Below are 72,089 nucleotides of genomic sequence, written 5' to 3'. Positions count from 1 at the left end.
CAGAGCGAGAGTTACTCACCACAACCAGAGACGACCATCCGAATGTCGACGCCGACGAACGGTCGGAGACGAGTGGGAGAGACCAAGTTCCCTTCCATGGACCCCTTGCGGCGACCTATGGTGTCCCAACACGTGGCGCCGCAGAACAACAGCTCTCCTCCCTTCACCGCCTCCGCCTCCTTCACAACCTTCTTCTCCTCCGCCATCTCCGGCCAACTCCGACGAACTAAATTCAAAACAACCAAATGTAACGGCTAGTTGAGCGGAATCGGCGGAGAGAGATTTAGCCCTAGATCGGAGATTGAGAACAAAACGAAACCCTAAAATGGGTGCTATAAAAAGGGTGAGAAGAGGGGATTTGTTTGGGTTTTCCGAGATTGTGACTTTATTAATATAAGGATATAAATTGCGGATTGGATACATTTGATTGTACATTGGTTTATCTATTTTTATTTTCATTTTTTTTCTTTTCAAATCGTTTTATTTTTGTAGTCGCTATCACTAGATTTTCCTTCTTTTGGATAGGATGAGCTTTTATTCAAAAATGTTTGGGCAAAGCACCAATAAATTGTAATTATTTGATTTTGTCTTTTATTTTATAGACAAACTAGTCTACTACTCGTGTTATGCACGGGATAATTATACATATTTATATTTATTTTACTTTTTTTAATATATAAATTATATTTTTTAAGAGTTTTTATAAAAATAATTTAACAATCTTATTACTAACCATAATATACAGGAAAAATTAAAAAGGCTACTGCAATAACTATGCATGAGTTGTATCTATAATTATTTGTATGAGGGGATTTTAAATGTTAATCAGGTATTTTGACCAAATCAATAAATGCAGGCATATGGGTTTTAAAAGTTAATAAATGCTGATTAGGGAATTTTAACCAAATCGATAAATGAGTTTTTTTTTTAAATCAAAAATTTAGAAAATTAAGATTGAAATATTTGAGCTCCCACAACGCTTGGGGTTCAAAAATCCCATTTTTGTTAATATATTTACAATCTATACTATATATTAAGTAAAAGGGAGTTTTTAACCCCAAGCCTTGTGGGAGCTCCAATCTCCCAATCTAAATTTTTTGATTTTTTGATTTAAAAAAAAAAAAAACCTTAGCATTTATTAACTTCTCTCAACCTCCAAGTCTTACCCTCATAATAACACTTTAATGCATTAAGAACAAATATAAAAAAAATTCTTTGAAATCCAACACATATGAATTCCTTGAAAAGTCCCAACACATATGATCATTATCCCTCATAATAACACTTTAATGCATTAAGAACAAGTATAAAAAAAATTTGAAAAGTCCAACACATATGATTATTGTCAAAATATTAAATTTTAATATAATATAATAAAAAAAGGACATTTAATTCCTTAAAAAGTCTAACACATATGATTATTATCAAAATATTAAACTTTAATATAATATAAAAAAGGAAAAAAAGAAGGCATTTAAAAAAAAACATTTAAAAATCGCAATTCACATATATAGATAATTGTAAACACAATCTGTGCATAACACGTGTGATATGCTAATCTATACTATATATTAAGCAAATGGGAGTTTCTGTAACGCCCTCAAAATAATAACATTAAGCCCAACAAATAAGACATGCATTGACATATGAACTAGCCACATTCTTTTATTCATTAGAGTCTCATTACATAAGTATTACATGTTAACATCAAAACAAAATGCCCTACGGGCTTACAGCTTTCCAAGTTAACACTTGGTTACAACAAAAGAGTACTAACTCGTTTACACATTAAGCCCTTGGCTTGAAGTTACATGTAATACATCAAAAGTAAAACGACAAAACATGTCCGCCTCTAGCCTCCCAAGCTATGTCCTTGGAGGTGGCATGCTACCTGTACCTGAAAATGATATTCCCATATAGGGTGAGCCACAGCCCAGTAGAAATACACTAAACCAACCATGGACAATGACTAAAACATTAGCAATTGATAGATGGCTAACACTGATACATTCACATAAATCATATATTTATGTCAAACGACTTACAAGTCCCAATTACTTTTTATTTCCCCTTTTTCAACAGATAGGCATATAAGCACTACCCACATGCTCAACAGATATGTATAACAACAATATCCACATTCTCAGATAAGCAAATAAGCTATATCCACATTCTACAACAGATATGTATAACAACGATATCCACAGATAAGCATAAAAGCTATATCCACACATCACAACGATAAGCATATAAGCTCTTTCTTCACTTCTTTAGACAAGCATATGAGCTGTATCTACGGAGTTCATCCCCTATCTTCTCCCAACACTATCCGGTTTAGAGGTACATCCCCTATCTTCCCCTAAACCGCAGAGTACATCCCCTATCTCCTCCTCTACACATAACGTATATAAACACATTGGTTCTATATACAATCACCCAATACATACAGTTAATGTATTCTATCAATCGTCAAGTTCCATGACACATTTCATTGATTAGTTTCAGTTTGCCTAATCATCATGCATTGTCTACAACAATCACGACTATCCTCCACCGATAGCCCAAAGCAGTTATTTCTAAACAGAAAATAAATGCACAAATGGATATTCAATCAACATTTCATTTCCTCATTTCTCACCATTAATTATCCCAATTAATCAAACAATGTAATTAGGCCATTTTCCATAATTACCATTTCAAACCTTAGGTCCCATTTTCATCAATGATTCAACATTTATTCCATTTCTCTACGCCAAACATGCATCTAGGTTTATTATGAATAAAACCCCAACTTTTGTAAAATTGCACAAAAGCCCCAAACTTTCACAAAATTACCAAACCAAGCCCAACATCTCAAAATACCAAAATTTAAAGACAAAATCCATAGAGAGGAGTAGGATATCCCTACCTTGAAGTTTTAGCCAAAAAGGAGATGAAGACTCGAAGATCAACGTGCTCAAAATCCAAACTTTTTCAGATTAAATCGAAGCTCTCAACACCCTCTATCTTTTTAACAAAGGCCCTAGGCTAGATTCACACTCTAGGGAGATCAAATCTTAGAGAGAGTGCAAGTGTAGAGAGAGAGAGTCTCGGATTTAGGTTTTGGATCAAAAAGAAAGTGAAAAAGTGATGTTTAAAATCGCTACTGTCCGCTGATATAAAACACGCTCGCTCGAGCGAAGACTTGGTCGCTCGAGCGACCAGACACAGAAAACTCTCGCTCGAGCCAAGAAGTTCTCGATCGAGCGAAGAAAAACCCAGACCGCTCGAGCGAAGGAAGCTCGCTCGAGCCAAGAAAGACAGCTCTCAGGTTCAGAACCAGGTGCAACCGCTCGCTCGAGCGAGCCACTCTGGCTCGACCTACCAAACACGAACCCCACTCTCGCTCGAGCGACCAACTCCTCGCTCGAGCGAAGGTCCAAAATTCTGGGCAGCAACACTAGGCTCCCGAACACAACCAACCTGTAATAAACCTGCCTAACACATCCTATAACTCAAATATGAAGAAAAAGGAATGTAAGCACGATAATAACCAACTACCAACATCCACAGACACATGTCCGGATCACTGTACAACAAGGGTAAACCCGGGATCGCTATAGTTTCTAACCCCCAAGGCCTGTGGGAGCTCCAATATGCCAATTCTAATTTTCTAATTTTTTATTATTTTTTTTAAATTAACCTCAACATTTATTAATTTTTCTCAACTCACAAGACTTTTTGACTTCTCTCATAATTACTACAGTACCTTTTCCAAAACAAATAATTTGTATATTAAAAAAAATTTAAAACAAATATAAATATCTATATCTATATGTATCTATTTATTTATATTTATCTCTAACTCACAAGTTTTGTGGGAGTTTCAATATTTGAACCTTAATTTCTTAATTTTTTTGATTTTTTTTTGAAAAAAAAAACTTAGCACTTATTAAATTCTTTAAAGTCTTTTTAACTTCTCCAATACATACACTCTTTTTAACTTTTCACATACCTATTGCAAATAGTGAGTCGCCTTTTTATTTTCTCATTCTTAACTTCTCACTTCTACACTTTCAACTTCAATAACCACGTATGCAAACAGTAAGTCTTCTTTTTGTTTTCTCCATCTTGACTTTTCCTTTTGTTTACTGTTTTAATATTGTAGTTAGATAGCGCATAAAAATATTTGTGATTTGTCTTGCGAATAAAAAATTATAATTTGATTTTTTAACATGATAATAAACCCTCACAAAGAGAAAAATGTGATTATAATTAGTTGAATGTTTTTTTTTTTTAATGTGATTGTAATTAGTTTAATAGTTCTTTTTTTTCATTTATTTATTTTATTATGAGAAAAATGTGATGTGATTGTAGTTTGTTCAATGACATTTTTTTTTAATATGATTGTTGTAGTTAGTTCAATGGTTTTTTTTTAATGTTATTTAATCTTTTTATTTACTATTTTATTTTTATTTTTAATATGATTAAAGTTAAATAAACATAAACACTCACAAAGAAAAAAATGTGATTGTAATGCGATGTGATTGTAGTTTGTTCAATGGCTTTTTTTTTAATATGATTGTTGTAGTTAGTTTAATGTTTTTTTTTTTAATGTGATTTAATATTTTTGTTTACTATTTTAGTTTTATTTTTAATATAATTGAAGTTAGATAAACATAAACACTCACAAAGAAAAAAATGTGATTATAGTTAGTTCAATGGTTCTTTTTTTTAAATGTGATTGTAGTTAGTCAATGTTTTTTTTTTCATTTATTTCTTTATTTTATTATGGGAAAAATGTGATTTGATTGTAGTTTGTTCAATGGTTCTTTTTTTTAATGTGATTTAATCTTTTATTTACTGTTTTAATTATTTTTCTTTACAATTATTTATAAAAAAAATATGATTGTAGTTAGATATCATAAAAATATTTGTGATTCGATTTGGTTTTTTTCTGATTTGATTTTTAAAGTACCAATTATTGATAATGATTAGATTATATTTTGAAAAAAAAAATGTAATTGATTTTTTTAACTCACTGTGTTTTTTGAAAAAAAATTATTGTGTTTTTTTAACTATCAATTCACTTAATTTGTGATTTGATTTTTAACTCACTGTATTTTTTAAAAAACAAAATGGGTTGTACTCATTAGGGTCACATAATGTACCAATTATTAATGATGATTAGATTATATTTCAACCCAAAAAAATTGTAATTGATCTTTTTAACTCACTATGTTTTTTGAAAAATAAATTATTGTGTTTTTTAATTATCAATTGACTTAATTTGTAATTAATTTTTTTAATTATTGATGATGATTAGATAGCATTAAAAAAAATTATGATTTGTATAATTGAAGTTATCTCCTTTTGTTGAAGTTATCTTCTTTTATTTATTGATTTGGTCAAAATTTCCTAATCAGCATTTATTAACTTTTTTCAATCCACATACCTGCATTTATTGATTTGGTCAAATAATTATAGATACAATCCCCTCATACAAATAATTATAGATACAATCTGTGTATAGTTACTGCAGTATCCTTTTCAACTTCTCTCATACACTATGATTAGTGATAAGATTGTTAAATTATTTTTATAAAAAAATTTAAAAAACATAATTTATATATTAAAAAAAATATAAAATAAATATACATATTTATAATTATCACGTGCATAGCACGGGTGATAGGCTAGTACTATATATTAAGCAAAAGGGGATTTTTAACCCCAAGGCTTATGGGAGCTTCAATATCACAATCTGAATTTTCTAAATTTCTTATTAAAAAAAAAAACTCTGCAATTATTAATTTAGTCAAAATCTCCTGATTAGCATTTATTAATTTTTTTTAATCCACATGTCTTTCCACATGTCTGCATTTATTGATTTGGTCAAAATCTCTTGATCAACATTTAAAATCCCCTCATACAAATAATTATAGATATAATCCGTGTATAGTTACTGCAGCACCCTTTCAACTTCTCCCATACACTATGGTTAGTGATAAGATTGTGTTGTTATGAGGGATAATAATCATATGTGTTGAGACTTTTCAAGGAATTCATATGTGTTGGATTTCAAAGAATTTTTTTTATGTTTGTTCTTAATGCATTAAAGTATTATTATGAGGGTAAGACTTGGGGGTTGGGAGAAGTTAATAAATGCTAATGTTTTTTTTTTAAATCAAAAAATCAAGAAAATTTAGATGGGGAGATTGAAGCTCCCACAAAACTTGAGGTTAAAAACCTCCTTTTACTTAATATATAGTATAGATTATATATGCACGGGATAATTATAAATATTTATATTTGTTTTAAATTTTGATTTAATATATAAATATGTTTTTTTAAGATTTTTTATAAAAATAATTTAACAATCTTATCACTAATCATAGTGTATGAGAGAAGTTGAAAACGGTGCTGTAATAACTATACACAGATTGTATCTATAATTATTTGTATGAGGGGATTTTAAATGCTAATCAAGGGATTTTGACCAAATCAATAAATGCAGGCATGTGGAAAGACATGTGGATTGAAAAAAGTTAATAAATATTGATCAGGAGATTTTGACCAAATCAATAAATGCTGAGTTTTTTTTTAATAAAAAATTTAGAAATTCAAATTGAGATTATTTAGAGCCACTGAACAAACTAAAATCACTTACAATTTTTTTTCAAAAAACACAGTGAGTTAAAAAAATCAATTACAATTTTTTTTTTCAAAATACAATCTAATTATTATCAATAATTGGTACTTTAAAAACCAAATTAGAAAAAAATCAAAGCAAATCAAATCACAAATATTTTTATGCTATCTAACTACAATCATATTTTTTTCATAAATAATTGTAAAGAAAAACCATTAAAACAGTAAATAAAATATTAAATCACATTAAAAAAAAGAACCACTGAACAAACTACAATCGCATCACATTTTTCTCATAATAAAATAAATAAATAAATAAAAGAACCATTGACTAACTGCAATCACATTAAAAAAAAACCATTGAATTAATTACAATTACATTTTTTTTCTTTGTGAGTGTTTATGTTTATCTAACTTTAATCATATTAAAAATAAATTAAAATAGTAAATAAAAAGATTAAATAACATTAAAAAAAACCATTGAACTAACTACAATAATCATATTAAAAAAAAGAGCCATTGAAACAAAGTACAATCACATCACATTACAATCACATTTTTTTTTTCTTTATGAGTGTTTATGTTTATTTAACTTCAATCATATTAAAAATAAAATTAAAATAGTAAATAAAAAGATTAAATAACATTAAAAAAAAACCCAATGGACTAACTACAACAATCATATTAAAAAAAAGAGCCATTGAACAAACTACAATCACATCACATTTTTCCCATAATAAAATAAATAAATGAAAAAAAAGAACTATTAAACTAACTACAATCACATTAAAAAAAAAAAGAATCATTCAACTAATTATAATCACATTTTTCTCTTTGTGAAGATTTATATTTATCTAACTTCAATCATATTAAAAAATTAAATTATAATTTTTTATTCACTAGACAAATCACAAATATTTTTATGCGCTATCTAACTACAATATTAAAATAGTAAATAAAAGGAAAAGTCAAGAAAGAAAAAACAAAAGAAAACTTATTGTTTGCATATGTGATTACTGAAGTTGAAAGTGTAGAAGTGAGAAGTCAAGAAGGAGAAAATAAAAAGGAGACTCACTATTTGCAATAGGTATGTGAAAAGTTAAAAAGAGTGTGTGTATTGAAAAAATTAAAAAGACTTGGAAGAATTTAACAAATGCTAAGTTTTTTTTTTTTTTTTCAAAAAAAATCAAAAAAATTAAGAAATTAAGGTTTAGATATTGAAACTCCCACAAAATTTGTGGGTTAGAGATAGATATAAATAAATAGATAGATATAGATAGAGATATTTATATTTGTTTAAAATTTTTTTAATATACAAATTATTTGTTTTGGAAAAGGTACTGCAATAATTATGAGAGATGTCAAAAAATCTTGTGGGTTGAGAGAAATTAATAAATGATGAGGTTATTTTTCTTTTTAAAAAAATAAAAAATTAGAAAATTAGGATTGGCATATTGGAGCTCCCACAAGCTTTGGGGGTTAAAAACTCCATTTTTCTTAATATATAGTATAGATATAGATAGATAGATAGATATATCTTTTTATTTTTGTGTGGTTTCTATTCGGGTATTTTTTTTCAATTTATTTAAGATGAAGTTGTGGGTATTTTTTTTTAATTTAATTTATCTGTGGTTTCCATTTGTTTTTAATTATTATTATTTAGGTAAGTTATGATGTGAGTTAGATATGTGATAGGCATGCGAGTTTTATTGATTTAAAGTTTATTCACATAAGATTTAAAGTTTATTTAGATAAACTTTAAAGATTTTTTTTTTTAGTTTTTTTTGTTATGTTATAATATAATATATAAAATATAGGTAAATATCTACAACTTTAATAAAAAATATTATCTGATTTTTTGGGGAAGTGAAAAGGAATGCAAGTTTTAATATTTTTTTTTGAAAATTTGTGAGAGAGATTAGGAGGGAGAGATTATGAAATATTTTGGTTATTAAATAAATAAATCAGTTAATAATTTTTTTAATTTATTTTATAAATTAAAAATAAATCAGTCAATAGTTTTTTTTAATCTATTTTGTAAATTAAAAATCAATAATTTTGAAAAATTGATTAATTTGTCCCATTAAGTGATTTAAAATTTTGATAGATATACATAATAAAATACATAATTATATTATTAAATCATAATTTAATTTTAGATGTTATATCTTTTTGAGATCTATAGCTAAATTCTTATTTTTTTAAAAAAAATGTGTATGTAACTATAGTGTATGGGAGAAATTGAAAAGGGTGTTGTAATAATTATGAGAGAAGTCAAAAGGGATTGTGGGTTGGGAGAAGTCAATAAATGCTGAGTTTTTTTTTTTAAATCAAAAAATTAAAAAATTAGGATTAGGAGATTGGAGCTCCCACAGGCCTTGGGTTTAAAAACCCCCTTTTGCTTAATATATAGTATAGATAGATAAATCCTATTTGAATGTTAAAAGCTCACTATAGGCATTTTTTAGATTTCCCTCCTTTCCAAACATTAGCAACACTACCTACATCAGCAACATCAACTACATCAACAACATCATCAAAACATTAACTACATTAGCAACATTAACCACACCAACATCATCAACATCACCAAACATCATAAAACATCATTAACTACATCATCAAACATCATCACACATCATCAACATCACCAACATCATAAAATATCATCAAACATCGTCAACATCACCAACATTGAACATCATCGACATCAACTACAATTTCAACCTCATCAAACATCAGATCTCATACACGCCAATTCTCAGATCTGATAGTTGATGTTGCTCCATTTTTTGAGAATCATTCTGTGATTCGTTCTATACCTCCTTTCCGAGCCGAGAATTGGTGACCAATGTTGTAGTTCATCATCTGAAAATTGGGATTTATTTGAGATTGGTGACCTCTCCGCCTTCGTGGTTCGTTCTAACATTGAACATCATCGAATCTGGGTTTTGGATCCCACCGGCGATCACAAAGAGAGAACCAAAGCAACATCTTGATGATGTTGACAATGTACCCTAGAGCTGGTGACGAACGAGAGGCCCCATTCGAAGAACACGAGAGGCGAAGGACGGCTGAATCTGGCGTTGTTAACCTGGTAGTTCCGTCGCCAGAATCCGATCACAGAGAGAGAACCAGAGCAACATCTTGATGATGTTCACGATGTACCCTAGAGCCGGTGACGAACGGTTTTCTCCTTCCCCAAATCATAGCGGCCATCTCGCAATTCAAATCGCACCAAAGCTCGATATTCCTTAACCAACCCATGACGAACACGCTGCTTCGGCGTCACATAGAGTGGGACAGGCCCACCCAGTAGTAACCAAGAATCGATTGGTCGGCAGCGTGTCGATATTGTTGAACGGGGGCATGGAGTTCGACGAGTTTCTGGGGGCCGACGTAGTGTGGCGTGTTGGTTGTATCCTGAGGAGGGGGGTCTGCAATCCAGATTGTGGTTCAAATGGGTGTACGTCGTTATCAAATTTTTTTCCCCCAGTCACGGTTTGGGGATAAGTGGGAGGGTGCTGCTCTTGTTTTGGATGGATTTTCAGTGGGGATGGTTGGGTCACCATAGGACTGGAACGGGGAGGAGGGAGAGGTTCTTCTTGGCCGATTGGGAATGCGATGGTCGTTTTAGGGGCTGGGAAAGAGGATGTGGTGGTGAGACAGGGGTCTGTTTGATGTTTCATGAATAATGTTTAATGTTGGTGATGTTGGATATTGTTTTGATGTTTGATGTTGGTGATGTTGAATAATTTGATCTATTTTCCTTGGAACATCACTGTGTTATACGTTAACTGTGTTATACGATTAGGCCCTAATGTTGAAGAATAATGTTTATATAATTTGATCTATTGTTTGATGTTGAATAGAATAATGTTTGATGTTGGTGATGTTGGATAATGTTTGATGTTTGATGTTGGTGATGTTGAATAATGTTTGATGTTTGATGAATAATGTTTGATAGCGTTGTTGATGTTGATGATGTAGTTGATGTTTGTTGATGTTCAAAAAGAAGGGAAATCATAAAAAAGACTAAATGGTTTAAGAAAAAACACTCAGGACTAACTAGAGCAACATTTATCAAAATGGGATTTATGAGTAATTTTTCCAAAATGTTTCATAGCTTTAAATTAAGGTGTGGTTTGACATGTCCCAAAAAATTTAAAAAGTCATTAAAAGAATTAAAAAGTTATTATTATTTATCAAAAAAATATATAAAAATTAATTTTACATGAAATTATTGCAAACAACTTTGACGTCTTCACAGACATAGAGCTGACTTTTTTAGAAAAATTGCACAGGCAAGGTGCACAAAAAACACGGTGGGGTCCATCACAGGTCTCGTTTTGATAATTTGAACCGTTCAATGTGTAAAATTCGTCAAGTACTATATAACTATAAAAAATCGCATTGATCGGATATCGTTAACTGCATGATCAAGCCAATTTTGTATAAAAAAAAATAGATGGTGTTATAGTTAACGGTTGAAAAAAAAACTAATCCGATCAGATAACTATTGATATCCGATCAACGTAATTTTTTACAAATATATAGTGCTCAACGAGTTCTACACATTGAATGGTTCTGATTACCAAAACGGGACCCGTGGTGGGCCCCCATGGGCCGAACGGTACCATCCAATTCAATGCCCAAAAAGGAGGAAACCATCTCCTTGCCTATACTTTGCACACGCTACCCCTTGGGACATCCCACCGTACTGCCTATTCTATCCCAATCTCCTCCTATATACTAATTTATACAAATTTTTAATACAATTTTTCTGTAAAAAGTTAAAAAGTTATCTCAAACAACCATATTTTTTTTCTTAACTTTTTAGTCCAAAAAGTTAAAAACTGTACTTATTTAAGACATTCTAAATAACCCCTAAGAGTTCTAATAGAGCTCTAAGGATAGTGGAGTCCAGTTGATACGACATTTTGATTTATTATTATTATTATTATTATCAAGTGTATAGATCTCTCTCTAGAACTCTATTTTTAGGTAGATGAATCACTGCCCGACTTTTATTGGGGTTCCCGCAACTCTTATCTCCTAGAGAGCAAAATACTCTTTTCATTTTTTTTATTTTATTTTTTTGAATTAAGGTCTATTTTAATAATTTAAAAAAAAGGTCAATTTATTAGTTTTAAATTTTTAGATTTAAAAAATATCAAATTAACCTAACTCAAAGTAATTCGGATTGATTCTATTATACTAAAAATAAGTGAATCAATTAATAATATAATCAAAATAAATAAGTACTAAACATTAAAATATAAAACAAATAAAAAAATAAAACATTATTTAATAGAAGTTGACAATTGTGAATCGTGAAGTCTAACTCAAGTTTAAATAAACCAATAATATAAAGCAAATCCAATAACATAACAAAATAAAATCAACACTATGAATTTCAACTCAAGCGTCTAGCATTTCTTTCGTTCATTTCCCTTTTGTCAAGTGAAAATCAAAATAAATAGTAAAAAATTATTAGATATAATCAAATTTATTGTAATAGACCAATTAGGTAAACATATGTGTAGACGCGCCCTCGAACGTCCCGGGAGGGAAATCTCCCCCCATTTTGTTCATTGGGCTCACTACAGTTCAGAACTCAATGTCACGGTCCTGTGTCTAATCTCGCGGAGTACAATGCAAGACCGATGAATCATCAAAGAGTCCAAATCCGGCAAATCGTTTTTGAAAACAGATTTTTTAAAAGAAGTGCCAAACATGGACTGCTTTGCCAGATACAGAGTCGCCACCTAAATATTTTATTTTGGGAAATTTAGGAAACCCTGACTCATTGCCTAAGGCCACGTGTCCATCATCACCAAAGTTGCCTCGGCTCGGGAACTTGGGTACGATTGGGGAAGGTCACTTCGCGAGCACCCTTGCTCACCCGATCAAAGATCGGCCTCTACTAACCATGATATCTAGTTTTGAAAACATTATGCGTTCTTATTCCGGTTATTAGCCTAGATTTACTATGTGATGCGCACAACATACAAGTATAGACCAGATCACCTGAATTGGAACAACACATCTCAAGTTTGTTTTGAAAATGGTTTGCTACTCGCAAATAGGCTTAAAATGCAGGTTTTGCCACCCTCGGGTGGGCTTAGAAAACAAGATGATTTGCCACTCTCAAGTGGGCTTAAAACTCACAGCTGATGAATTATTCCAATCCAAATAACCCGACCTTCACCCCCAAGCATTCAGGCAGGTATATCACATAAGCAAATAGCCTCATGGTAAGCATGCTATCATGGCAGTCACTCACACGCATACAAGGATGCTAAAACATAAAACTTACCGAGTATTCCAAGCTAAAACAGAAGCTGGTTAGAAATCATGCATGATCCTAAATATACAGAAATGCCTAATGCAACACATGCAAAATGCAACTAAGATAGGCTCGGCTATTCTAAAGATGGCATGTGAAATACTACAACTAACAAGTATTCAACTCAGAATTGAAATACAAATGCAGTTAGTATGATGCGCCGAGCCCGGTGTATGCAAGACAGATGAATGAATGCAAACATGCTATCATACTGTATGCTAATTGAAACATGCCCTAATCTAATCATCATAAACTGGTAAATAAAAGGGAGAAAGACGTGGGGTTGGAAGATATACATCACACGCACGCACACTTATTACAGCATTGTTCTCGCTCGGAGGGTCCGAATAAATAATATACAGTCCGAATAAATAGTACAGTCCAAATAAATAGAAAATCCTAATTAATTAACAAATTAATCTAGGAAAGCAGGTAAATTAGCACGCAAATCCATGGACCGCCTATAGCGATCCCGGTTATCCCTTTATTGTTCTGTTGTATTCCGGACTAGATTCCGTGATGTTGGTAGTGGTACACCTTGTTGTCATCCTTTAATTCCACTTGATTGAGTTTTAGGATGTATTGGGTAGAGTTGTTACAGGTTGGTTAGGCTTTGGTTTCAATTCTTTGTTGCCTAGATTTTTTGAGGTCCGCTCGAGCGGGTCTTCGTGCGCTCGAGCGGAGATTGCGCACTCCAGTTTTTCGTGTCCCTGCAAAACTTCTGCAGGTGTGTTTTTTCACGCTCGAGTGGGTTTCTTTGTGCTCGAGCGGTGGCACTCGAGCGGGTACTTGGGCGCTCGAGTGGGTAGTACCTTTGGGTGTAAGTTCTGGGAGGGGGAAATCTACGCTCGAGCGGACTGGTTTTCGCGCTCGAGCGGATGTGCTTTATTCTTGTGTCTTGGCGCTCGAGCGGGTCTTATTGTGCTCGAGCGGACCTAGTTTTTGTTCTTGACGCTCGAGCGTTGTGTTTTCCGCTCGAGCGGGAATGTCGTATATCAGTTGGCTGTGAGACAGTTTTAAATCACTTTTTCTCATCCTTTCTCTCTCTTACTTTTTTGAAAAAGCCGTTTAAGAGCCTCTCTCTCTAAAACCTTGCCTTCTCTCTAGATATTGATCTAGCTAGGGTGTTTTCCTCACCTTTGGTCTTCACAAAAGTTGGGTTGATCGTCAAGGGCTATCTTTTGATCAGAGAAACTCGCGGTTTGGAGCAATTTTGTTTTCACTATCTTCTTCGTTGGGTGTCATCTTTTGAAGTAGGGGTTCCTACTCACTCTTATGGTCTTTGACCTAGATGTTTAGTGGTTTTGATAAAATGTTGAGTTGGTTGATTTTGGAACTTAGAGTTTCGAAATGTGTTAAAGAGGGTTTTGTGATTTGGGGCTCATAATATGTATTTTGGGTTTCAAATGGTGTTATTGATGTTGGTTGTTGACATTTAGACCATTGGGTCAATATTGAGAAATGGGATAGAAAACCCTAATTTGGTTGAATAAATTAATTGGTATAATTAATTTGGGGAAAATTGTGGACTTATGGAATTGAGTTGGAAATAATGAAATTGGCTCATTTTGTTGTGAAATGATGGAGTTGGATTTGTAAATCGCTCGCTTTTGAAAACATTGATATTTTATCTGTTGGAGCTTTTATTATCTGTTTAGAAATAATTGCTTGGGCTACCAGTGGAGGGTAGTTTTGATTGTTGTAGACAATGCATGATGATTAGGCAAACTAAAACTAATCAATTGAATATGTCATAGAGTATGATGGTTGACAGAATACATTAACGTTATGTATTGATTGATTGTGTATATGACCTTTGTGTATATATGCATTGTGTGTGTGGGAGGAGATAGGGGATGTACTCCACGGTTTAGGGGAAGATAGGGGATGGACCTCTAAACCGGATGTTGTTTGGGAGGAGATAGGGGATAGACTCCACTGATATAGCTCATATGCTTGTCAGATAATGTGTTGATACAGCTCGTATGCTTATCTCTGGAAGTGTTGATACAGCTCATATGCTTGTCATTGGAAGTGTTGATATAGCTAATATGCATATCTGTTGAAATGTGGATACAGCTTGTATGCTTATCTGTTGAGATGTTGATACAACTAGTATGTTTATCTATTGTAAAAATGGGAAATGTTTAATATGAGTCATTGTCTCATATAAATGATTGGCCAGGTTCTGAGCCGTTGATGTGAATTGTGAAATTGATAAGAAATGAAAACTGAAATGAAATGAAACTGAGTTATGAATTGGTTTATGGAAACTGAACATTTATCAATTGCTAATGTCTTAGTTATTGCTCATACTGTGTTTAGCATATCTCTACTGGGCGTTGGCTCACCCTTTATGGGACATTATTTTCAGGTACAGGTAGTATGCCACCTCCAAGGACATAGCTTGGATGACGATGAAAGTTGAAGACTCTTTTTTTTTTGTTTATTTTGATGTATTACATGTAAATTCAAGCCAAAGGCTTAATATGTATTGAGTTAGTACTCTTCTTTTTGTAACCAAGTGTTAACTTGGAAAGCTGTAAGCCCTTAGGGCATTTGCTTTTGTTGTTAACATATAATACAGTTGTAAGAATTACTCTGATAAATAGAAATGGTTAGTTTATTTTATATCAATGCATGTCTAATGAGATGGGTTTTATCTATTGTTTTAAGGGCGTTACACCGCCTCGGCTCTGTTCCAAATGATGAATGATGCATGCTTGAGTTGCCTTGCGCGGAAATTCATTATGATGCTCCAGTTGGCCTCTGTTTGCAATTGTTCTCGGAATATTGCGCAACGCTCTAGAAGGCCGCTGATTTCTGATTTACTGCAATAGAGAGCCACAAAGGGGCATGGCAAAGCATTTTCACATATGTATGCATGACTACTCTTTAGGGAGTGTAGTCCTCGATCCTCATGCCACCAATCACGCATATCGATGCATGGTGGCCGAGGAGTCGAATTGCACGACTCAATATGAAATGAATGCACATGAAAACACAACAAGACCTAAACTCCATCATGGGTAATCCGGAGTGTCGGCGACAGGGAATTGAGACACGTTCCGTCACTCGAAGTATGAAACGTACCTCGTTTCCCGTGCTTGGGCTAACTCCTATCCCAAACGCGATGCAAATGAGATGGCATACACAATGCAACTAACATACAACCTAGCATACGCAATGCTATGAAATGGCATGCACAATGCTCTGACATGCGACCTAGCATACGCAATGCTATGGACCGAAATGGCATACACAATGCACGATGGACTTATACCAACATGAGTGGACCTCAGCCACACTCACATCAGTGGCCATGTGATGGAAATGAGAGAACCGAAATGCGTGAACACGTGCACGTATATCGAGGACCGAACCTAAGGCATAAAATGCCACTCTACCAAAGCATGGCAAGGGATGAAAGATGGCATACAAACATGTAATTTCCAGCACTGAAACATGATGCTAAATGGCCCCGAAACATGAAAATATGGCACCCGATGCATGAAATAAGCCCTGAAACTCAAAGCTAGGCACATGTATTGAATTATAACTATGCAAAGCAAGCATTATTTGGCCATGAAGTACAAAGACAGAGCCAAGTCAGTCCCAAAACATGCACATTTCTAGTTTAAAGCATGGCCAAAAAGTGCTAACATGATGGACTAAAATAGCATGCAAATTTGGCTAGCAAGCATGGTTTATATGGCATGTATATGAAGCGTATGAGAACTTATCAGACTAGCCAAAAACAGTGAATAAAACATGACAAAATATGCCCAAATAACCACTGAAATGCATCCAATGCATGCAAAAATGATGAGCTTCTTTGGAGGGCCATACAAGGGGTTATTAAGCACATACAAGATAGACATGTAACATGGCAAAACCACCTCTGGAAATGAGCTATGACAACCATAAAACCCACCAAATAGGCCCTAAAATCAGTCTCGGAAACATGCAAAGAGAGGCCCCTTTGAAAGGTCTTGAATGGGATTGCTCTATACATGCATCATAGACATAAAATATGGAAAAATGGGCTCTTGACAGAGTTTAGGCAGACCTTAAAACCCTCAGAATGAGGCTTGAAACATGACTTCAATGCATGAAAAATAGGGTCCCTTTGGAAGGCCAACAATGCTAGTAAAGAGAATGAGGGGTGAGAGGGTCACCCCTTTATGATTTTGAAGCTCAAAGGCACATCTAAGCCACTAAAAATCTGTTGGATTTTAGTAGCTAAAAGGCCAAATCAAGGCCAATGCAAGTGCTCACATGCATGGCTCAAAACATGAGGAAATAAGGCATGAAAGGGGGTAGATGACCCCAAACAGAAAAAGTATCTTAAACAAACATGTTTATAAGCTCAAAAGGAAACTTTTTCTAGTTTATAAAAAATCTCTAAAATGCTCACAAGTAGGACTAAGATATGATGCAAAATAGGCCTACAAAGAGGGATAAAGCATACAAGGATGTAGGAAACCTCAAACAGAAAAGTGTCCTTAATCAATATTCAAGAGGAGCTCAAAATATGGCACTTTTTAGTTTATGAGAAAGTCCAGAAATATTTTCAAGTAAGGCTAATCAATGGAGCAAAAAAATGCAAGTTTAAGGGAAATAGGTGCTTACCCTTGAAGAGCAGCAAAGTTGGAGCTTTTGGACCAAGTTGGTGAACCTTAAACCCTTGCAAATCAGTCCCAAAGTGCTGGAATGGATGGAGGAGGTGTTGTGCTAAGGGTTGGTGTGCAAATGGTGCAAGAATATTAGGGTTTGGAAGCTCAAGTGTAGAGATATAGAGAGAGAGAGAGTTGTAAGCCTCCAAAGGGGTTCAACCCTTGCCAAAGAAGATCAGCCTCCCCTTTATAGAGGAGAGGCTCCAAAATATCCCAAAAGGGCTTCACATGGTCCAATTGCTTCACAGCTGGCATAGGTGTGATGTATTCAGAGAGGGCAAAAAGCAAGAAGCAGGCCGACTAGTTCAAGTGGCCGGCCGGCCACTCCCCCTGGTCGGCCGACCAGGGGTCAAAAAGGTCAAGAAAAATTTCTGGCCGCCCACCCCAAAAAGGTGGCCACCTAGATGAGTGCAACACAGCTGTATAGTGAAAAACCAGAAAAAGTAACCCAAGAGAGAGAAAAAGCTAGCTTTTTAGCAAGGTTCAAAAGAGTCAAGATGAATTTTTGGCCGGGCTACCCATATTGGTGGCCTCCCAGATGAGCACAATACAATGGTGGTATGAAAAGCCAGAAAATGTGGCTTAAAAATGAGAAAAACCAGCTTTTTATCAGAAAAATCCGCTTTTGGAGAGAGAAAAAGAGAAAACTGGTTTTTTCAGGGGAAAAGGTGGCCTCCCACCATCCTACCATCTTCCTAACAATGAAAATAGGGTCTCTACCAAAAATGGACCAAAACGGATGCAAAACGAAGGTTCGGGGGCCAAAACGTGCGGTTCGGGGCCCCGAAAACAAGCTGTTAGGCACCGAAAGTGGCGTATGACCACAAAGGTGGTCTCCTGGGCCACAGTGTCCCTCTAAAGGAAGGAAATAAGAGGTGTGCCTAAAACTAAAGCAAGCGGAGGTAGTTAAGCGGTCCCAAACCGAGACACACGACCGACGGCTCCGAAAACCAGAAACTGGGCTCCAAACGGGAAAAATGGCCTACAACCACAAAACGTAGCCTACGGCCACTAAGAGATGGTCTACGAGACCTCTCCCTCCCTTCGGAAAGAGAAAACAGGACCTGGTTCACAAACCGAGGCAAAGCACAAAAGAGCCCCGAAGTTTGGAGGCATGGCTCGCGGTCGAGACTCTGAAACCTCAGAACGAGCACAATACGCATCATCACCGAGCGCTCAATTGGTGACGTCTGAGTCTTAACGTCGGTCAAAAATGGGGTGTCTACAATATGATAATGTAAATAATTTTTTTATATATAATATACATAAGTTCGATTCTCATATTGATTTAGTTTAGGCAAGCAACAATCATGTCGGGTTGATAATTAGAAGCCGCAAAACTAAACCAATGTATTCAAAAATTTAAACCAACCGAACCTACATAGGTCAAGTTGGTTTGGTTATTCAATTCCTATAAGCCCCGTTTGTTTTCAAAAGTATAATAGATGGGATTGATAGTGAGGGGACTGTTAGTGAGGGGACTATTAGTGAGGGGATTACGAAAAATGTGTTTATTTGATAACCAGTGGACTAGTAATAGTTCATGTTTGTTTTGAGAGATAGGAATATGATTAACCATGTAAAATTACACAAATACCCTTGTTGTATTAGTATTAAATTTAAGCTTATACCAATTAATAAATGCATTACCCAATTAAACTATTCAAAAATTAAAATTAAAATCATATAATTAAAAATAAAAAAAAATCAACTATTAATCTATTTATTATTATTATTATTGTTATTAAAAAAGAAACCCACTTTTGTCCAAAACTAGCCCATGGTTTTGACAAAAGTATTCACAGAGCATTATCTGCTCATATAATGTTGCATTTCCACTCTGTGAGTTCACCGACATATATATATATATAGAGAGAGAGAGAGGAAGAGAGAGTCAATGGCGAAGAAGAAGAAACGTGAATGGAGAGAGCCGGTGAAGAAGAAAAGTATCTCCGTAATCAATCCCTCAACTGAGGAGATCATAGGTATATATATTATCTGCTCATATCTATATATATATATATATATGTATGTATGTATGTATGTATGTATATGTATATCATATATGTCTTTTGATTTGTTTCTCTTTTGTTTAATTTAATCGAAGATCAGAGCATCACTCTTCAATGTTACTATTCTAATTTACAATTTGTCTACATTTGTGTTTGGTTGGTGAGAAATCAAATGAAATACACACACACACACACACACATATATATATATATATATATATGATAAGAGAACAGAGACAGTCAGAGAGAGAAGGAGAAGAGAAGAGGGTAAACAAGTAAATTACTCTCCTAATACCAACGGACTAATATTCAATACCAAGTGTTGGGGCAAACTAACAATCCCAACATTCAAGGCCCATCTGAAGCCCTCCGGCTTATGAATCCATTCCCCAAATTTGCAATCAAACAAGAGGTATGGTCACTGTTCATCATTGACAGTCCACTCCGGACTGTGAAAGAGGAAAACAAACGGGGCCTTATTTTGTTTTATTAGTAGTGTTATTAAATTTAATTCATATTGATTATGTTTAAACTTGAGTTGGATTTCACTAATATGATTCACAATTGTTGGCTTATATTAAATAATATTTTATTATTTTTGTGTTATGTTTCAATGATAAAAATTTGTTTATTTTAATTATTTATTATTGATTGATTTACTTATTTTTAACACAATGAAACCAACCTGAACTACATTGAATTAGGTTGATTTGGTTTGGTCTAAAAAATTGTAAATCGATCACGTTAGGTTCTTAGTCTTGGCAATTCTATTTGACAAAACTCATTTTCAGTTGTAATTGTATTTGATCTTTTATTTCAGTGGGGTTATGAGTTTTAGATGCGAATCCAATCCGAATTGTGCCTATATTGAGGAGTTTGTGATCTTAATCCTATCTTGTTTGCCATTTCGCTAACTATGTTGGGGATTAAGCGGACCTTTCAGAAGTTTCACTCGTCTACAAAAGTACTCAGAGTAGTTTTTTTTCCGCTCGAGCGCCCATGCTTGCACTCGAGCGGAGATCGCGGCCCTATTTTCTATAAATATATGTTTCAGTCTGTTTTTAGGTTTACGACTTTCCAGATCTTCTTCTTGGGTATTAGAGTTTTTGTCTGGAGCTTCTTTGTTTGTTTTCTTTGATATTTGTGAGAGTTTATATCATGAATTGAGTGGATTATATCAAAGGGTTTGTTTGTTTTGTTTTATTCACAAAAGAGAAAGTTATTCTTCGATGGATTCCGAAGAATTTGGGTCTGAAACTTTGATGGATTATGGAGTGGCTCATCGTCATGATTCAACATCGGCGTTGTGGATTCAACATTGTACAAGACAATTCCGAGATGAAGATGAGGCTGGAAGAGATACATAGAGGTCGGTTCGATTTGGGCGTGGATTCGCTAGGTAAGTGAGAGTACACTTGTGTAATTCTTTTATATCTTCTTAGTGGATTGTTTTGTGGCTTTTGCCTGTGGTTTTTTATCACAATTACTCAAATTGTGGTTTTTCCATATAAAATCATTGTGTCGATTTGTCTTGATTGTTTGATTGGGATTGTTATTTACTGCTTAAAATTAATATAAAATCACAAATCAATATCTAGGGGTTTTGTAGATTTTTCATATCATAACCATATTTTTTTTATGAAACTCTAGACATGTTATTGAGTGCTATAAGAATCTTGGAGGCAAAAAGAGATAGAAAGAGAGGGAGAGATCACTAAGAAGTTATTTGGTGATTTAGGAGTATTGTTTCACACCATTCATATTTCGACACTTTATTCATATTCGATTCAATTGTCTCCTTAAATGAGAGAATATTCAATGTTTCAACCAATAATATTCAAGTTGGGGGCAATGAATAATTTCTCAATATCAAGCGCAATTTTATTGCGATCGTATGAGATACTGTCATGTCCGGTCGCTGACGTGGTACACTAGAAGAGTGACGCGCGTTTCCATTATCCCTTCGAGATCACTTGGTTTTTGACACAAGTGAGGACGAAACCATAATTTTATTACTGTAGGGGCCAAAAAACAAATAATATTTTTTACGATATAAACAAATACACATGTATATACAATACGATATATGAATTATATATATACACATAAAAATATTCAAATTTCATATAAACCATTTTTGGTAGAAAATAAAAAGAAAATGTAAGATGGGAGAAGAATGAGATATATATATATTTTATACTAAGAGGCCATTTTATTTATGAAATAAAATATATATATATATATATATATATATATATATATATATATATATATATATTTAGAAGTGCTATGTCAAACATAATGTAGTGTTTAGTAGAGTTTTAAAATTATGATTTGATAATAGAGTTGTATTTTGAGTTTGTGAGTTTTAGAATTATAATTTGAAAAGAGAAAATTTATTTAGTTATGAGTTTTAAATTGAGTTTTGAAGTTTTTGATGTGACATATGAAATGAAAAAATTTGTTTGGTTATGAGTTTTGAAAATAATTCAAAAACTTATAACTATACACACAACTCAAAACTCTGTTCAAAATTCTATTCAAAATTCATAACCAAACTCTTTTTAAAATTCAATTCAAAAAAATAATTTATCATTTTAGTCTTAAAAAAATAATGTCTATATTTAAAAAATATCAAAAACAAATATATATATATATATTTTCCAAATAACAGGTGGCAATTTGTAGTTGCAAAAAAAAAAAAAAAAATTTACACCGTCCCGGTTAACCAGCTTGTCAACCGACCAGATGATCGGGTACACCCAAAATTAAAAAATGAAAACTCTTACCAAACATGTTTTCAAAATATGTTTTGAAATTAATTTGAAATCATTATTTGAAAACTCTTACTAAACATGTTATTAGAATGTAAATGTGAAATTAATTTTTGAAAGTCTTACCATACACCGTCTAAATTTTCACAGAAATAAAGGAGTCATGACCCGCCATAATCTTCCCATAATTCCATCCCTAGACTCAAGCCATATATAAATATATGTGTGTGATTTGTTAAATACCATTATCAGTTTAAGTAGGATCGATCAAATAACAATTTAAATGACAATTTTGTTTTATTATTTTTTATTTATTCTTGATTAATTTTTTTAATTTTTTTTTAAAAATTCACTTAATTTATATAGATTACAAAATTTGTGCAAAAATATTTCAAAAAATCATTTCAAATCATTTTATTTTATAGTCATCGCTATCATGAAACTTCGTTTGGCTTTGGCTAATATAGCCGATTTTTTTGTATTGAGACTTTTTTAGCCAGACTTTTTTAGCCTCGTTTGGTTTGGATTTTTTAGCTTTTTGACTTTTGTGAGAGAAAAAGTATAATGATTATGGATTGGATGTGATATTTTATCTTATTAACTTGTTTAGTTTATTTTATTATTTTGTACTTTTTTTAACCCCAAAATGATAGCCAAACCAAGCCTAAATTTTCTTTCTTTTTGATAGTAAGCTGGGTTCCCGCGGCTTTTATCCTCCGAGAGGCAAAGTAGAAGGCTTGTATAGGGTTGAACATCGATGTACGCCGAAAAGTACCATATTAAGGCCACTTAAGTTACATTTTTAGTCTTTCAATTTTGTTTATTTGGTAGAGATGGTGTGTTTCGTGTACTTGTACAGATTTGGCAGGAAATACGCAAATTCAATCAAAAATGGCGCAAAAGCAGATCCTCCGTGCGAGAAGTGAAAAATTCGAGCCAGCCAGACCATCGCACGTGCGGCCAAGCTTCACCGTACATGCGGCCCACCACCGCCAGAGCGGCCCACCTAGGGATGCCTGAGCAGAATTTTGGGTTTGTTCTGCTGAGAATAAAAGGAAGAAAAATAGGCTAACCTAAGGTTCAAAAATTATTCTAAGGAAAGGGAGGCTAGGGTTTTGAAAATGTAATTTCTCCTCATGCTTGAAGGATAACTTCCATAGGGGCTTCTTCCTCATCCTCTTCCTCTTCCCACTCCTCCATGAGTGGCTAGTCTTCTTTTCTAGGGTTTTGATGAAACCCTAGCTATGTAATAAGAGTTTTCATAAGCTTTGATTGCGAATCAGTTTAAATAAATGTATGGATGATTTAGAAGTTTTTAATAATTGTTCCTTTCATCTCTTCAAGTATTTTACTCTCTGTGATTGTTTAATGCTTTCCATACATTAGTTTTCTTTATGTTTATGTTCAAAGTACGAGACGAGTCATGCTACGAAAGACGAGTCGTGTTGCTATTATAGTTTAGAACAAACGTCTCATGCTACTCTGGATGATTCGTGCCTGTACGTTGAATGCGACAACCCTCTTAATCAATATTTCAAACTTGTAGTTGTGAAATATTGGGTATTTCAAACCGGATTGCAATTGATAGCCGATGTTAAATCTCATTTATGTGGCTAGTGGTGAATTCTTTGCCCTATGATTTTTTCCAAAAATTAATATCTCAAACCCTAATTTTAATTGTCAATTTAATTTCTCAATTTCATTTAATTCCTATTTAGTCATAAAATCTCTCAATCTTTTTAATCAAAATTAATTTAGGAATTTAACGATTAAACTAGTCTAATTTCACAATTGTCTCTGTGGATCGATACTTGGACTTGCCATTATTCTAAAAGAATTTGGTATAGTTTAGTATTTGTATTTAGTGTGTGAAACGACCCATCAAACATGTGATCTTGTCTATCATTTTTTTTTCTTGGCAGGACTATCGAAAATGGGAAATGAGTAAGAAATTATTCAAAAAATAATAAATAAATAAAATCCTGAATTACACTAGGGAATATAAATTGAAAACTTACAAAAAAAATTTTAGTATTTTTTTGACATTTAATTTTTTTTATCAGATGAAAAAAATTATTCATCTTGTTTGATTTCAGAAAATTGAGCCAACTTTCAGAAAATTAAGTTTTTTTTTTTGTATTTTGTGTTTTTAATAAAAAATTTAGTATTTTTTTTATTTTTAAATGTACCCAAGCTAGATATATTTAAAAAGTAAAATATTTATGAAAAAAAATCTATAAAAAATTCATCAAATACAAAAAAAATATAAAAATTTAATACATTTTCGTATTCTTATGTATTTATTAAAATTTTAAAATATTTTTTCACAAATAATTTACTTTTTAAGTGCATCTAAAATATATGCATCTAGAAAGTAAAAAATTTACTTAAACTATTAAAAAAAATACTAAAAAAAAAACACAAAAAACACAAAAAAAAACTTAATTTTCATAAAATCAGTCAAAACCAAAACAAGGTAAGTGTGTTTTTGGATAGTTATTTTACGTAAATAGATGGTTGTGATGAAAAAAATAATTGATTCATATATGAGAGGGAGATTTTATGAGCTGGAAATGGGCCATGGTAAGGGCTGGGCAAGTTGAAGGCCGAGCGCATTTGGGCCAGGATAGCTTTAAACTTGCACGGAGATGGGGCTGCTCGGCTAAAGCCCAAGACCGAGCTACTTGAACTTGCACAGGTGGGAACCGTGCTACTTGCATTGCTCGGCAGGAAGGCTCGCGCCTTTAGCTCGGCAGGAAGGCCTTTGTTTTACCCGCGTGACCTATTTCGAGCTCGGCTCTGCCGGAATGCAACTGAGCTCGGTCGGTATGGAGCTCGGCTAGTGAGCATTCGGGCATGTGGCGCAGCACGACCGTGTGAGGCTGAGGTGATTCGGCCAGTTTGCCGGGCTCCGCCAAGATATTCTGATAGTTTGGTTAGGTGATGATTGCTGGATTTGTGCTGACAGATGGGATAGCAGCACCACGTGTTGAGAGACTAATGGAAGTAGATTTGGGGCGCAGAAGGTATATAAGCGTGTCTGCGCCCCCATGCTTGGAGGCATAATCATTTGGTGAGATACACTTAGACATGCAACTCTCTCCTCTCCCTCTCTATCCCTGAGTGTGTGCTAATTTGATCGTTGGAGGGGTTTTCCGGCCACACACTGCCGGGTAACTCACCGCTGTTGTGTTCGCAGGTCGATCAGACAGACAGAGAGCTTGAAAGAAAGGAGTACGAGCTCGCCGGAATATTTGCTCCCCGTACAATATATAAGATGTGAAATTATGACTTTTTAATGACTTTTTGACTTAGTCAAAAAAACTTTTAAAGAGAGCCTAAGTCATATATATATATATTTTTTTTTCAGTTGGTTGATACTTTTATTTTCCTTCATTTTTTCCCCTCACCACCTACTAACCATCATCACCATCATACATTCGCAATCATGCTACCTTAGCCACTTTCCAACCATCATCAACGTCATTGTCAGTTGTTTTCACTACCAATCAGCGTGTTTGGTTTGAGTTTTTTGAATTAAGTTTTTCGAAAACTCAGTTTTTTAATTTTCATGTTTTTTTGTTTTTAGTGAATACTTTTAAAATTTTAAACATTTTTTTTACTTTTTTAGATGCACCTTACTTAGATGTATCTAAAAAGTAAAAAATTTGTGAAAAAATATTTTAAAAATTTAATAAATACATAAAAATATAAAAAATATACTGAATTCTCGTATTTTTGATATTTAGTGAATTTTTAAAAGATTTTTTTCACAATTTTTTTACTTTTTAGGTATATTTATGTTAGGTATGTCTAAAAAGTAAAAAAAAAAAATTGCTTAAAATATTAAAAAAATCAGTAAAAACAAAAAAACACGAAAAACAAGAAAATAAAATTTTCTAAAAAGTGTTTTAAAAAAAGGAAAATATTTGAGGGCCACAGTTTTTGTAGCCACAATGACTCAAAACTGCCAAAACGACGTCGTTTTGGCAGTTTTGAGCCATTGTGGCCACAAAAATTGCGACCTTCTAACATTGTTGTTTAAAAAAAAACAACAAGCAAGCTGAATAGTTTCTCTTTTGCTACCTCCAGACTTTCTTAAACCAAATCACCACCGTGACTTCTATCACCAAAATATCTTTTCGTACACCTCCATCAACATTATTCATCATGATTATCAATATATGAATTAGACCATCTACTAATTATATTTTATTTTTTTATTATATAATCAGGTGTTCAGGTCAATTTATACACACATTGACTAGTTCCCAAGTCTTAAAGTAAACGACCAAACAAACCTCCAATAATTCCAAGATTTGAAATATTTGACTTTTATAAGATTTGAGCTTATGCCCTCTTAAGTGGTAAGTCCATTAATTACTTTATCATTCGACTAAGTCAAACCGCCTGAGATTACACCCTCTAACGAATGAGTTATGCTAAAGAGAAATTAAATTTCAAAATATATTCAAGTGTATAATCACATTTATGTAGTGAAATATGTTAAGAAGTTAATCCTTTCTCTTTTTTCTTGTATTTGTATACATATATATTTTATAATTTTTTTTTTTAATTAAAATTTTGAACCATACGGACCTCACCTCCACGGGCACCAAACTTGGTTTGACAAATAAGCTTTCACCAGGTACAAATCAATCATTTATAGGTTTTCCAATAAATAAATAACCCATCTATTCCAAAAAATAAATTTGGAAAGTTTGTTGTTTGTTTTGAGGAATTGGACGGTCTCCATTATTCTCCTATTGGATTGGACCTTTTAGTCTAGTCTATTAGGCCCACATTTGGGTATCAATTTCGTAATTTAAATTATTCATATTTTACGATTCGTCGAGTACATCTACTACAATATATAAGAGTTTTAGAAATTAAATTTTTTTGTGTCTAAAACTGAAAATTTTGTTGCAAAATACATTTAGGGACCAATTTCTATCGTCGTGAAGGTAGTCGCTAAAAGGCTGTCTCGAAAAATAAAAAACAAGGCTTTTAGCGACAAATTTTTAAAAATGTCACTAATAAATAGAATTTTAGGAACAATAATTTAGTCTCAAAGTGATTTATTTTTTGAGACAAAAAAATTGGTCCCAAAACAATAATAATTCATCACTAATGTCAAATTTTTGATGTTAAAATATAAGATGAAACTTTTCGCAACAAAAATATTTGATCTCTAAAAAATAATTTTATCCCTAAATTTTGGTCTCTAAAACCTTAATTTTTTGTAGTGATCATTCATGTAAAAATTAAGTTAATTGGATAACGAAAATCACATGTTCGGATCAATTTTATATGAACCGTTAATTTTTTTTGCCGTTTATTTTTTATATACAAAACAAATCTAAACACATGATTTCTGTTATCCACTGGACTTAATTTTTTATATGGATGATGTATTCGACGAATCCTAAAATGTGAATGGTTTAAATCATCACAACATAACCCAAAAGTGGCTCAATGGACCTAACAATCCCTCTCGAGTCTGATTTGAGACGGGAGAGAAGCCAAGCCTTGTTTTAATTTAAAACGAAATATTGATTTTTTTATTTTTATTTTTTTTTTGTGTTTGGTAACTTTTTTTTCTTCATATTTTAATTATTATTTCTTTTTACTTTTAAAATACACTTAAAACGATACTAATATTTGTTGAAAAAAAAACCAATAACAACAAACAAACAAACGAAAAACTAAAAAACAAATTTCAAAAACTAAACCAAACACAATATGATTAATTTTTTGGGTGTAGAACTAGACCTTTTTTCATGGTTTAGAAAAATAATAATATACTCCAATAATTTTAAAGATATATGCTGACTCCCAAAGCAAAGTATCTACTGATGGGTTGATAGAAACGCTATAACAAAAAGTAGATTTCGTGACTAAAATTGGAGTTTTCGTCGCTGAAAGTAGTAGAATTGGCGACTAAAATGAAATTAGTCGCCAAAATTGATCACTTTTGCCGACTAAAAGAGTTTAGTCGCCGAATATAAGGGTTTTAGCGACTAAAAGTCAGTTTAGTCGCCAAATATAGGGGTTTCAGCGTCTAAAGATTTTTTAGTAGCCAAAAGTGACAGTTTTTGGCGACTAAAATAATTTAGTAGCTAAAAGTATAGGTTTTGGCGACTAAAAAACAGTTTGGTCGCCGATTCTACGTGTTTTGCGACTAAAAACAGTTTGGTCGCTGAAAGTGAAGCTTTTTGGCTACTAAAAAAAAATTAGTAGCTAAAAACAGTCAATTGGCGACTAAAATTCAGTTTAGTAGCCAAAAGGGGACGTTTTTGGCAACTAAAAACAAGTTTAGTCGCCAAAATTGGTTATTTTTAGGCGGGAATGAATTTTTTTAGCGACTAAAAACTAATTAGTAGCCAAAACTATACAATTGGCGACTAAAAAATAGATTTAGTCGCCAAAAGTGATGTAATTTTTTTTTAGTAAATAATTTATTTTTTACATAAATTATATTGAATAAAAATAATTATTTTATATATATATATAGTTTTGTATTAATACCGATCAAAGTAATACATAAGTAATATATGTTGCATTTATATTCATGTAATGTTGTAATGGCATAGTAGGGAGAGTGTGTTGGTAAAGGTTTGGAATGTGGGATGGGTCGGTGGTTCAAATCTTGGAAACAGCAGAGGGTAAATTTTTTTTTCTGAAATATGCTTTCGGCGACTAAAAACAGTGGTCGCCAAAAGATTGACTATTGGCGACGAAAAGCTTAGTCGGCAAATGTATAAATAAAAAAATAATAATTCACTATTGGCGACAAAAAGATTAGTCGCTAAATGTATAATTTTCAAAAATGTAATTGACTATTGGCGACAAATGCTTTGGTCGCTGAAGACTAAAACTTTGCCGACTAAAACTTTTTTAGTCGCCAATACCTCCGCCGACCATCTATTCGTGACAAAACTGGCGACTAAAATATTTAGTCGGGAAAAGTGAAAAGTCGACTTTTGGCAACTAAAAATTTAGTCGCCAAAGGTATTTTTTCTTGTAGTGAAATTTTAAAATTACATAATTTTTGTGTTCAAATTTGAAACAAATTACATTGAAAAAAATTAAATATTGAATAAACTATTCCCTCCATCTCAAAATAATAGTTACTTTTAGAGAATCCAACTTTTTTTGATAGTACAATTATTATACTTTAAAAATATTGATTTTTTAAAATTACTTTTTGATAGTATATTTTTTAGAAAATATCAATTATTATAATTGTACTTTTTATACTGTTAATAAATTTAAAAGAATGACAAAATAGGAAATTTATATTATTTTAGTTTTTTATTTTTGAAAAAAGACTAATATTTTTAAATAATAAAAAATAGAATAAGAAACTAATATTGTGAGAGGAATGAAATATTATGAAGCTACATAACCATCTATTTATATTTCCTCAAATCTGATGAGAAGTCAACGTAAGATATGTTTGGAGGGTGGGAATGAAAGATAACAAGAAAAAAGTCCATGTCACCAATAATAATAGTTCGTATCAATGTCATTCGGATGTTTGAGTTCACGTGAAATGTTGTATATATAAAAAAGAGAAAGAAAAAGACAATATTTTAAGTTGTCAAGCTCACTTTAAGAAGAAAAAACAAAAAAGATAATAGAAAACTAACACATAAATGTCTCAAAATGTATGGTTTCCATGGAAGGGTGTGTGTGTGTGTGTGTGTGTGTGTGAGGTTTTGTTATTGCAACTGTGGTTGGTTACTCAAAGGCAGCAGAGACTGCAATTGTAGTTGTCGTGGTTGCTACAACTGATAAAGTCCGAGTTAGGTCGGTTGCTAATTTTGCATTGTGAACATCCAGTGATTCATGGAATTTGGTCGAGCCATGCTATTAGAAGGTCTAACTTCTCTTAAGTTTTGCAGCTGCAAGCTTCAAACGTTGAACTTCTCCAGTTAACGCTTCATTGAGAGCTGTTACACCAAACATAAAGTCAGTAAATATGACATTTTCATGGTGCTATTACAATTTAGGGTGTCAAATCATCAAAATGTTGAGCAGGTTGTCACAACCTGCTGTATTTTCTATAGCAGGACCCTCAATTAAATAAAGATTGGAGGCATGGAGCTAACAGAAGATTCTGGAACCTCCTAGAGAACTTAAGAAAGCAATGGACCTTTGTTAGGAATGGCAACGGGCCGGGGAGGGGCTGAGGATCACACTCCCCGCCCCCGATCCCCGATGGTAGAAATTTTATAGTCCCCGGCCCCGATCTCCGACGGGGAGCCTATTACCACCCCCGCCCCCGCCCCCGCCCCCTAACGGGGATCAGGTTTCCCCGGCCCCGAAGATTCCTCGGTCAAAAAAAAAAAAAAAACAAAAAAAACATAGATATTCAACAACAACAGATCTGAGCAACAACAACAACACACCCATACATCAAATATAACATATATATTCAACAAATCGAACAGACTGGAGCTCAGATGTAAAAAATAAAAAATCTGAAACATTTACAGAGAGAGAGAGAGGTCAAGAACAAGCACAAGAGTAAACAATGGCAGCCGAATCATTATCTTCCTCATCAGTCCCAGTTCTAAAAAATTAATACCCAACAGATATACCCAAAAGCATGAGAAAATATCCGATCGCCGAATTGAGCCCGAATAGAGCTGCTGTGGCCAGCCTCTTAGAGCTGTGGTTGCGACAGAGTTTGGAGAGGAGGGGGGTCTCGATCGACGGTTGAATTGAGGAAGAGGATGAGGGAGATCGGCGAGAGATCGGTGGGTAGAAGAGGGAGATCGGCGGGGAGAGATGAGGGAGATCGGCGAGAGATCGGCAGGGAGAGGAGGGAGATCGGCAGGGGGAGAGAGAGAGAGAGAGGCGGTGTGACTCACATTGTGTGAGAGGTTGTGTGTGTTTTAGGGTTTGGTTTATATATATATATATAGGGGTAAATAGTAATTTTACATTAGGGAAAGGAAGCCGGAGACGGTGCCGGGGACGAGGACAGGTACGTGGCTGAGACACTTATCCCCGTCCCCAGCCCGAAACTGATCGGGGATGAGTTTTGAATACCATCCCCGCCCCGTCGGGGATATTTTTCAGGGAAAAACCGCTCAAATCGGGGTCGGGGGGTCGGGTGCCCGTCGGACCGGGTTTAAATTGCCATCCCTAATGAGAGGGTAATTTGTAAACAAATTGGGCCGAGCTAGGAAGAGTCTTCTTTGGGAGCTGGGCCGCGTAATGGACCGAGATAAGGACTGGAGTATGGACGACGGGTAGCTCGGTCCCTTTTTATCTAAGTACCAAACTGGGCAAGGGCGTTGACCGAGCTACCTAAATACTAGGCCTAAGGGTTGGCCGAGGTGTTTGGTAAGACAGATGGCTGAGCTAGGTATAGCTCGGTCAATGCTTCTATTCCATTACTTAGTTGAGCACAGAGTCGAGGTAAAGATGACAGACGAAGTAAAGAAAGTTTTGTAGCAAACCGAGGTAACATCAATGGCGAGGGCCAAGCTGTGTATAGCTCGGCAGGGTGGCATTCGATAGATCGGCTTTCGATCACACAGTCCAAATGGAAGGGGACCGAGATAAGGCAGTTCGGTCAGGAATGTATAACCGAGGTAAAAGGGTTCAGCCACCTCACTTGGCTTGCAGTGATGAGACTCCTAGTAGGACTCTGCTAGGAGAGTTAGAGTCCTACTGGGATTGTGCAAACCATCTCACTTGGTTGGTAGTGAGTAGGAGTATGACTCCTAGGAGGACTCTGCTAAGAAGAGTACAGTCCTACTAGAATTGCGTAAACCATCTCACTTGGTTGATAGTGAGTAGGGTGTGTGATTCCTAGAAGGACTCTTACAAGGAGAGTTGGAAATTCTACTAGGATTGTGCCAAGTAAAGTTTATAAAAGCTCATGACCAGACCTATGTACAGGTATCCCAATTCTTACTCTAGAATACACAGAGCTTATTGTCTATTGTCTAGTTACTGACTTAGGCATCGGAGGGGTTTCCGGCACACACCCGCCGGTTAGCTCACGTTTGTGTTTTCAGGTGGTAAAACAACGTTGTTTGGAGGAGTGCAAACTTGATCAACAGGATCATACAAGAAAAATTATTTCATGCTCGTACAATTGGCGCCGTCTGTGGGAATTTCATAAAGTGCAAAACCTCTTGATCAAGTTTTCCTCTTTAGTTTAAAGCAATGGCGCACAATGAAGACTTGCTGCAATCTGCTATTGATGGGCAAACACCGGAAGGGGGTGAGAGATGTGAAGGTTTACTTTCTATCCCATCTATGGCAGAATTAGATCCCCAGTGAAGGAATCCACGAAGAGAAGCAAGAGAAAGACAGGGCTCAAGTCCACATCGCTCTCAAAGCCCTGATAGACAAAGGCAGAAGATGGATCCTCAGGTTCTCGAAGATCGTGTAAGGGAGCAAGACGAAGTAATAAGAAGAATGTCGGCTGACATAGAGACGATGGAGCACCAGATAAAAGGCAACACACACTCTTGCCACTCAGAAGATCGTGACAGACAAGTCACACTATCACAAACTGAATGTAGAAGCCTCAGGTCTAGCGATACACAATCAAAGACTTCCAGGACACGCTACTCCAGGCCTGAGAGAATGAAGACTGAAAGGGCTCGAAGGATAAAAGACACTCAGGCTCGCGACCCTCGCAAAGTCTCCGCACTACAACGATTGGTTCCTAGAACACATGGAAGTGTTGAGGTTGGAATTCCAGAGCCATGCCTTGCCTACGAACTAGCAGACAAAGCATTAGCAAGGTTGCAGAGCTCATCGTTCTTTCCGACAATAGAGAACGCACCATTACCCTCAGCCTTGGTGACCTGGGTTTAACGTGGTTTGAGAGGTTGCCAGAAGGTAGCATAGCTTCATGGGCGCAACTAGCGGAGACATTTGTGACCAAATTCAGAACGAACACCAAGGCGGAGTTCGGCACAAACAGCGATGTCGAACAGAACACCTTCGACAAAAGTTAGCACGGTTGACAAGAAGGACTAACCAAGTAAAAAATCTTTGCCCAACTGGGGGCAAAGTGGGTTGGCAGGATTGACTAACTCTTTCTACATAAAATCAGAGTTGGCCGGAATAACCAACTTTGAGCTCTCTTCAGCTAGGATTAGGATCTAGACTGAAGAGGTTGGCTGGAAAAATCAACACTTCTCCTAAGCCGAGGATAAGGATCCAGGTTGCAGGACGTTTGGCTGGAAAAACCAAACACTTCGCTCAGAGTTGGCCGGAATAACCAACTTTGAGTTCTCTTCAGCTAGGATTAGGATCTGGGCTGAAGAGGCTGGCTGGAAAAACCAACACTTCTCCTAAGCCGAGGATAAGGATCCAGGCTGCAAGACGTTTGGCTGAAAAATCCAAACACTTTGCTCAGAGTTGGCCGGAATAACCAACTTTGAACTCTCTTCAGCTAGGATTAGGATCTTAGCTAATGAGGTTCGCTGGAAAAACCAACACTTCGCCTAAGCCGAGATAAGGATCTAGGTTGCAGGAAGTTGGCAGGTTTGACCAACAAGTCTTTGCCCTACTAGGGGGCAATCAAGAGGTTTGGCAGGAATGACCAAGCATTTAGCTCTTCTTCAAGCCGAGATAAGGATCCGCGGTGAAGAAGGTTGGCAGGAATAACCAACATTTAGCTCTCCTAAGCCGAGATGAGGATTTAGGCTACAGGAAGTTGGCAGGTTTGACCAATAAATTTTTGAACTCTTTGGCTGGGATGATGGTTACCTCGGCCAAAGCAGGTTGGCAGGTATGACCAATAAAATTTTTGGAACTCTTTGGCCGAGATGATGGTTACCTCGGCCAAAGTAGGTTGGCAGGTTTGACCAACAAATTTTTTGAACTCTTTGGCCGGGATGATGGTCACCTTGGCCAAAGCAGGTTGGCAAGTATGACCAACAAAATTTTTTGAACTCTTTGGCCAGGATGATGGTTACCTCGACCAAAGCAAGTTAGCAGGTATGACCAACAAAATTTTTGGAACTCTTTGGCCGGGATGATGGTTACCTCGGCCAAAGCAGGTTGGCAGGTTGGCAGGTTTGACTAACAAACTTTTGAACTCTTTGACCGGGATGATTGTTACCTCGGCCAAAGTAGGTTGGCAGGTTTGATCAACAAATTTTTGAACTCTTTAGCCGGGATGATGGTTACCTCGACCAAAGTAGGTTGGCAGGTTTGACCAACAATTTTTTTCCTAGACCAAGATAGTTATCTCGGCCAAAGCAGATTGGCAGGTTTGACCAACAAATTTTTTCCTGGACCGAGATGGTTATCTCGGCCAAAGCAGGTTGGCAGAGTTAGTATAAACCGAGTTAGTCTACTCGGCGAGACACAGAAAGAACGACTCGCCATACGATTGCAAACTCGAAGGATATATACGTTGAAGGCAAAAAAGCAAGGCTATTCAAATTTTCGGCATGACGGTGGTAACAGGAGAACAAGGATTTTGGGGGTACGCCATATATCCTAGGAATGACGTCGTACCAGATTAGTGGAATAACATGTTGAGCAACTGACAAGGCTTATTGGGGGCCGAACAAACTTTTTAGCTCGGCAGAGTGGGGGCGTTCTTAGCTCGGCTGGAGGAAAAATAATCACAATCATGCTACGCAGATGGATTTAAGGGGCAATTGAGAGGGTAATTTGTAAACAAATTGGGCCGAGCTAGGAAGAGTCTTCTTTGGGAGCTCGGCCGAGATAAGGGCCGGAGTATAGACGACGGGTAGCTCGGTCCCTTTTTATCTGAGTACCAAATTGGGCAAGAGCGTTGACCAAGCTACCTAAATACTAGGCCCAAGGGTTGGCCGAGGTGTTTGGCAAGACAAATGGCCGAGCTAGGTATAGCTCGGTCAATGCTTCTATTCTATTACTTAGTTGAGCACAGAGTCGAGGTAAAGATGACAGCCGAAGTAAAGAAAGTTCTGTAGTAAACCGAGGTAACATCAATGGCAAGGGCCGAGCTGTGTATAGCTCGGCAGGGTGGCATTTGATAGATCGGCTTTCGATCACACGGTCCGAATGGCAGGGGACCGAGATAAGACAGTTCGGTCAGGAATGTATAACCGAGGTAAAAGGGTTCAGCCACATCACTTGGCTTGCAGTGATGAGACTCCTAGTAGGACTCTGCTAAGGAGAGTTAGAGTCCTACTGGGATTGTGCAAACCATCTCACTTGGTTGGTAGTGAGTAGGGTGTGTGATTCCTAGAAGGACTCTTATACGGAGAGTTGGAAATCCTACTAGGATTGTGCCAAGTAAAGTCTATAAAAGCTCATGACCAGACCTATGTACAGGTATCCCAATTCTTACTCTAGAATACACAGAGCTTATTGTCTATTGTCTAGTTACTGACTTAGGCATCGGAGGGGTTTCCAGCACACACCCGCCGGTTAGCTCACGTTTGTGTTTTCAGGTAGCAAAGCAACGTTGTTTGGAGGAGTGCAAACTTGATCAACAGGATCATACGAGAAGAATTATTTCGTGCTCGTACACCTAACCTTTGTACATATACCTAAATGTTGTAGATATTTGTATAGATATTTCTAAGGAGAATTCTAGAGCCCTCTTGTAGGAATAAGGAAAGCTTTCATAAAGTTTCTCTATAGTTCTTTTCTTGTATATTCTAAAATGTTCTAGAGAAGGCATAAGTTGCCTATAAATAAGAGATAGGCTCATTTGCTCCAAATCCACAATCCAAGACTTGTACATTTTCTCCAAAATAAATACGAGAGAACTCTTTAAACTCTCTTTCTTTTGTTGCAATTCTCTTAGGTTAGGTTGATTTAGCATCATCAAGTAAGACTTATGATTGTCTAAGTATCGCACTGATTACTTGGAAACAACCTATTCCGTGACAAGACGCTTAGTATGCATTGTTATGATAGAAAATTAACAAACGAGCAAAAATTGAAAAAACTACGTCATGTGATATATTTACCTTTAAGCTACACAAACAATATTCAACACAAGATTGCAGATAAACAAGTGCATCAACATTGATTCCATGACAATTATGTTCCCGTGTTACTGCTGCTAAACAAGAAGTTGCTCTATTATGCTCTAACAACTTTCCAAAAGTATAAATCAAATAAATAATGCAGCTATTTAAGAATATTTAGTGAAGCAAACAAACGATTCAACAATATTCATGTTGCTTACACAAAACTAGCAAACATACAAATTAAGACCCTTTACCATAACTTTGGTGACCTACAAAATGTGAGCACATATATTTATTTATTCATTTTACTTTCTTGAGTGAAATCATATTATACTTAATAAATTATAATTGAATTATTGCAGTTGTGTTTGCCACGAAGTAGTACTAGTTAGGGCTAGGTGTACGGTTATCTGACCCGCACAACCTGTCATACCCTACCTGACCCGTACACCTATGAGCGGTTTCACAAACGTAATAGAGTCGAATGCGGCTTGGAATATATCAATTTTGCGGTTTGCGAATGGGTTGCGGGTTTAACCCGCACTAGCCACAATCGTCCGCACTTAATTTTTTTTTTTTTGGAAAAACCTGGACCGTTCATCTATATTCTATCTATGTAGATATTTAGATATTTTTGCCCAAACAAAACCAATTGAGAAACCCTAATCTCTCAAAATATCTGAGAACACTGAGTAGCTTTCTTCTTATGTCACTCTCTCTCATTTTTCATCTGCGCAACTCGCACCGATCGACTTTTGCAAGATCAACTCTCTCTCATCGGCAACTCTCAAATAAGAACTCTTTCTGTCTCTGTTCGCTCTCTCTTCTCGATCTGTGATTTGTTTTTAGGCAATCAGATCTGTCTCACTCTCTCTCGTTATTCATCTGCGCAGCTCGCACCAATCGACCTTCGCAAGATCGATTCTCTTTCTCTCGCAACTTACAGGCAGGGACTCTTTCTCTCTCTGTCTCTGTCTCGCTCTCTCTCCTCGATCTGTGATTTTTTTTAGGCAATTAGATTTGTCTCACTCTCTCTTGTTTTTCATCTGCACAACTCGCACCGATCTACCTTCGCAAGATCGACTCCCTCTCTCCGGCAACTCTCAAGTAAGGACTCTTTCTGTCTTTCTCTCTCTCTCTCTCAAATCTATCTCACTCTCTCTTGTTTGAAATTGTTTAAATTTTTTAAAATTGAATTTGTTTAGATTCTGTTTAATTGAATCTAAAATTTAATTTGTTAGGCAATCTCTGAGTTTTTGTTTTTGTTTTTTTTTGTTTTTTTTTTTTTTGAGTTTTCTATTATTGAATTTTATTTAGAGGGTGATGTGGTGTGTGGGTTTGATCTTTGTACTTAGGAGAATTGAATCTGTTTAGATTCTTTATATTTATGGATTGTACAGAACATTGAATTTGTTATTGAATTTTAATAGAATCTATTATTGAAATTGAATCAGATCTGTAGCAACAGATCTTAAGTTTATTTGTTTATTTATTTTTTAAACTAGCTATTTTATTTCTTCATATAGTTGAATCTGTTATTAAATTTTAGAAGTGGATTGAATCTGAATTTTGCTATTCTGTTATTTTTTAAATTGAATTCTGCTATTCTGTTACTTACTCTGTTAATTACTTACTCTGGGTGTTAATAAATCTATTTTTTTTTTGGAATCTGAATGAAATTGAATCTGAAATTGAAGATTATGAAGATTGAAGATTGAAGATTAAAGTTTATTTTTCAGTTTGTTTTTGTGCAGGGTTCATCAACCAAATACATCAAATTGGAATTTTTGAAAGTTGGATGTGGATTCATTTAAGTTTGAGATCTTGTAAATATTTTTATTTTATTTTATGGATTTGATTTGAATGAAGCTTGATAACAGTTTTTTTTCCCTTCTTTTTCTTATTGCATTTTATTTTGGATGAATGTAAAAATTAATAAAGAATTACTTTTAAGTAAGCTAAGGATTTCGAATGATTTTATTTTAATTGTATTGTTGGGTAGTAAGCATCTAGCAAATGAGATTGATGATCTAGTTTAGGATTTTGAAAGATGTGCTTGTGTTAGTTTATGATTTAATTTAGGATTTTGAATGATTTGTTTGTATTAGGAATTGATTTTGTTGTATTTTTAATTTTATAAGTTTTAATTCATTAATCATTAATGTTGGAACATTTTAGAATAAATTTAGAAAAAGGTCCCAAAAAAATATTTACAAAATAGGGGGAAAAAGTGGCTCAAAAATATTTTTTTAAAGAAAAAAGTCTAATCCGCAAACTGCCCCGCAACCATCCGCACATCCGCGAACCCTATTCGCACAAACCGCAAACCGTACTGCAGGCGGTTGTGAGTTGATTTTTCCCCAAACCGCATAGGTATGGACGGGTCCAAATCGACCCATAAACCGCTTAAATCCGAACTGCGACCACCCTTAGAAATAGTACACAGTTGCCCATGCCAGCCTTCAAGGGCCTAGCACAACACCGATGGTTAGGTGTCACATCACTAGGTAGTATGCACTGCCAAAGTAGCCCCCAAGCAGGCAGCAGCATGCCATCGATAGCAGGACTTGCATACCAATGCCACAAACCAGGGCTTGTCATCATAACCTACTGAGTTGCCTATACAAAATCTCCATCAAAAGAGGGTTGAAGGACATGAGGCTAATGGAAGATTTCGGAACATCCCGAAAGGTTTTAGATAATACAAGAATATTGTACACCATTTTAGAACTTCTATGTAATATTCTAGAATAGACTCTAAATAATTCTAAAAATGTTGTGAAATGTCCTAATAGGATTGCACACATAACATTAATTGGACATTTTTAGATTGTTACTAGGAAAACTAGGTTGCCTATATAAAAATGAGGCCTTATTTGGCCAAACTACTCCGGACTTGGCCTAGTGGTGTAGACATCCCATTTTTGACCGTCCTCGAGACTTGGATGTCATCGTTTGAACACTCGATGATTACCCATGTTCGTGTTCGTCTTGAGTTCTCGAAGGTCTCGGCTACGCGCCTTGCCTCAGGATCTCTTAACTCGACTGTTTTGTGCTTGGTTGGACCAAACACTTGTTAGTTTTTGCTTTGGAGGGTAGAGAATGACTTGTTTGCCAGTCCCTAAACCCACCAGCCCTGTTTTCTTTCCACCGGCCATTGGTGATGGCCGGTCGGCACCTTTGATGGTCGGTCGACACCTTTTGTGGTCGGTCGGCCAACTTTATTGGCCGATTAGCCACTTTTTCTGGCCGAGACCTTCTCTTGAGGGGGTTTGAACCTTTTGAACCCTTGGTTCTAGCTTCTTGAGGAAGCTTGAACCTTTTGAACCCTTGTTCTAGCTTCTCCAAGAAGTTTGAACCTTTTGAACCCTTGGTTCTAGCTTCTTGAGGAAGCTTGAGCTTGAACCCTTGTCTAGCTTCTCCAAGAAGCTTGGCCCCTTTACCTTAGCTTTCCTTAGAAGCTTGCCCCCTTTGACCCTTTTGCCTTAGCTTCTCCAAGAAGCTTAGGCATTTTGCCTTACTCTATAAATAGAGGGCCTCTCCTCCCATTTCAAGGGTTGAAAAATCTGATATATAAGATATATATATCACTCTCTCTCCATATCTCCCTCTCTCTCTACATTTGGGTGTGTTAGAGGGTTCAAAAAGGTCTTGTTCTTGGCCTATTGCACACCACTTCATAGCCACACACTTCCATCATCACTTGGAGGTTCTTGGAGCTTGTTTTCAGAGGTTGAGGGTTGCATTTTTGGGTCTAAAGGCTGCTGGTTCTTGCTAGTCTTCAAGGGTTACACTTCTTACCCTCTTTATTTCTCGTTTTTGCACACACTTTTAGCCTTACTTAAAAGCATATTTGGGCTTTGTCATAGACTGAAAAAAGTCTTATTTTGAACTCCTTTTGAAGTTTTTTTAAGATCACTTTTGTGTTTGGGGTCATTTACCCCCTCTTAGGCCTTGTTTGGCCTCATTTTGTGCTATTTTTGGTGAGCTTCGGAACCACCTTGTTTGGGCCTCCTCACCACTGAAATCCCTCAAGATTTCAGTGGTGAGGATGGTGTCTTAAGGTCCTAATAAGGAGAGGTTCATCCCCTCTCTTTGTTGTCTTCAAAATGTGCCATTTTAGCCTCATGTGTGAGCACCATTCTTGAGTTCATGTTGGCCATGTTTTAAGTGTTATTTGTGCTTATTTTGCCATGATATAGCACTATTTTTACTTGGTTTAGACACACCATGCTTGCTTTGCATACTTGTCTTGTAATGCCATGATTTTCCTTAACATACTTTATGCTTTGAGCCTTGTTTCTAGCATGTTTTTGGCTTAGCTTTGTGAAGTTTTTATGCTTGTTTTGATGTGCTTGAGGACTGTTTTTGGTCATTTAGGTCATCCATGCTTTGCTTTGTATAGCTACCATGTAATTCCCCTTGTAGGCCTTAAGTATCGGACCCTCTAGCATGCTATCCTTGCATCATTTTAGTGGTTTAGAACCACTTGTCATGTCATTTCAGTCCTTGTGGTATGCTTGTATGCTTGCATTTGATGCCCCTTTAATACTTTATAAGGTTGGTGTTTCATGCTCCATGTTTGTGCTATTGTGTATGCCTTTAGGATTAGATCATTTAGATGCCATCTAAGTGATTTTTGGGGCTTAATTTGGCATGATTTGGGACTGTTTTGATTCACTTTGATCATTTGCTTCATGTGTCATATGATCATAGTTTAAGTCCTTGGGCTTGGATGCATGCTTTGCTTGCATTGGTAGGTTGATTTGGCATCATCTTCTACATGTTTTTCAAAGCTTATCATGTATGCTATGTGCCAATGTTTGCCCCCTTTTAAGTATGCTTGAAAGTTGCTTCTATATGCTTAGATATTCAACCATGTTTGCATGTATGTTTGTATGCTTAGGTACTTGGCTCATGACATTTTGTTGCATGTTTAAATGGTGTTGCATTTAGCATGCATTTCTTGCTAAGTTGCCTAACATGTTACATGCCTTGCATGTGTACATGGTTAAGATTACACTTTGCATGTTTGCTAACTTGCATACTTGCCCTCATGTTCATGTTGCATACTTAGCCTCCATGCCTAGGTTGCATTGCATAGAGCATGCATGCTTTGCCTCTTGAATTGAGTATGATAAAGGTTGGGCTTTATGTGTTTATTTGGTTTGCACGTCATTTGAAATCAAAATGCACAACTTGGTTTCTTGGGCCATCATGCATTGAAATGCGCGATTGGTGGTCCGAGAATCGAGTACCACCTCCCTTTGAGTCATAAACATGATAGGGGGTGTGTTGGTGCACACATTTGCTTGAAATGCATTGACATGCCTTGTTTTGCCCTCTGCTGCTGTCAAAACAGGTTTCTGCAGGAAGATATGGCCGGTCGACCATCTACAGTGCCGATCGACCAAACATTTGTGTCCGATATCAATATCCATGGTCGATGGATGGCCGGTGGCCTTTACCCTTGGCCGGTGACCTTCCACAGTGCTCAGAATGTGGTTTAGAAGCATCCTGGAGACTTATGCAGTTTTCAGAGGTGCAAAACAGTGTAAACAGAGGCAACAATGGCATGGCATTAGATTTATGGGCGAAGTCAATCCGAGCATGCGTGCATCCCTCTTCCCGAGGCCTTTTACCGCTTTCCTTAGCTTAATTGATTTGTTAATTAATTAGGTGGTCTGTAAATTATTTAATTAGCTTGTAGATTAATTAAATTGTATTATACTTTTGGTCCTTCCGAGCGAGGGCGAATTTGTAATAAGCGTGCGTGTGTGTGATGCATGTCTTTCAATCCCCACTTCTTTCTCCCTTTTACTTACCTGCTTTTGATGGTTAGTATTAGGACATATTTCAATTAGCATCCTTATGCTATGCATGCGTGAATCCATTCATTTGTATTGCATGCACCGGGCTCGGCGTATCATACTAATTGCATAGTATCTCAAATCTAACTTGAATACATGTTATCTGTGCATTTCACATGCCATCCATAGATTAGCCGAGCCTATTCTAGTGACATTCTGTATGTGATGCATTAGCCATTTTAACATGAACTAGGATCATGCATGATTACTAACTAGTTTCTTATTTCGGCTCGGAGTACACTGTGAGTATTTATGCTTTAGCATCTCGCATGAGTGTGAATGTCAACATGATAGCATGCTTACCATGTGGCTATATGCTTATGTGATATAACTGCATGAATGCCTGTGGGTGAAGGTTGGATTGTTTGAATTGGGATAATTCATCGAAATCCGTATTTTAGCCTACTCGCGAGTAGCAAAATTCAAACCATTTTCCAAACAAACGGAAATGCGATGCTTTGTTCCGACTTAGGCAATTTAGTCTATACTTGTTTTGCTGTGCGCATCACATAAGTAATTCTAGGTTAATAACCGGATTAGGAACACATAATGCTTTCAAAACAAGATATCACGGTTAGTAGAGGCCGATCTTTGATCGAGCGAGAGGGGGTGCTCATAGCTGACATTCCCCAATCGTATCCAAGTTCCCGAGTCAAGGCAACTTTGGTAATGACGGACACGTGGCCTTTGGCACCGAGTTAGGGTTTCTTAAATTTTCCAAAATAAAATATTTAGGTGGCCACTCTATATCTGGCAAAACAGTCCATGTTTGGCACTTCTTTTCTAAAAATCTGTTTTCCAAAACGATTTGCCGGATTTGGACTCTTTGGTTCAAGTTAAGAACCGTGACAATTTGAGAGTCCTGAACTGTAGTGAACCCAAAGCGAACAGAACGGAACTCATTCTCTCGGGGCGTTCGAGGACGTCTACAAGTGGGTACAGCTTAGGCCTGGGGATATGCTTCCTTCAGGTTTTAAGTTCAAATTTTATTAGGTGTTATTAACGCCCGCAGGCTCAAAAAACAAAGCAATGTATATTCTATTATATGTAATATTCTAGAATAGTCTCTAAATAATACTAAAAATGTTATGAAAGGTCCTAAGAGGATTGCACACATAACATTAATTAGACATTTTTAGATTGTTACTAGGAAAGTTTGGTTGCCTCTATAAAAATGAGGCAACATTTGGCCAAACCACCCAGGGGTTGGCTTAGTGGGTACAACTTAGACCTGGGGGTGCGCTCCCTTCAGGTTTTAAAATCTACTTTCATTAGGAATTATTAACTCCTTGGGTCATGCCCGCAAGCTCAAAAAGCAAAGCAATCTCCAAGAGCTTCTTTTTTTATAAAGTATTTCCTCATGTAATTTTGAACTAAAATGTTACCATTAGTTTTTCTATCCAAATTAACGGAACGTGTATCACACACACTATTTATTTTTTTAAGAGTAGTTTGATTTTCTAAAAAATAAAGTGAAATTCATACAACAAAAATATAATTTTACCCACATTTTCTCCAAATCTAAAATTAGATTAATATGTTAATTTAAATATAATTAAGGATTGATCTAAAATATAAAATATAATTAAACAGTTGATTTAAGACATAATTAAATAAAAATATAAATAAATAATAATTAACAATTAATCTAAAATATAATCAAATTAATATGTTAGGAATTACAATAAATAATTAAGAAATTAGAATTAATTGTGATCTAAAATATAATTATATTAGTATCAAATTAAAAATTTAAGAATTATGATAAATAATTAAATATTTAGGATTATTTGTGATTTAAAATATAATTAAATTAAAATTAGAATAAGAAGTTAAGAATTACAATACATAATTAAGAATTTATAATTAATTGTAATTTAATTGAATTAAAAATAGGCACTATAAATTATATGTATGAGAAAGGAGAGAGAAAGAAAATAATAAAAAAAATTAAAGAATTTGAAGGTATTATTGTCATTTCATATCTATAGTTAACAGTGTTAACAATTGCATTTTAATTTAAAACTATATGGGATTTCTATGTTTGACGTATAGGAAGGTAAAAATGACCTAGAACGCCTCTACATATTAGAAGCAAAACAGACATAGATATAACAAAAATGCTACGTTTGCCACCTTCAATATACACCTCGTGTGTTAACTCATCATTGGTGTAATGAGTCTTACCCTTCATGTTTATGTCAAATGATGTGTTAACACATGAGATGATAAATTGAAAGTAATATACAAAGCTGATAAGTATAACATTGTTCAATATACAGTGAAGAAGAAAATTAATTACCATCTTTGAGTTGTGCCTGTTGTTCCATAGCTTGAAGGCGAAATTTCAACTCATTGTTCTGACTTGTAAGCCCAGCAGACTCTCTCTGGATGCAAAAACATGACCAAAACAATTCACCAAAACAAATAAGAGGTACGAGAGGAGGAACATTAGAGACACTAGGAAATGCATTACCTGTAAAAGTGTAACCTGTGCGGACAGTTTAGTAGCTTCTGTTTCCAGAGTTTGCACGTTATGTTCCAACTCTGAGATGTATCGCATCTTCCGTTCCTTGGAACGTGCAGCTGATTGCCGATTAGCCAATATCCTGAGAAAATCATAAATATTTTAAGGATAAGCAACAAGATACAAGTATGCAGATGAAAAAAGTTGTAACTACAACAACCTCTTAACACGTTTGGGGTCTGATAATGCAATTTCAGCAAGTTTGTCATTTGCCATAATCTTTTTCAGCTCAGCTCCATTGAATTCGCCATTTCCAAACTCCAAACTGAACTTCGCCGAGTTCATATCCATAGAATTAGAAGGTGAGTACGGAACAAACTGAGTTCCCAATGAAAGGGGCAACTTTGGCGATTCCTCAGCAATATTCATATTTCCCATAAAACTATCAATTGAAATACTTCTGAAGTGCCGCGTATTTGAAAGACCTAAACCTCCTCCATGGATGGTGTTGGGTTTTCCCTTCAAGCTGCTTTCTACCTCATTATCACTACCATCACCGCCACGTGTCTTTGTTCGACTGGACCTGCTATCCATGTCCTTTTCCTCAATACCAGAAGAGTTCAATGGATCAGCGCTGCCCAAATTCATAAAAGCATTAAACAAGTCATCCCCAACATCTCCCTCTAATTTCCCCTCAACCATCACTCCTTTTTTGTAAGTGCAATCTATATCCAAATTCATTTCTTGTTTCACAGAATGAATTGGCTTATCATCCCTATCAAAAACTCCATGACCGCTTATGGGTATCAATTGTGGGGAAGATTGAATCATAGCAGAGAATCCTAATGGCATATCACTGTTGGATCGGCGGTGCCATTTATGAGACGAAAGTGAAAGGGATGAAGCACCTTGATCATCCATTGGTACATCTTCAATAATCAATTCTGAGGTTGGTGATGGCTCGCGATTAGAAAGGAGGTTTAGTAATGGAGGGAAACAATTCATTGAAGAGAACAATGCAGGCTGAGACAAAGATCTTGAATGACCAAGTGTTTGATTAATGGGTTGCTGAGAAGTTGGTGTCATTTGACAATGAGAAGGCTTTGGAGGGATGTCTGACATCTTGGGATTGCTCTCAGGACTCACATTTTGACACTAAATTGATGCACATTTTGAATTGGGTTTTTCACAAACCACAAACACTGGTTTCAGATATGTATCAAAACTCAAAGCTCTCAAATTCAGCTCAAATGAACTTGTTTCTCTATCTGTAATGTAATTAGAAACTAATCAATGAAACAATTACAGTAATGTGGAGAGAATCTAGTTTGAATTCATATATATATATATATATATATCAAGTAGAGTTTGAATGTACCTGATTATGATGGCTAATTACTTGGGAGAAGTATAGAGTCTTTTGTACATGCAATGAACAAACCAGAGAGAGAGAGAGAGAGAGAGCAATGACAACCAAAAAAAATGAGGGGATTTAAAGCCGGCCATATTTCCTCTTTAGACATGGCGGTGATTTCACTAAATTTGGCAGAGACAAGATATGGCTATTTTTGATACAGTCTGTGAGAACAATAATTATACCATCATCATATTTTTATATGTTATTTTATTTGTCAATACAAATATAATAAATATTGGGAAACTACACATCCATAAGGTTTGTACAAAATATTTATAGACTAATGAAAAAGTTTATGATCTAAATATTAATGTTTATAAAAATTTTCATTGATTTGATTTTTTTGTTTTAAAACATGTGTTGATGTATAATTTTCTTATAATATTTATGTAAGAGTGGTGATAGAGGGCTCTAAAAATAGAGTACTAAATTGAGATCTACTTATATGGCAATGAGAAAAAAAATAAAAAAGAAGAAGGCCAAAACATCAGATCAATAGATGGACTCTACCCATTAGAGCTCTTAATTTAGAGCTCTCAAACATTTTTTATTTATGTAATGAGTCATACCACTCATATATATATATACACATAACATTGCTTATAATTATTATTATTATTTTTACAATTTATCTCATAACAATGCATATTTACATTATATTTTCAAAGTAAAAAGTCAAGAAATTATAAAATGCTATTTGAAATTTTATTTAAAATAAGATGGACTATACTTAAAATTAATTTGATTCATGCATTTTATTTTTTTACTAATTTGTCAAATAACTTTTCCCCATAGCTTTTTGTAAGTTGACATTTTTAAAAATGTCTTCCTCAATTTTTTAGTAATCAAACTTTTTATATTATTTAAATTATTCTTCTATTATCGTAAAATGTAAATAAAAATTATATCAATTTTTTAAAAATAATTTTAGAGTGATGTGTTATATAATTAAGATTTAATTTTCAAATATAAAAAATTATTTTAAAATCATCAACATTAAATTTCAATCATACAATATATTACTTTTTTTTTTTTTAATTGCTTTAAAAAATTCATGCTGTGCATGTTCGATTTTTTTTTTTTTTTTTTTTTTTTTTGGGGAAAACAGACAAAACATGGGAACACATGGAAAGTTCCGAAGAACTCCAGCTCTCGCTATCTCAGTACCGGCCAGAAGGCACCAATGTTATGCGCTTCGACAATCTTGAGAATAATATGAAGAAAAAACGAATAAAATAAGAAAAACGCTCTCTGTGGTAATTTTTTTTATCAAATAAATAATTAAATGTCTCATATATATTATAATATTTAGTTATTTATTTAGTAAAAAATTTAATATTCCTGTTCATAAAATAATATATAACAAAGTCAAAACAACTTCATTTGAATGTCGTTCCCATTTCAACTTAATTTCAATTTCATTCCGACGCCGCCTTTGACACAATTGGGCCCATTTTAAAAGCCCATCATAACTTGGATCAAGCTTCCATCTTATTCTCTATCATATTTCCCAGCCCGGCCCAAACCAAAACTCACGCTCTTTAAATCTGCCCTCTTAATCCTGGCCGTACGATCAAGTCGCATTAATCACAGAACCCTCGCTTCAAAAAGCTTATAAAAACGACGCACTTGTAAGGGCTTTATACCTAAAACCCTCCGCCGTTTACCTTCTACTCTCGATCTCTGTTTTTCTGTTTGTTTCCTGAGAAAACTTAGGGGAAAAAGGGGGCAACTTTCATTGCTTTTGCCTTATCCCCGTGTATTATGGTTGAATTGGAAACCGGTTCAATGCGCAACATTTGGTTTCGATTATGCTTATTTGTGTTTGTAGAGAGGCCAAATGATGAGCTTTATTGAGTTGAATACTCTGTTGATTTTTTAGGGTATTATGATTCTTACTCGAATAGGAAGATCTGATGCCTCTCGTTCTCTATTTCTATCTGAATTTTTTATATATCGTTTATTTTCTGTTTTTAAATTTTGTTGTGGCATATGTGTGTGGATGATGAGAAACTTAGAAATATACAGTTATCCCTGTCTGATTGATTCAGTTCTGTGCTGATACATTTCAAGTCTGACACTATTTCATTGCCATGATTTTTCTCAATTTCAAGTCTTAATTTATGTTTTGTTTTTTAAAAAATGACTATGGATTTACTTTTTTTTGGGTACGAATTATATTTTTTTTTTGTTGTTCTGATATTTTATAGTTATCACCTACTGGAAAGCCAATGATGACATCTTGTAATTTGACTGAAATGCAAGTTTTGATATTTGCTATGGTGTTGAAATTCTTGAACTAGGACGGTCTGAGGCTTTACATTGTCATGATCTTTTTGTTTGAATTTTGAGATATGAAATATAGTCCATTTTTTGGGTCCATACCATTTATGTTTGAAAAAAAAGACTTTAATTTTCCATTTTGGGTAGGAACTTGTTTTTTTTCATTACTCTGTTTCTTTATTCTGTAACTTCAATATTTTCAAGTTATGAACTTATAGCAAGCCAATGATGACATCTTGTAATTTGACCGAAATGCGAGTTTTTTAATATTTGCTATGGTGTTGAAATTCTTGAACTAGGACGGTCTGAGGCATTACTCCTTTGTATTCAACTTGTTTGAGATAGAATCAAAACTTGTCAAGTACTTTTTAGTTTGGGTTTTTAATTCAAGTTTGATTTACTAATAGAAAATATGTCAATTTTGTTATTGATGATATCTATTATCGTTTGTGTCCCTTATCTTTAAAGTTTTATGACTTCTCAAATTTCATGTGATGTACATTTCTGCAGTGTTTGTAAATGATGAGAATAAAATATCACAGTTATCCCTGTCTGATTCACTTGTGCTGACGTCTTTGTGATCTGATACAAACAATGTAGATAGACTCTTTATAATTTTGTTGTTGATTTGCTTTTCATTTTGGCTCTAATTTACAATTGCATTTGGTATGTATATGGATGGTGTTTGGGAAGTGAGTTTTTATGTAGATTTTATTAGATGTAGGTTTTTATGAGATAAAAAATTTTTAGTGTTTGGGAAGATAGTTGGATTTTTATGTGGTTGGATGTGATGTTTGTGAGAGAAAAAGTGAAATGATTATGAGGTTGGATGTGATATTTTGTTTGGATGTGTTTTTTTTGGTTTTGCAAAACTTTTGTCTTTTAGTGAAAAAAATAAGAAAAAAATTTGGGAACTTGCTTTCCAAACACCACCATGATCATTCATATGATATGAACAAGTGATTAGTGCTCCATCTCATAGTTGTACCTCGTTATCATTATCTCATAGTTTGTATATGATCATTCATATGATATGAACAAGCTATTATGCATTCATATGATATCATTCATTAATGCTCCATCTCATAGGAACAAGTGAGTGATTGCCATTCATATGATATGCATTTGATATTTAAAATTCTTTGTAATTTTTCTGTGTAGATTCTTTTTGCAATGTAGGTACATTTGAGAATGAGTTACAAGGTTGCAGTGACGTTGGTTGGGATCTTGTGTTTATTTTTCTTTTTACCTTTAAACATGTGTTATTTTTGTTGTTTGGCTTATTGCAAAGGTCAAATTAGATTGTTACTAAAACATGTAGTTACTAGATCTGTAACATATATTTGATTCAAGCCTATATATGTTTAAGATTTTTTATGAAAATCTTCTAGTTGTTTCAGTGGTTTATGTGCCAATGGAATGATGATTTGGTGTTCCGAGTAAAACAAGGAAAAGGCTGTACAAATAAAAAAAATTTACTAACTTTTTTGACAAATTGATGTGATAGGGAGTGATACAACCTTATGAGGCTCAATTAACTTATATTTTAAGTGACAAACTAGTTTGTAAGGAAAGTATATTTGCAAAATTTGTGTAGCACTACTCATAAAACAATTTTAGTTAATTTTTCTTTTTTGATGATGTGATAATCTAACCTCAATTCTATTGGTCCACATTGTCACTCGTGTAGTACACATCAGAACTGTTGAATTGGTATTCAGATTGTTGAGATTTGAGGCAATTTAAGTAAATGAGATAATAAAAAAGAAAAATTAAAAATTGGCTACTCGTGCAAATCTTAGCCCGTGACTCCATAGGGAAATGGAGGCCGTCTCAGATATAACCAAAAAATTAAAAACAATAAGAACTGCAGCTTAAGAGGATGAGAATTATCGCCAAAGAATGGGGGGGGGGGGGGAGGGGGGGAAATCCAGGAATTAACAGTAAATCCACTGGTGAGAATTGGAATAAAAAAACCATCAACAAACATAGTTTTACAGGCTACACATACCTACTTTAGATCTGCAAACAGCTGCTTGTCATGGGTACTTGATAATTCGGAACATACAACTTAGCAATGTCTCCAGAACATGTCAACGTTGTTGGATCAAAATGCTTAAACAACCCTCCTTATGATAAATTAACACTTGTACAATAAGACTTCGAAATACCACCTGATTTACAATTATTTTTAGCCACATGAACACATGCTTCATGTTCACCACATACATCTATCACCACATAACAACTATCAGCCATACGGAATGGGTAAAGAAACTGGGCAATGTAGAAAGGATGGAAAGCACAAAAGATGGAAGCAAAACGGGCCGCTGAGAAAGGGGTAAAACATTTGCTGGATAGGCTAGCACTTGGCTAGCTGTTTCTTATTCCATATTGGTTGTTACTTCTATATAACGAAATTGACTCTTTCCCAATGACCAAATAAGAATTAAGGATCCATACCTGCCTAGTTTCATGATTCCTCCATCCATTCAAAGATTTCTCACATTCTACTTGATGGTGATGTAGCGATTCGTTCCATGCTTTGCCCAATGGTCCTTAAGATCTACTGGATTTGTTAGATCGTGCCCTTCAGCTGCAAGCCTGCTAAGCAGCTTGTTGAATGCACTTCCACTCATCTTCCGACCACCAACCCGTGCATGGCGCTTATTAGGCACTGCTGGCAGCGGATACATTGACATGGTGGTAGTGCAGCATGAAGACTGCCAACCCCCATTTCCCCATTTGTAGCATGGCCGTAGCATTCCAGTGCACGAGCAAATTGGCACCGGCATAGAGGAGTCATCAAATGCAACCTGGTTCAACCCCATGTCCTGATCCTTCCAATCAGGCTTCGACACACCCATCTGTTTGTTAAGATCATCGGCTCCACTACCCATATCTTGTTCACTCTTCCAGTCATGGGACTTGCCAAACATCATCTTATTCAGATCCTCCCCCTCTCTCTTCACCTTTTTCGAAGATTTGGAAGGCTTTTTGTTAGATGTCATTCCCTTGGCTTCCTTGGCTCGTTTAGTCCGCCTAGGCTTTGCAGGTTCCGAGGCAACTGGTGACATTGGGGGCGCATCAGTAATTTGCATATCCCGTGAATTGTATGAAGCATCACCCATGTGGGGCTGATGGTGTACATGCTGCTGTGGATGGTGCATGTGCTTCACCCCGCGTGAGATTTGGCATCCTGGAGGGCACGGGGACATGTTACCACTATTCATTGCATTTTCACGATATTGAAGTGTTGCAATGGCATTGTCTCGTTCCATAATGGCACTATTTCGGTCCGCAATTGCTGTATCACGCTGCAGCATAGCCATGTCTCGCTCTGCCAAGGCTGTTTTTTTCTCAGAAATAGCCAGGTTTCTTTCTTGAATAGCCGCATCTCTCTCAGCCATGATGGCCATTATTTGCTTCATTGATGGCTGATGCTGCATCAACCACTGAAATAACATAATTGAAGAGCTCTTAATCAGAAGTGGAGTTTTAGAGAGAAAATCATTGCACTGCACACTTTAAAAAAGCATTATAAAATAAATTATTTCATTCAAATAAAAGAAATTACTTGCTGCCAGTACCTGACCCGGAGGTGGTTTGTGCCTTCCATTTTCACGATGCCCACTGTCATCCATCTGAGCTCCACAGTAAAGTAACTGTAGATGATAGCTTCAACTTGCAAACCTTGACTAGAAGTGCAACATGTAATCAAACAAGCATCAAACAGCTATGCAGAGTAGGTACCCTGAAACTCAACATCTGAAACACAAAAGGAAAAATATTGTGCAGAAGTCTGTTTCTGGAGCAATGCATACTATAAACAAAAATGGAGCACAAAATTTACTCTTTCAACAGTAGAAAATAATGTGGAAGGAAGAAACACATGCAAACTAGATTACCATCGCTGGTAGCGATCAAAAGTAGAAACGCATTCCTTTGCAGAATCTTGTGTGTAAAAAATTCATGCATGATTATTGATAGAAAAAGAATCCATCAAATAACAATTAAAATCATCATACTGTAAAGAAGCCACATGCTTCAGTCAAGATAGTGTGCAAGAAACCAGAAAACCACTAACAATAGAATTACCTGAAGATAAAATAACAGTTCTCCACAACAGCCCCCTACTGGCAAAGATGCGTCAACACTCCTGCACTCAAAACTGAATCTGATAAACCTGAAAAAACAAAAGCATCCATCAGAAACACCCAACAAGAAAGAGTTTCAAACAGTTCATACAGCAAACAGCTATTCAATGCAAGTACTGCTGATACTGCTACAGTGCTACTTCTTGATGTATGTATCCAAACTACAAGGATATGCAAGACCAGCAGAAAAAGTGAAGAAAGATTTGAGTACTGAATTGAATAGACCCAAATTATGATTGCCTCAAGCTTTAGTGTATGTACTTATATGAAAGCAAGCAGCAAAAAAAAATGAAGATCTCAAAGACATTTCTTCAAAAAGGATTGTGCATCCCAGCTTTTAATGTGGCCCAGCAAAATAGCTTGATGTCACATTGGAGTTGTGAGCACATAATCAGTAATGCATGCTAGGTCATCACACACCTGACAGGCCACATCAGTTGATGACACCCTCTTTTGAGCTGGGGGTACGCACGTAATCTTGCTAAGGGCTAGGCCTAGATATGATCACCGAAAGGGAAGCAGAAGCAACCAACAACAATCCCAATATAAATAGACAAAACTGAATATATATATAAGACGAACCAAACTGAACATATATTCAAATTTTCAATTCAAAACTGTAACATTAAAAACCTGAAAATTCGCACTTAACAAAATGCAGCTAGGATACCCCAGTTTATAGTAAATACAAGAACACACCTAAATATAAAAACTAAGAGCAACCATGCAGAAGTTGCTGTACATGTTCTATAGCGTGAGAAAACTGAAAGCATTAGTCCATGAATGATAATTAGACTGCCTGAGGCACCACATCCAAGCATAAAACACAAAGATAGTTTGCATCAGGCTTAGTCAACAAAGATGATGAGGCAAATGGTCAAGGGTAAACAGTTGACATGTCTATTCCAAAGTGAGGCACCTACCAACCAAATATTAGCAGTTTAAGCCTAAATAATCCAAGGGAACAACAAATTTAGAAATAATTCAATCATCACTTGCCATATGCACACACATACACACACACACACACATGCAGAGGGACGTAACAAAAAAATGTACTTAGGATCTTCCAGAGGTTTCAAATTGTAGTGTAACGGTCCTAGTTATACAGATCTGGGCCTAACATGTAAAATAATGGGATGTGGACATTAAAACAAAGAGTTTTTTTTTTTTTTCCTGACTCATATGGATGGTAGTGATATGCACGTCTTAATCTCAATGCATCATAAATCAATATTTTTTTTATAGATATTTTGTCCTTTACTAATCGTAAATGCAATGTAAGTAGTAAATCATTCTTTTTATGAAAAATGAAAATTTATCATAACACTTTGATGCTGCCAACATCAATTAATATCCCAGCTTGATGCAACTATAATTTAGTTTAGAAAGTAAAATTCACCTAAGGAAATGACTTGGAAAGAACTACCAAAAATAACTCTCCTACCATATGATCAATCTGATTCTTAATCTTTTTCAAGATCTTTGGTTTTTCTTTTCCATTTTAAATTTGGTAGGTTTACGTTGGAAACACTCTTTCAGAAGATTTTGAATTTTCTTTTCCCAACAGAAAAGAAATGAGCAGTATCAGGCAAGTGCATTATTGTGAACAGTTAGTATTATAAAGTAAGTTTTACAAATTGAGCTTTCAAGTGAAACTCTGATTCAAGATTGCTGTATTTTCCCAAACTCTTTAGTAGTGACAGGAGTTCTAACGGGTTATTATGGTAAGCCATACAAGTTTAAGAGTTTTTATTTATTAAGATTTCAAAAAGCTTATAGATAAGTCCATTATTAAATAATGCAGATTTGGATGGAAATTTAAACCTATTAAGGTAACGTCAAAGCCTGGAAGCTTCCCCACGCAAAGCTGCAATTGTTTCTCCTTTATACTATCTTTTCTCTCTTGACCTCCTGCATTTCTCTTTTTTTCTCATTTCCAATAAAACCTACCCCATTTAATTATTTTATTTTTTACTTTTTTGGGTCTGGGGAGGGAGAAGGGGACCCAGGGATCAACCTCGGATCATTTACAGGGCCCTTTGCTTGTGAGTTGTGAACAATGGCTTTAATTCTCCAAGCTGAGTGAGCAGAGAAAACACATGCAAGAACCTTTACAAACAAGTATGCAAATTGGTGGCAGATTATCTCCGTAATAAATTGCTAGAAAGAGAGGTAAACATATCTTAAAGTAACACGTACGAATTACACATGGCAGAAAGAGTCAACTTCAATTTGAAAAAGCATGCATGGATCAACATACAAAAATCATGAACATATATATCCGAAAGTCTGGCACCCAAGTTGCTGATGGTAGAACTGTCAGGCTCTAGCCAGATGCTCCTACCCATGTATCCATCTAAATCAAAATATAGGCAGTCTTATCCTTGGGGTTAAAAATGGGAAGACTTCACTAATAAAAACACAGAGATCAAACAAAAATTCGATGGATGACGGTGAAAAATCAGCAGAATCATATTTCAAGAACTTCAAACTAGGAATCTAAGATTTCCAGAACTAAACCCCTCTACCCAGTCGGATGAAAGTAGCTACTATTAGTTGAATAAACTATGACCACTCTACTAAAGACCAAGTTTTTATGCACAGCAAATAAATTTTAACTAATTAAAGCAAATCAAAGATAAATGACATAACAAGTTTGGAAATAGAAGACGATGGGCTAAATTCAACCATTAACATTCAAAATCAACTTCCATATTAAACAAATCAGTAATATACCACAGAACAAGTTTGGAAATATAAGACCACGGAGCTAAATTCAAACATCAAAATTCAAAATCCACTTCCATATCAGCTTCGCATGTACTCAGACGAAGCAAGACAAACTCTCAAACACAAAGAAGCATTAATCACAAAAGCCCCAATCCAGTGGAAGCAAGCTTCATAAGCAAAGCCAAAAACATCATAAATAACAGAAATTGAAGACGAGAAACAACAGAAAGAACACATGAAAAGCTGTGAAATGATTCGAAACTCAGCTCTACCAATGAATTCTAAGCAAAATTATGCACTAGGTATGAGCAGGCGGAGACGACCTAAAGAAGATGAAAAGGAATAGACCGCCATTAAAGAGTAGCTGAGAGAAATCGATGACTTACAGTGAAGTGCGAGAGAGAGAGAGTCAAAAACCCTAAATCGAAGATGGAAAATCTCAGGACGAATAGTTGTTGTTACCACCGCCAGTCACCATTCCTCTTCTTTCTTTTATTGTCTTTTTCTATTTGTCTTCTTTTTACTCTTCTACTGTCCGTGCTTACTCGGTTTCTTACAAAATTTGACATTGAAAATATTTTGATTTTTTGATTTTTTTTAATTATTTTAACTTGATTTTTTTAATTTTTATTTTTGATTTTTATGAAAGAAAAAATATAATGATTATACTTTGAATATAATATTTTGTCTTATTAACTTGTATAACTAATTTTGTCTTTTATACTTTTTAGCGAAAAATCCATTGCCAAACATAATTTAAATATGCTTTATTTGGATACGGAAAATATTTCTTATCAATTTTGTTTAATAATTATTTATATTTGGTGGGGATAGCGTAGGATAAAGGAGGAGATGGTGGTGGTGGTGAGGTAGTAGCGGTTGTGATGACATCAATGACGATGATTGTAGCCATAGTATTGTATTGGTGATGGTAAAAGTAGTGATAGTAGTACGGTAATTTTAATAAAATTTAATTTGAAAATTATCTTTAATGTTTAAACGTTAAAAATATTTTCTCAGTTATTTTTTTGTTAATTATGAAAAAAATATGTTTCATTAATTTTTATTTTTATTATACCAAAACTCAAAAAATATATAAATTATGTTTAAAAAACTTATTTTTCACACCACCAATACAAGGCCGTTCTAAAAATTGGTTAAAAATTAATTTTTTTATTTTTTATAATTTTTTTAAATATATATATATATAAAATAATGGAATCAAAAATAAATTAAAAGATAAAATTTAACTTTTGGAAAGACCTCATAGTGTAGTGACAGGGAAATGTTAAAATAGAGTAGTGGATATGGGATTCTGCAATCTGAGACCGTGCAATGAGAGGTGTTCTTCTGGAGATTAGTGCAGCGAGAGAATCTTTTCGGTTTTGCGGCCAATGGTGGGAAGCCATGTCAGCATCAAAATAATTAAATTATTTTTTTAAATAATTAATTAATTATCTTATCCGTATATTATATAAGGAAAATAAGTTTCTAATCCATAAGTTTTATGAAAATTTCAATATCCCATTATTAATTTTTCAATTTAAAAAAAAATCCTGGTATTTATTGACTTTTTATAACTCACAAGCGTTTTTGAATTCTTACATACCTACTACCGTACCATTTTCAACTTCTCCCATACACGATGGTTAATGATAGGATTGTTAAATTATTTGTATAAAAAATCTAAAAATAATAATATACATATTAAAAAAATATCTAAAATAAATATAAATTCTTATTTTAAAAATAATAGGTTGCAATTGCAAAAATAAAAGAGAAAAAAAAATTACACTGTAATAAATAATTTGTATATTAAAAAAATATCTAAAATAAATATAAATTCTTATAAAAAAAAATAGCATGTTGCAATTGCATAAAAAATATAAAAAAAAAATTGCAATGTGCATTTCATTAAAATTTAAAAAAAAATAATTTGTATATTAAAAAAAATATCTAAACAAATATAAATTTCTATTAAAAAATAATATGTTGCAATTGCGGGGGAAAAAATTAAAAAAAATTACAATGTGGATTTCATTAAAATCTTAAAAAAAAATCTTTACTAAAAAAATAATTATAAATTATTATTAAAAAATAACAAGTTGTAATTGCAAAAAAAAAATAAAAAAAAAATTACACTGTGCATTTCATTAATAATGCTAAAAAAAATGTAGCAAATATTTGTGTAACAACTTAACATGTGTCTACTCTCAAATTATCAAGTGAATATAGATAAAACCAAAGAATTCAGCTTTAATGACTAACAAATATTATAAGTTCGACAGGGATCGTGAAAAAAATGTCATGCAGATGATCATGAAAGATTCTCCATCTTTAGATTACACATACAATAAAATACCACACACTAATCAAATGATGAAAAATCTTCATGATACATTTCATGATATTTTTTCATAGTCCCTAACATTACTCATAATTATTAATTAATAGAATTCAATAATTGGAATGTCTTAAACCACATCTCTTTGTCTTTTCAAATATTTCTTTTTTTTTGGCTCATACATTCATTCTAATATTGATAGAGAATTGGACTTGTGGAACAGTGAGAGATATTAAAATTATATATTGAGTTATGTAACTATTGTAATGAAAAATAAATGTTATCCTCCTATTCTATAGCGATTTATCTGGTTATACCTCTAATTAAAACGTCGGGTGTGTTTCTACATCATCATTAAACGTTACTTTTATTTTTTTTTGATACTTTGTCTCACAATTGTTTGCATTTTGTGTTATGAAATTTATTACATCTGTATTTGCTAAAGCTATTAGATGGACATAATGTAAGAAGCGCAAACTATTTAAATATCATTCGCGGGATTAAAGGTACAAAAAATATATGAATAGATAAGATTTTACAAAATTTGTTTGTGGGTGTTACTTCTTGAAAATCCTATAATTCATTTATTTTTTGTATTATATTTTATATTTGGTTTTTGTATTTTTTTTATATGTAGTTTTCTTTGTTTTATTTAATTTTTTAAAAAAATTAATTAATTAATTAATAATTTTCTAATTCAATCAATTTTCTTTTTGTTTTTATTTTTTATTTTTTCTTAAAGTAGTTTTAGTTTTGGGTAATTACTTACTTATTTTTTTTCTATATATTGTAATTTTATACATTTTAAATATATGATGTTTTCACTAATACACTCGAAGACACACTATGAAATAGGTATCATGTGAAAATCAAGTTAAAAGAAGAAAAATAAATAAAACAGTACGATGAATATTGAGTAAAGATCAAATATCAAAATTCCAAAAGTAAGCAAGCAAACAAATAAGTAACTAGAATAGAATGTTTAACAATAGACATTTGAAAATTTGTAACAAAATTTTATAACTTTCCTTTTTGCTAAGAAAATTTTATTTGGTACTACCTAAATAAATGTTTTTAAAATATATTTTTTTAAAATTTGAATTAAAATTATAGTAAATTTATGTAAGCATAATTGTTGACCACATTTTTTTATTTAATGTATAATATTTATACTTATTACCTTTTTCAAGTTTATTTTTTAAGTATTTATATAGAAATAAAAAAAATGTCATTATGAGTAAATTTTCTCTTAATTAGATTTTTTATGTATATTATTTTTAAATTTTGAGTAAAAATTAATATAAAATAATTGATTAAAAACATAATATATTTATTATATTATTTTAAATAAAATTTAAAAAAAATTAAAAATTATAATTTATTTATATAAATAATTATAAACACAATGCACGTATAAAACGGACGAAACACTAGTTAGAAGAGGAACTAAAAAGGAGCGGACAGTGGAATTGTGGGATTTATTGGACCACCACACCGTTATGGAAAAAAAGTACTTAGCCAACGTGTATACGCTCTTGAGACAACGATGTATAAGATATTTAAAAGGGATTTTTATTGACAAATTTTATTTAGAAATGTTTTAATTTAAGAAGTTTATGACTAAATTTTTTAATCCACTTAACTTTATATATTTATATTTTTATTTTATAATGTTTTTTTTTTCTTGATTTATACTATTTTCTTTAACTCTTATGCCCTTATATTTAATGTTGGGTGTAGGAACGAGAAGAGAAAGAACCAAGGCATAATAAATTTTATACACAAATTAAGACCTGGTTTGAAAACTTAAAAAAAAGTCAAAAAGTTATCAAAATTTTAAAAAGTTATCACTATTTACAAAAAAAAAAAAAAAAAAAATTAATACACATAATATTAAATATAAATCAACTTCTCGATAGGCTAGATACTGACGTCAAAACAAATGAGTGAAAGGAAAAAAAAATTATATGTATATATTCATTAAGTTTGATAGTAAAGTTGGGCCCATGGGGGCCCATGATAGGTGCTATTTTGATAATCCGAACTGTGCAATATGTAGAACTCGTCTAGTATTATATGCCTGTAAAAAAGCACGTCTATCGGATATCGCTAACTATATGATCAAATCAGTTTTGTATAAAAAATGGATGGTGTTATAGTTAACAGTTGACAAAAAAAACTAACACGATCAAATACCTATCGATATCCAATCAATGTGATTTTTTACAAGCATATAGTACGCGACGAGTTCTACATATTAAACAGTTCCGATTAGAAAAACGAGACCCATGGTGGGCTCCCACGGGCCGAATAACACCATCCAATTAAAGTCCAAAAAGGAGCCAGTCTTTTACCATCTCTTACCCAGTCGACTACACTGCCCAACCCGTACGGCCTACTTCACTATCTTTTCCTACACACTTATTTATACAATTTTTTAATACATATTTTTTCATAAAAAGTCAAAAAATTAACCCAAATATCCATATTTTTTTCTCAACTTTTTAGTCAAAAAAGACAAAAAATGTACTTATTTAGGACACCCCAGACAACCCAACATTAATGTTATTATTTTATATTATTATATAATGTGAATATATTTTTAATTGACAACACATTAAAAATAATGTGAACATTCTCTCTCATTTGATTTGAACGTTCACAATACTTTTTCGAAAAATTCCCTCTCATCTAATGTAGTGATGCGAACGTTCACAACATGTGAATCTTCTTATTTATAATTGACAACACATTAAAAATAAAGTGAACATTCTCTCTTATCTGATGTGAACGTTCACAACACTTTTTCGAAAAATTCTCTCTCATATAATGTAGTAATGTGAACGTTCACCATATGTTATATTTTTAATTGACAACACATTCTTATTCCCAACATGTAGTAATGTGAACGTTCACATTCATATGTTTTAGTATGAATATTCACATTATGTAATTGACAACACAATGAGAAAAATTCGTTTCAAGTTAATGTAAACATAATGATGTGAATATTCATTTCAATTACATGATGTGAATATTCACATCATGTAATTGACAACACAATGACAAAAATTCATTTCAAATTAATATGAATATAATGACAGTCAACATCCTGATGCATAGGAATACCAAAATATAATGACAATCAATATTAAATATCAACATTAATAGGGGCAAGAGAGGTTAGTAGTGTTTTGGTCTTCTTATCTCAAATAAGATCTAATGAAACAGTCAAAAAGAATATAAATTAAATGAAATAAAATTCTTAAAAAGAAGACTTATCAAAAAAGCCTCATATTTAAAATTTGAATAAATTATAAAATATATTTTTTAATTTGTTTAAAATATGATTTTTTTTAAATTATAAATATTTTGTTTGTTATAATTTTTAATTTAGTAGAATTAACAGAAAAAATAAAATTTGTAATTATTATTTTATACAATTTTTAATTTATCTAAATTGTTAATTAAAATATATTTATGATATTATTAAAAATTATTAATTCACTCGCTATTTTATTAAAAATTATTAATTCACTCGCTATTTTTTAATAAAAATGATAATTTGTTATAAGAACAAAAGAGAGGGAGAGAGCAGCGGTCCGATCCAGTTCTTGCTGGATTGCAAGACTATAACCAGGGTTGATCTCTTTATATACGTCTTCAAAAAGAGAAGATAGCCATTCAATTTAGATAAACTTGGATAGGGTCAATGCTTCCTCAATCTCCTCGAGTATGTGTATAGTGCTGGGAAAGTAGACAGATCAGGCTGGGGTTTCCCATATATCCTCCAAAGGAACATGTCTCCCCTCCAGAACCGGTTGCCCTTTTGAAAGGGCACCCGAAGCGATTGCCGGAAGAGGATATTTTCCCCCGCCCTTGAACAAAACATTATAACAGGCTCCTGCGGAGAGGATATGACAAAAGGAAAAGCCCCGGCTTCTCCTTTCGCAGAAATTAATCGATTAATCGATGTAATTTTTAAAACTTTGTATTTGGGTGAAATTCAAATAAATTTCAAATAATATGAATTGTTTGGTCTTTTTTTTTTTTTGGTAAACCTAAATATCACAATCTAGTGTGAATTATATAAATAGTCAAAATATGAGTGTTTTCATAATAGTAAAATAACTAAATATAACACTTTAAAAAAAATTTATAGTGTACTTTTTCTAAACATAACACTCCAATGTAAAACTTAAAAAACGTAATACTCCAATATAACACACTAAAAAATTCTTTAGTGTACTTTTTCCAAACGTAACACTCCATTCAATGTAACACGCAAAAACTTCTTACCAAAACGTAGCACTAAAAAAATTCTTAATGCACTTTTCTCAAATATAACACTCCAATCAATATAACCCAAAAAAACTCTTTAATATATTTTCTCAAATGTAATAATATAACATTTTAAAAAAATTCTTATCGTATTTTTTTCCAAACGTAACATTCCAATCAATGTAACACACAAAAATTTCTTAGTGTACTTTTCCCAAATGTAACACTCTAATATATCACACTAAAAAATTCGTTAGTGTCATTTTCCCAAATGTAACAACGTAACATTCAAAAAAAATTCTTTAGTGTATTTTTTTCAAACGTAAAACTCCAATCAATGTAACACACAAAAACTCGCTAATATATTTTTTTTTACTCCAAATGTAGCACTCTAAACTAACACTCTAATATAACATCAGAAAAACACACTATAGAAATGTAGATTTCCACGCTTGACAACCAACACTTCAACCAACAATTCCTTCAAAAATAATCTTTCACACCTCACATTTCCATTCTCATCCCAAAAATGAATTAAAAAATTAGAAAAATGAATCATAAAAAGGCATTCACTTAAAGTCAGATGACATCAAATCAAATAAATATAACTTTTCAAAACATAAAGGATTAATTAGTTCATAAGAAAACTCTTAGAACTAAATGGATTGACATTTCCCCATATGGGATTTATGAGTAAATTTTCTTTTGTAATTTAAATAAATATCAAGAGATGTATTTATAATTTATCTTTAAAATTTTACATACATTACACCAAGGTAAATTAATGTATTAAATTTTAAATATTTCTAACATAATTGCTAAAAATGATGAATTGTAAATAGGAAAAATTAGTCTAAAGTCCATCTCTCATATTTTGTAATAGAAGAGATCTACAATATTATTTTATAATATCTAAAATTCCTTAACTCCCATGTCCATATATCTCATTTCTCTCTCTTTCTTTCTCTCTACAAAGCAGCAATGGAGGTCGCTACCATGGCCTCGCACTTCTTCCTAACTACCGCCATCACGACTCGCATGCTATCTTCATCCACCAACCGAACCCTAACTTGGTTCTCTCCCAGAGCTTCTCTCTCCTTCAATTTCCTCTCTCCCTCCGTCGCCGGCAACTTCTCTGGCGATTTCTCCGGCTAGAAGCTTTGCCCCGCCTCTCTCAACCCCTACTCCAAAAGAGGTGTCACGCCCCAAAATTTGGACAACTAAATATTAAATTAGGACTAAACCTTAATCAATATTTCATCATCCAAATCCTAGAGGTGAAACAAAATCTAAACGTTCACGTCTCCAAAGAGTTTAAGTAAATTTTCATCCTCAAAAGATTACAAGGGATAAAAAAAAAACTAACAAAACGCCAACCAAACCATCCACCATAATTTCATAACTAACCAATACCTCCAGCATTAAAGTAACAATAAATAGTCAAAATAACTTAAATAATATAAAGTTATAAACCATGCCAAATTATCAAAATACCAAGGTCATAAAAAAAATAATAAATACCTAAACTAATATAAACTCTAAGCTCAAGAAAACAAAAGAAGTCCAAACGACATGTCCAACAACTATAGTTATTTCTCTTCACCATCGTAGTCCCAGCTAATCCTGCAAGGGAAGCTCGGATGCGCTCAAACAGAACGCACTCAAGATGCTAAGAGACAAAACGGGTCAGTATACAAGTATACTGGCATGAGTACAAATATTTGACACCCACATGTCCACTAGACATAAACAAAAATACATTTAATTCTTGTTACGCGACAAGACAAGTAATTTCATCCGCACCGAGACGAATGCGTAGTTTTTCAAGATACGGTGACATTTAATTTCTTACCCGTACACAACGAAATATAAATTGAGTATAAAATAAACAAAATAAAAATAAAAATATGGTGGGTCAGTCCTGTATAAAAAGTTAGTAAGACCCACTATTCTACAAAAAATTAAGTTAATATAATTTAATCATAAGTAACTTACTGAAAAAAAATAAAAATGCACGATTTCATGCTTAAATAATTTGAATTAACCAAAACTCAAAGAACAAAAGTTGTACAGAATCAAATTTCCTAAAGGAAAAGTAAACAAATTTAGTAGAAACTGAATAGGTAGAGAGAAAAATTTGATAGAAGAACCTAAATGAAATTCAACTAAAAAATCTGAAACTGAAAACAAAAAGAAACTGCCCTAAGATGATTTTTTTGGAAAAAGTTCAAAACATGAAAAGTGTTCAGAATAATATTTTATTTCAGTTTACCTGAAATCAATAAAAAAAGAGCTCGTTTCGTGGGTTAAAACAACCCCTAAAATCTACATTGCTAAAATGAATAAAAACTACTATAGCCAAGATCATCGCCAAGATCATCCGATCACAAGTTTCAATCGATCTTTTTAGTACAAAGTTAAAATATAAAAGTTGTCTAGAATTATGTATACATATCTCTGTCCAAATTTCATAAATTATCGAGGTCGTTTATTATTATTCAAGATGTACAAATCAATACAATTCACACTATACCAATAAACTCATATTTAATTATTCGTACCTTAACTCCACCACTCTACCCTCCACTTTTGGCCTACACATATATCTCATGTGCCTCTCGTATACGTAACACCGCTCTGAAGCCAAACTTGTACGTGGATATCGTCCCGAGTTTGACCCACACTCCTCGGATGGTTAGCATATATGTACGCACGTAAATCAAAACACTTGTCTACTCTTGAAAACATGGCAACAATATATATATATATACACAATCTCGCATCTACTTATGAGAACAAACATAACAATGCCAATCTTAAGCCATTTAAATAAATCTCATAATCCTCACCTTATTTTTTTATATACTCTTTCTCACCAATATTTAAATAAAATAATAATCCATGGAGTCATGGTGGAGTGTAAGAAATTTATCTATGCGTTCTAAGTTTATTTTAATGTCATATAACTATGAGTGTGATTACAATCATAAAATAAATACATATAAAAAAAACCCCTAAACTTGACATATATAACTAATTAAAATAATTAAAATCAATCTATCATTTTCATGTAAATACAAAATCAAACTAACATCAAATAAATAAAAATAAATAAATAAAAACAACGAATTAAACATAAATCAAGAGAAGTGAGTTTTGTATTCACAATTATTTTTAAAGATTAAAAAAATATTTAAAAAACTAATGAAGCCACTAAAACAAAACTCTAATTTTTTTTTTTTTTTTTTTTTCTCCACTCCTCTATCCGCCGTCCCTCTCTCTCTCTCTCAAATTCTGTACATACACAACACTCTCTTCCCTTTTTCTTCAATTAATCTCTCCCCCTCACTCTCTCCCGTGGCTGCCACTCCCCGTGGAAAACTTCCACACACATACACTATTGTGATTAACCCTAGGTCTAATATATCATACTTAATTGACTATTATATTTATATTATAAAAATACAACATAAATAAATATAACTATGATGTATATTTTATCAATACATCAACACTTTTTTTTTTCTTTTTTTTTATAAACAATATAAATATATCAATATTCAGATTAATTACCTATAATTAAATAACACATTAAATTAATTAAATACTACATTAAATTCTTATGTATCCACACAATTAATAAATCCAAAAATAAAATAAAGTAATGACTTGTCGTTACAAAATGCGTCGTCACCATGGTACTGTTTCCAAAACCCTCAAATTTGCGTCACCTGCTTTCTTATCTAGGGTTTTTCAATTTTCTGATATATATATGCATAGGCATATTATGCTTGTATCTATTATATAAAGCTCTAATCTAAAATTTTCTACATTTTCAATTCAATATTTTTAACTTTCTTCGTTTAATAGTAGTATCTATTATATATCTTGCTCTCCTTCGTAGAGGCCTTGATCCAACTATTTTCTGCCATTGAAGTTTGAAGAAAAAAAATTATCTAGCTTTGATTTGTATTGCGAGTTTGATTTGATTTCTTGGAAAAAAAAATTTCACCTTTCTGTTGGTTGATGTTCTGTTTGGTTTTTAGCAAAATTGAGAGAATCATTCATGAATTAGCTAGTTAATCTCTGAGATTTTGTAGAGCTGATTATAAATTATCTAGTTTTTTGAAGCAAATTTCAAGTTTTAGAAATCAATTGACAATTTTCTTGTTTGTTGTTGGTTATATATTTATTTTGTTGTTGGATAAATGGTAATTATTCAATTTTCTCTGGTTTGTTGTTGTTCAATTTTTTCTGATTTGCTATTATATGAATGTCTTACAGTCTAGAGAAAATTGGTTAAAATGGTGGTTGTTCAATTTTCTCTGATTTGTTATTGTTCAATTTTCTCTAGCTTGCTATTGTATAAATGTCTTACAGCCCATAGAAAATTGGTCAAAATGGTGGTTGTTCAATTTTCTTTAGTTTGCTGTTATATGAATGTCTTACAGTTTAGAGAAAATTTGCCAAAATGGTGTTTGGTCAATTTTCTCTGTTTTGTTGTTGTTCAGTTTTCTCTGGTTTGCTGAATGTTTTACAGGCTAGAGAAAGTTTGGCCGTTTAACTGATATCGAAACCCTCATTGAATCCCACAAAAACGACCCCAAAATCACCCAAGAACCCTACCTCTCTAGCCTCATTCGATTCTATGACGTCGCCGGAATGTTCGATTATGTTCTCAAAACCTTTAATCAAATGGATGATTTCGGAACCCCTAGATCGACGATTTCATTCAATGCTCTTATCTGGAAGATCGAGACTGGAGCTTCCTCGCCGATACTGTTATGTGGGTTTGAAAACCCTTTGAAGAAATTGTTCAACACAGATGTCAAGGTCAACACAGATGTGAGTTTGAAGAAAACCCTTTGCTGTATGTGAGTATGGTAAAGATGTCAAGGTCAACACAGTTTGCTGGTATGTGAGTTTGGAGAGAATTTCTCTTCAATTCTCTCTTTATTATCTTTTATTTTAATTTTGAAAATTGAAACTTTTCTTCAATGTAGCTATCTATCGAGTCCCTTTTCTGCATTTTAATTTCTTGAAATGTTAACCGATTTGTAGACATCAACAATTTCTCTAATTCAAACCAGAGAAAATTCAAATTTCTCTGAGTTTAAACTAGAGAAAATTCAATAACACAAAGAAAATTACCTAGAGAAATTGAAATTTCTCTGAGTTCAAACTAGAGAAATTCAGAGAAAATTGAATGTTTTTTAATTTTATCTGGTTTGAACCTAAAGAATTTATGGACTTCCCAAAGAATTCAAGCTTTTGGATTTTATGAGGCTTTCAAGCTTTTTGTTAGTAACATTTACGATATGATCATCATTAGGAAGTAAACCATGAACTTCATACCATTGTTGATGAAAATTTACTAGTCTGGTTAAGTGTTGTGTTGTGATATCCATTACTTTTGGTGTTTTGAATATCTTACGGTCCATAGAAAATTGGTCAAAATGAAAATGGTATTTGTTCAATTTTTTCTAGGTGGTTGTTGTTTGAATGTCTAACAATTCAGAGAAAATTGGTCAAAATGAAAATGGTAGTTGTTCAATTTTCTCTGGTTTGATAAAAAACACAGAGAAAATTATGAGCAAACTAGAAAAAATTGGTAAAAAACACAGAGAAATTATCTGGAAAGTCTCTTGAGAGAGAATCTCTGGAAGGTCTAGAGAAATTCTCTAGGAAGTGTAGAAAGAATTTCTCTAGAGAGAAAATCTCTGGGAAGTCCAAAGAAATTCTCTAGGTCGAATTTTATCTGAATCAATGGTGAGGGACCTTAAACATTATGAAAATATTGAGTGTTTTCTCCTTTATAAAATCTTAATATTAGGAGCCTTAAAAAAAATCTCCTTGTAAATAATCATGAGAGGGTGATTTGTGACCTGGAGTTGGGCCGAGGCAAAGGCCGAACAGGTTGAGAGCCCAACGATGCATGGGCCGAGATGATCGACTATCCGCCCAGAGATAGGCTGCCAGAACTTGGGCCGGGTAGAACTTGGGCCAAGTGTGAGCTGCCCCGGACCGAGAAGAAGCTCGGCAAGGTAGTGCTCGGCAAGGGGATAGCTGAAGCCAGACAAGCTGAGTGACTGAGAGGGTGATTTGTGACCTGGAGTTGGGCCGAGGCAAAGGCCGAACAGGTTGAGAGCCCAACGATGCATAGGCCGAGATGATCGACTATCCGCCCAGAAATGGGCTGCCAGAACTTGGACCGAGCAGAACTTGGGCCAAGTGTGAGCTGCCCCGGACCGAGAAGAAGCTCAGCAAGGTAGTGCTCGGCAAGGGGATGGCTGAAGCCAGACAAGCTGAGTGACCGGCGCCTGGAAAGGCGTGGTCAACCGAGGAGACCGTTTGATCGGCAGGGAGGCCGACCAAAGGAGGTGCCCGGGCTAGGCTCTGCCGAGATGCCGCCTAGCCCGGTCCTCTTTGTGTTTATCCAGTGAGGTGCTTGGGTATGAAGCATAGCATGGCCGTGGTAGAGCAGCTCGGCTGCCGAGCTCCAGCTGTGAAGTCAGGCAGTTGAGATTAGGTGATGTTCAGCAAGGTTTATGCTGACAGATGAGATAGCGGAGCCACGTGTAAGGAGACGACTGGGAGTAGATACGGGGCACAGAGGGTATATAAGCATGTCGGAGTCCCCTATACGCGACGGATTAACACTTTGTAAGGAATTTCTTACATTCGAACACCTCCATCTCTCTCTCTCTCTCTCTCTCTCTCAAGGTGTGTGCTAACTTGATCGTCAGAGGGTTTTTCCGGCCACACACCACCGGGTAGCTCAGCATTGTTTGCGCGCAGGTGATCGGACATAAACGGAGCTCGGAAGAAAGGAGTACGGGCTTGCCGGAATATTTGCTCCCCGTACAATTGGCGCCGTCTGTGGGAATCTTGACAGACAAAACCTTGTCTTCCAAGTTCATCTGATCGCCGTCCATGGCGAACAACGACGAGTTTCCGTTGTCTGCCATAGATGGAGCTACCCCGGAGTTCACCCGACGGAGAGAAGGCCCTCTCGCCGTCCATCCAATGGCGAGCTTGGGGACGCCCACCGGAGGACAGTCAGGAGACGCGCGGGATAAGCGCGGAAGAAGTCATGGACATTCACGGAGTCCAGACGGTCACCGGCGGAGGAGAGACTCACACGCCAGGCGACTGGAGAGTAAGCTGAGGGACCAAGATGCTGTCATCCGGCGAATGGCGGCAGAGATGGAGGACCTGAAGCGGCATGTCAAAGGGAAGGGTGTAGATAGAGTGGGAGACCACAGTGAGCGCACCCCATCCCGTCGTTCAGGCGCTCAGAGTCAGCGACGTACTCAGTCCATAACTATTACCAGAAGTTACCAGGTTGGTGATTCCGACGCGGGTGCAGAGAAGTCTAGCGCGCAAGACAGCACCTACAAACCCTCACGTCCGGAGACGACGTCGAGGTACTCTTTCTCCGCTCATACAGAGGATTTGCGGGCAGTTTTAAAGGAGCGGGCCCGCCAGCGCGAAGCATAGAGAATACCGGTGTTCCAACGGTTATCCTATGAGGTTCACGCCAGCGAGAAGGTCGAAATGCCTCCACTCCGCCAAGCAGTGCCGCTCTTTGAGGATACGGACTTGGCCAGGCTGAGCGCCACCCCTTTTTCCTTAGATATAGAAACAACACCGCTTCTGGCAGGCTTCCACCAGTCTAAGTTCACACTTTACGACGGAAAAACCGATCCATATATGCATGTGAGCCACTTCCGACAGGTTATGGCCGGACATAGGCGCAATGACGGACTTATGTGCTTAATCTTCCCGTCAAGTTTGGGCGAGCTGGGCTTGAAATGGTTCGAGAGGTTGCCGGAAGGGAGCATACAAAGGTGGCACCAGCTGGCCGAGGCGTTTGTTACACGCTTCAAAACCAACACAAAGACACCAAAGGAAGTTGATCATCTGCTAAGTGTCAAGATGGAACCGAGCGACACGCTGAAGGTATACAACTCAAGGTACTGGGAAACCTTCAACGAGATCTTGGACTGCCCGGTCAACCTTGCAATCACGCAATACAAGCGTGGTCTCCCGATCGGACATAGACTGCGGGACTCGCTTACCATGCACCAGCCGACCTCCATGGGCCAACTCATGCAGCGCATCAATGAACACATCCGCGTAGAGGATGACGCGTCCGCTTCTACCGTGAAGGCCACTCCGGTAGCAACAGATAAGAAGACAGCGGGCAGAGTGCACGCAGTTGGGAGAGAGTCCAGCCGTTCAAGCGACCGAGCAGAGGAATCGGACCGTGGCACGAACCGTAAAAATCGGGGAAGAGGACGTCAGAATGACCGGGATGACTACCCCCGAGACGATGTAGCGGACGCAAACAGAAGGATGAAGGCAAGGACCAGCATAACCACGGTCTTCAAGATTCCAATCTATCGCATACTTAGTGAAATCCGAGACGAGGAGTATGTCCGGTTTCCTGCTAAGTTGGGCGATGGACAAAAGGGCTATAATCCGTGGTACCGTTGCACGTTCCACCGCGAGAAAGGCCACTGGACTGAGGATTGTTTGCCTTTGCGGCAACACTTGGAAGAGCTGGTTGCGGCCGGGCATCTAGACCTTTACATTGATGGTGGCGTGAAGCCGAATCAGGCTCCGGTCGATCCCAGGGGACCGGATGACCGAGACGCACCACCACAAGGAGTTATTAATGTCATCCACAGCATCGTGGAACCGGAGCGAGTTTGCGAACTCCGGGGCATGATAAAAAAGGCAGAGCATATGAGGGAAGTTTTGTCGGTACAGCCTGCCATCAAAAGGGGGAAGACTGAAGAAAAAGACGTGATTAGTTTTACCTCTAGGGATCTAGAGCGTATCCAGACGCCGCACAACGATACCCTAGTAGTAACACTACGTGTCAAGGACTTTGATGTTAAGCGGATCTTGATCGATCAGGGAAGCTCGGTCGAGATCATGTACTCTGATGCGTTCAAGCAGCTTAAACTCCGGGAGACCGACTTGGCTCCGGCAACTTCGCCACTGGTTGGATTCAATTCGCAACCAGAGTGGCCTTTGGGAAAGATTATCCTGCCGGTCAAAGCGGGATCCGTGGTCAAACAAGTTGAGTTTTGGGTGCTACAAGTGCCTTCGACGTACAACCTTATCCTTGGTAGGGGATAGCTACACGCCATGCAAGCTGTAGCGTCGACTTATCACCAGGTGATGAGATTCTCCTCGGCTATGGGGGCAATCGAGGAGATTTGGGGCGATCAGGTCATGTCCAAGCAGTGCTTCGTGGCGGTCAACGAAAGCCGGGCTGCCAAAGGATTCGTTCAAATGATTGAGGGACCGGAAGACCAGGGTGTCTTGGATGATGTGGGCACCAAGGCCGAAGATAAGGCTGTTGAAGAATTGGTTGAGGTGCGGATTGATACAGAGCAGCCGGACAAGTTCTTCTTGCTCGGTTCAAGTCTCACGGCCATAGAGAGGACCGAGATGATTGAGTTTTTGATGGCGAATATCGAAGTCTTTGCATGGTCGCCTTACGATATGCCTGGCCTCGACCCAAGTTTTATCTGCGATCACCTCAATGTCTTCCCCGGAGCAAAGCCGGTCATCCAGCGAACAAGGAGATCGGCGCTGCATCACGTCGAGGTAGTTGCAGAGGAGGTAAAAAACCTGCTTGAGGCACGAGCAATTCAGGAAGTGCACTATCCTCAGTGGATTTCCAACACAGTAGTGGTGCCTAAGAAGAACGGAAAGTGGCGAGTTTGTGTCGACTATAAGACAGTCAACCGAGCTTGTCCCAAAGACAGCTTCCCTTTGCCGCGCATTGACCAGCTAGTGGATTTGACAGCTGGACACAATCGGCTCAGTTTCTTGGATGCGTACCGCGGCTATCACCAGATCGCCATGCATGGGCCTGACCGAGAGATCACCTCTTTCACGACTCCAAGAGGACTCTTCTGCTACCGAGTCATGCCTTTTGGTTTGAAGAACGCCGGGGCAATCTTTCAGAGGATGGTGACCAAAATGTTTGCTCCTTTGTTTGGCCGGAAAATGGAGGCTTACATCGACGATATGGTGGTCAAGAGCCGACATGAGGCAAACCATTTGTCCGACTTAGCCGAGATGTTTGCCATTCTAAAGAAGCACAAGCTACGCTTGA

General features: G+C 35.0%; 3 protein-coding genes and 5 non-coding genes across 21 annotated transcripts in view; 5 read left to right on the top strand and 3 right to left on the bottom strand.

The window, feature by feature from the left end:
• The window catches only part of LOC114286661 (Regulator of chromosome condensation (RCC1) family protein), a 10,338-nt gene extending 9,897 nt beyond the window's left edge, over positions 1 to 441 (bottom strand). The window contains exon 1 of the mRNA XM_028229833.2: positions 20 to 441. Coding sequence (XP_028085634.2) covers positions 20 to 206 — 187 coding nt within the window. The 5' untranslated portion in view covers positions 207 to 441. The remainder of the gene's footprint in view (positions 1 to 19) is intronic.
• A 29,500-nt stretch (positions 442 to 29,941) lies between these two features.
• LOC114286662 (bZIP transcription factor 29) lies at positions 29,942 to 47,303 on the bottom strand. 2 transcript variants are annotated; one of them, XM_028229834.2, is made up of 5 exons: positions 46,115 to 47,303; positions 44,957 to 46,004; positions 44,746 to 44,878; positions 44,572 to 44,656; positions 29,942 to 30,396 (listed from the first exon to the last, which is right to left on the bottom strand). In XM_028229834.2, exons 2-5 carry the CDS (start codon positions 45,856 to 45,858, stop codon positions 30,326 to 30,328), a joined length of 1,191 nt encoding a protein of 396 aa, XP_028085635.1. In that variant the 5' UTR covers positions 45,859 to 46,004; positions 46,115 to 47,303; the 3' UTR covers positions 29,942 to 30,325. The 2 variants fall into 2 exon arrangements, with proteins under 2 accessions (XP_028085635.1, XP_028085636.1); XM_028229835.2 differs by having other exon boundaries at positions 44,957 to 46,658.
• Positions 47,304 to 47,998: 695 nt separating this feature from the next.
• LOC114286767 (small nucleolar RNA snoR64a) lies at positions 47,999 to 48,073 on the top strand. The gene has a single exon (XR_003637657.2). It is a non-coding gene; the product is annotated as a small nucleolar RNA snoR64a (small nucleolar RNA).
• Positions 48,074 to 48,147: 74 nt separating this feature from the next.
• LOC114286765 (small nucleolar RNA R38) lies at positions 48,148 to 48,238 on the top strand. Its single transcript, XR_003637655.2, has one exon. It is a non-coding gene; the product is annotated as a small nucleolar RNA R38 (small nucleolar RNA).
• Positions 48,239 to 48,380: 142 nt separating this feature from the next.
• On the top strand, positions 48,381 to 48,469 carry LOC114286768 (small nucleolar RNA snoR20a). Its single transcript, XR_003637659.1, has one exon. It is a non-coding gene; the product is annotated as a small nucleolar RNA snoR20a (small nucleolar RNA).
• A 188-nt stretch (positions 48,470 to 48,657) lies between these two features.
• Positions 48,658 to 48,748, top strand: LOC114286764 (small nucleolar RNA snoR20a). Its single transcript, XR_003637654.1, has one exon. It is a non-coding gene; the product is annotated as a small nucleolar RNA snoR20a (small nucleolar RNA).
• A 199-nt stretch (positions 48,749 to 48,947) lies between these two features.
• Positions 48,948 to 49,029, top strand: LOC114286762 (small nucleolar RNA R38). The gene has a single exon (XR_003637653.1). It is a non-coding gene; the product is annotated as a small nucleolar RNA R38 (small nucleolar RNA).
• A 1,422-nt stretch (positions 49,030 to 50,451) lies between these two features.
• On the bottom strand, positions 50,452 to 55,869 carry LOC114286663 (protein BASIC PENTACYSTEINE6). Of its 13 annotated transcripts, none has more exons than XM_028229841.2 (5): positions 55,713 to 55,869; positions 54,614 to 54,705; positions 52,535 to 52,622; positions 52,027 to 52,134; positions 50,452 to 51,891 (listed from the first exon to the last, which is right to left on the bottom strand). In XM_028229841.2, the coding sequence occupies exons 4-5, from the start codon at positions 52,078 to 52,080 to the stop codon at positions 50,947 to 50,949; spliced, it is 999 nt and encodes a 332-aa protein (XP_028085642.1). In that variant the 5' UTR covers positions 52,081 to 52,134; positions 52,535 to 52,622; positions 54,614 to 54,705; positions 55,713 to 55,869; the 3' UTR covers positions 50,452 to 50,946. The 13 variants fall into 13 exon arrangements, with proteins under 13 accessions (XP_028085642.1, XP_028085638.1, XP_082773654.1 ...); XM_028229837.2 differs by having other exon boundaries at positions 52,027 to 52,204; positions 55,713 to 55,848; XM_082917528.1 differs by having other exon boundaries at positions 52,027 to 52,204; positions 54,421 to 54,705; positions 55,713 to 55,818.
• Between the last annotated feature and the right edge of the window lie 16,220 nt (positions 55,870 to 72,089).

The sequence above is a fragment of the Camellia sinensis genome, chromosome 3, assembly GCF_055761805.1.
Source record: "Camellia sinensis isolate YWXY chromosome 3, ASM5576180v1, whole genome shotgun sequence".
Taxonomy (NCBI): Eukaryota; Viridiplantae; Streptophyta; class Magnoliopsida; order Ericales; family Theaceae; genus Camellia; species Camellia sinensis.
Note: the sequence above shows the minus strand (reverse complement) of the source record. Positions and strands in the feature narration are given on the sequence as shown.

What these genes read in the sequence shown, in the direction of transcription:
- LOC114286662 (XM_028229834.2), bottom strand. Translation starts at nt 45,858, where the DNA reads ATGTCAGACATCCCTCCAAAGCCTTCTCATTGTCAAATGACACCAACT. An exon ending in GACCCCAAACGTGTTAAGAG is followed by an intron (nt 44,879 to 44,956) that starts GTTGTTGTAGTT and finishes TGATTTTCTCAG; the next exon opens with GATATTGGCTAATCGGCAAT. An exon ending in CACAGGTTACACTTTTACAG is followed by an intron (nt 44,657 to 44,745) that starts GTAATGCATTTC and finishes TTTTGCATCCAG; the next exon opens with AGAGAGTCTGCTGGGCTTAC.
- LOC114286663 (XM_028229841.2), bottom strand. Translation starts at nt 52,080, where the DNA reads ATGGATGACAGTGGGCATCGTGAAAATGGAAGGCACAAACCACCTCCG. An exon ending in ACAAACCACCTCCGGGTCAG is followed by an intron (nt 51,892 to 52,026) that starts GTACTGGCAGCA and finishes ATGTTATTTCAG; the next exon opens with TGGTTGATGCAGCATCAGCC.